The following is a 72,089-nucleotide window of genomic DNA, read 5'->3' as shown; positions in this document are numbered from 1 at the left end:
TGATACACTGTTCATTACGGGCCAGTTTCACCACGGGCCGTTAATGGGTGTAAAGTGATACACTGTTCATTACGGGCCAGTTTCACCACGGGCCATTAATATGCCAAGAGTTACATAGGGCCTCATATGGGCCGAAAGACGTCATGGGCCATACATGCGCCAGAAGTGAAAACGGGCTGGAATCATATTGGATGGCCCAGATGACGCTACTGGGCCTAATTCGGATACGGCGTAACGGGCCTTGGGTTAGCGGGCTGTAAATGGGCTATATGCGAATAGGCCGTTAATAGGCTTTCCATGGGCCGGCCCGCCACCTTTTGACCAAGTCAAACGGGCTGGACTTTTCACAGGAATGGGCCTCTATTGGGCCGTGCCACGTGTCGACGTATCATAGGTGCCTTCCGTCCAATCAGTGGATGACATCTGTCCCAACAATGAGCCGACATGTGTTTCCTCCAGCCAATGATGATTTTACATGTGGAAAATGCACATTGGTCGGGGCTGTTAACGGGTTATCGAATCCAAAACCCCACCCGATAGCTTAATGGTGTTCCGTTACGGTGAATGCCACGTGTCGGTCACCCTTGACGAAAGCACTTCTACGACGCGTGATTTATCGTCATGGAAGTGGACACTTCTGCGATGATAAATTTGGCAATGTCATGGAACACTTCTACGATAGCACAGGTATGACTATATTGATTCTGTCATAAATTTGTCATGGATGTACAAGCATGACAGAAAATGCGACCTATTGTGACAAACACGTATCATCACGGAAGTGTATTTTTTGTAGTGGTGGTGGTGGATTGCCTCTTGGGCTGAGGATGAACAGTACAAGCGAAGAACAGCCTCCTAAGGAGAGGTGTTCTTGTGTTTGGTCAGCTTGTGTGCGGGTGAGGGTTGCTCAAGATAAGTCCTCCTACGGTGATGACTAGTCCTATTTATAGAGGCCCCGGTCCTCTTCCCAAATATTGAGCGGGAAGGGATGCCACAACGGCCAAGTTTGAAGGGGGTACCTAGTACAGCTTATCTTGACAAAAGTAGTCTTCGCCTGCCAAAGGCTCTGGTGGTGACTCCGTCTTGGGCTCCATGGTGACCTCCGTCCTGCCATCCTACTGGTCTTGGCCTTGTTGCACCGATATGGAAACCTTTGCCTGATGCCTCGATACTCTTCGCCTGCGCTTGCCTTCTTAGCACCAAAGGGGAAACGAGGACACTGTGCGCGCTGGCGCCCGCCTGGCCTCGGTCGTCATGGCTTACGTCACGGGATACCTCGCGAAGTACCCCCTTGCCTTGATCTCTCCGCCCCTCATGAGCCAGCCTGGTGAGGCCACTCCCGAGGAGTTCTTGTGTCATCCGCTTCGCGAGGCTTGGCCCCTCCCGAGGGTCCTGAGTGCTTGCTTGGAGCCATGCCGTGGGCTGCAGGCAGGCATGTCTGGGGACCCCCGTTCCTAGAACACCGAAAGTAGCCCCCGGGCCGAAGGCGCGCTCGGACTTGGCATCGAGGCGAAGCCAAAGGGCAAGTGCGAAGCGCCGCGGTCCCCAACAGCCTGCGGCGTTGGTCGACACGTGGCGGTTGATTGGACGTGGGCGTCTCCGCTTCCCCACGCTACCTCGGCAACTGCCCGATTTGACGAGTCCCTGCTGCATGCAAGAAAAACCATCATTGCCCGCAATCGTCGGTCCGCCGGTTGGCCTCCCTTGGACTATAAAATGAGGAGGGGGGGCGGAGCCCCCGTCGCCCATTCTTCTCATTCCGCTCGCTTCTCCTCCCTTGCTTCATTGCTTGTAGCGACACCAATGGCGCCTGCGAAGAGGTTTGCGGCCGCGGAGAAGGGGAAGGCCCGCCAGGAGGGGCCCGACTCTCCGGCGCCCAAGCATGGACGCGGCCGTCCACGTAAGCACACAGTGATCCCCGTCGTGTCACCTCGCGGCCTTGTCGGTGCCTCTTCGCGTGGTGGGGGTCGCCCTGGTCCTGGCAGCCCTGTTGGTGAAGGAAGGCGTGCCGTGGTCGCGCGGCCTCCCCGGCCGCGCTTCCACTCAGCGGAGGTGCTACCGGAATTCATCGTTTGGTCGGAGAATCCGGCCAGCCGCTCGCTTCAGTTCCTGCGCTTCTCCGCCGGCGAGCTGCCGGCCGCAGGTCCCGGCGGGCTCTGGCTGTAGGCAGACGACTGCTGCAGTAAAGCTTCGTGGGCGGCGGTTGAGGTCTCCGTTGCGTGCAACGTGGCCCTGGCCCGCGGCCAGGAGACGTTTGTCCATGCATGCAGCCTGATCAGACGGTGCTCCCTCCAGTTCAAGTACGACGGCAACGCGACCCTCTACGTGAGGGTGTTCGGAGAAGTTGGTCGCCGGGTCGGGTGCTGCCCCGAGGACAACGACGGTCGAGATGAGGGCGAGGATGACCTCGCGCCCAGCTGCGGCGACTCTCCCTCTGGCGACAACTCCAGCAGCGGCGGCTACGACCAGCCGCCATGCCGCCGCGCCCGCTACGAAGGTGGCAGCGGGTCATCTCACAGTCGCGCCTCTGTGAAGCACGAGGAAGGGTCCGACTGAGCTCAGGAGAGCGCCACGGGTCCGACCTCACGAACCGCTGCAGAAGCACGCGCCGCTTTTTCTTTGTTCTTCCTTTTCTTCCTGCATCAAGAGAGACGAGTATGGGGCCCCGCAGGGGCACGCAACAAAACTCTGGTTTCCGAGTTGTTATGCTAGGTTTATCGTTCCTGTGTTGTATCGCAGCATAAATGCCTTATATAGGTGCGTAAGAGTAACTTAGCTTGCCGTGTTTGAAGTAGTCTCCGCCTCACGAGGCACGCATTCCTCAGCACCTGGCCAGGCTTTTTGGGAACTACAAAAAAAATTAGTTAGGGAATTCCAAGCCGTAATCGCCGGCGCCGCCGGCCATGACTCAGCGCGTCGCATCGCAGTACCCGTGGGGCATGGATTAGGGGAGGAGTGCCAGCTTGCGGCTCGAACGAGGGTTCTTTGCGAAAAAACAAGACGCTCACGAGGGCACCTGTCTAGCCCCCTCGCGAGGGACGCGAAAGAGAGTGCAGGCCGAAAGAGAAACGAAGGTAGAAACAGAGGCAGAAAGCGGCAGGACGAGACCAGCAAGAGAACACGAGAAAGCAAATTTCGATTAAAGAGGGGCGAGCCAACTACGGAAAGAAAATGAAAAGCCGCGTCCGACACCTAGTCTAGTCTTCTTGTCCTCTCACCAGCGCGGAGCTAAGTGCGGCCACTAGAACGTGGGAGGGAGCCCCGGAGGCCCGAGGGCGGCACTCCTGAGACTCCGAGGCGTGTACAACCCCACTCATTATTACATGAGAGTGTCACGAGCGGAGACCTTCACAGGCACTGGGCCTTCTTCATAGGCACTGGGCCTTTCTTCATGGGTTGAACTTACGGAGGTGCTGGATGTTCCAGGCATTCTGGATGGTTACCTCGTCCTGCGTCTCTAGGCGCACGGTGCCAGGCCTAGAGACATGGGCAACCCTAAATGGGCCCTCCCACATGGGTGAGAGCTTATGCAGCCCTTCCCTGGAGAGCTCCCGCCTTAGGACGAGGTCACCCACCTCGAGCGTCCTGGAGTGGATCTTGCGGCAGTGGTACCGCCGCAGTGCCTGCTGATATCTTGCCGCTTGTACCGTGGCTTCACGGCGGTTTTCCTCACCTAGCATGAGGTCCATCCCCCGCATGGCGTCCTGCTGCGCCTCATCAAACGCCAGGACCCGTGCGGAGCGACGTTTGACCTCGTGAGGGAGAACTGCTTCTGCTCCGTAGATGAGGAAGAATGGGGTCTCACCCGTTGGCTTGGTGGCGGTGGTGCAGATGGACCACAGCACAGATTGGAGCTTGTCGTGCCAACCCCTGCCGCAGGCCTCGAGCTTCTTCTTGAAGGTCCTGGTCTTGAGGCCTCTCAGGACCTCCGCGTTGGCGCGTTCGGCCTGACCGTTGCTCCTGGGGTGCGCCACCGAAGCGTAGCAGATCTGCGTTTGAAGGTTAGCACAATATGTCTTGAAGAGATTACTAGTGAACCGCGAGCCGTTATCGGTGATGATGCGGTTGGGGACCCCGAAACGGCTCATGAGACCCTTGATGAACTTGACCGCGGAGCCAGCTGGGATGGTGCGGACGGCTTCTACCTCCACCCACTTCGTGGACTTGTCGATGGCGACGTAGAGGTAGCGGTAGCCCCCAGGCACTTGAGGGAACGGGCCCAAGATATCCAGCCCCCAGACAGTGAATGGCCATGAGAGTGGGATGGTCTGGAGGCCCTGAGCCGGCTGATGAATCTGCTTGGCGTGGAACTGGCAAGTCTCGCAGGACCTCACCAACTCAGCCGCGTCATTGAGTGCCGTGGCTAGTAGAATCCACTACGAAACACCTTGCCGACGAGGGTCCGTGACAACGAGTGGTGGCCGCAGTCCCCGCCGTGTATGTCGGCCAACATCTCTTTTCCTTGTTCCCTGGAGATGCAACGCAGAGAAACGTCATTTGGCCGCTTCCTGTACAACTCACCGTCCTAGATGCAGTATGCTGTGGCTTGTCGGGCCACACGCTCCGTGTCCTCCTATTCCGGCAGCGTTCCTTTCGTCAAGTATTCCTTGAATTCCTTCATCCAGCACTCCTCCCGAGGTTCCAGTGCCAAGAGCAAGCGCGCTCCCGATGTCGGGCCGCAGGCCGGGGCTCCCGAGGTAGCGCTGTTCTTGAGAGTGGCGGTGTTGCTGATGGTTTGATGAGACGCTCCTCAAAGACGCCAGGCTCTTGGGGTAGCCGCTTGGGATGCACTTTTGGCGATGTCGTTGGCTTCCTTGTTGGTGCCATAGGGCACATGCTGCAATTCCTGACCCGAGAACTGCTTCTCCATCTTGCGCACCTTGGCGAGGTATGCCTCCATGTCCTCGTCCTTTGGCTCATATACTTTGTTGGAGAAGTTGACGAGGAGCTGCGAGTCACCCTTGATGGTGAGACGCCTCACCCACAGGGCCACCGCAGCCCTGAGGCCAGCTATGAGGCCCTTGTACTCTGCTATGTTATTGGAGACGTTCTCACCCTGCTGGAAGCAGAGCTACATGGCGTAGTAGAGCTTGTCCTGGGTGGGTGAGATGAGCACCGCTCCAGCCCCCGCGCCCTGGCGTGAGAACACGCCGTCGAAGTACATGACCCAGCCGTCCGGCGCTTCGCTCCCTGGAGATAGGGATTGGTTCTCGCCTGCTTCAAGCTCTGGGGCATCGGTCCATTTCGGCACAAACTCTGCGAGCGCAGCCCCCCTTGATGACCCTGGTCGTGCTGAACTCCAAGTCAAACGCCTGCAGCTCGATGTTCCATTCAGCGACTCACCCAGCAGCATTGGGGCTCGTGAGCACTCTTTCTAGTGGGTAAGCCGAGACGACCTTGATGGGGTGACCCTGGAAGTAGTGCCGCAGCTGGCGCGAGGCCACCAGGAGCGCGAGTAGGATCTTCTGAGGCATGGGGTATCATGCCCTCACATCCCGTAGCACTGTGCTGACGAAGTACACCGGGTGCTCGATGAGGGCAGGAGAGCTGATGGAGTCTTCGGCTTCTGGGGGCTGAGGTGTCTCTTCGGGGGCCTTGGCTTCAGGGGCTTGGTGGTCTGCCGAAGCAGCCACAGCTTTAGGAGCTTCGCCTTGGTGCCGCGCCGCTTCGTCCGGCCTGGTGGTTCCACTCGGCGGGCCCTTAATCTGGCGCTCTTCTCTAAGGGCCACTAGCGCTGCGCTGGCGGAGTGGGGTGCGACAGACAGGTAGAGCACCAAGGGCTCGAGGGGTCGAGGCGCCACCATCGCTGGCGGGCTGTCAGGACCCCGATTCCAAGTCACATTGATCTAGCCGGTAACACCTCATATCACTTTGCGGCCTCACGCATGGTATTCCCACGGGTGTCGCCTTACCATGGCCCGGGACCGTTTGCGCCTTTTGGCTCACGTATATGATAGTGTCGCTAGCATCCATATGACACAGAACCCGGGCCGACATGACTAGTCGTGAACCCACAATGGCACTAACTTACGGGGACAGGCATACATGAATCAACATCGAGCATGTCGGTCAGCAACGTGTGAATCCGGGCTGTAGCACTGGGCTAACAGGACTCCGTGAACCCGGGCTGTAACAGGCTAGGCAGGACTCCGGATGTCACCGCGTGACATTTCCCCGAAGGGACAGACACAGGAACGAAGTGAATCACATGCCGGTCAGTCAAGTGTTCCGGAGCAGTAGTGCTGGGCTAGCAGGACTCCGGTGAACCGGGCTGTAGCGGACTACTATGGCTCATGGAAGCACAAGCCTACATTTCCCCATAAGAGAGGCTACCAAGGATAAACAACTAGGTTGTCGGATCCCACACATACCAAGCATTTCAATCATACACACAATATGCTCGATATGTGCAAATACAACATGGCATCACAACAAGACTCTACGACTCAGAGTATTTATTCATTAGGCTCCAAGGAGCCAGATATTACAAACATGGGTCTCATGACCCAACATTCAGAGCATACAATTCAAACACATGCGGAAGCTTAACATGTCTGAGTACAGACAACTATAAATGGAAAAGGCCGAGAAGCCTGACTATCTACTAGATCCTGCCGAGGGTACAAGATCGTAGCTGAGGTAACAAGCTAAACGTCGAAGTCCACACGGAACTACTAGCGAGACTGTCGTCTCTCTACAAAACATAAAATAAGCAAACGTGAGTACAAATGTACCCAACAAGACTTACATCAGAACTATCTACATATGCATCGGTGTCAACAAAGGGGGTGGTGGAGTTTAACTGCAGCAAGCCTGCTTTGACTCAGTGGCTATCCTGAACTATGACTGCAAGTAACTCCTTGAGGTGGCGCACACGAGTCCACAAATTCACCATATCAATACTCCAGTATGGATCCGCTCCCGTCTCCCTACGAGAACGCCATCCATAGCACTCACGCTTCTCTTGCGCATTTTAGAGTATCCACTTTCACTTGTCTATGAACTGTTATAGGCAACCCAGAAGTCCTTTTCCGCGGACACGGCTATTCGAATAGATGATGTTAACCCTGCAGGGGTGTACTTTGTCACACACGCTCTCGCCACTTACCACCATGTACACGTCGTGTACCTCGGCAACCTTCAAGCGGAAGCCTGGCGAGGGAGTCGGCCACAACCTGACTAACCACACAAGTCTCTAGTCCAGGTTTATCGCCTATTCGGGTTCCATCCGCAAGGAGATCCGGCCGGGGTGTCGCTCACGGCCCCAAACGATGTGTGCAGGGTTCCTGAGCCCACCATCCGGGTGCCACTCGGTACACCAGGCCACGTGTGCCTAGTCTGTCGCAAGCCCACCTGTACTGGGTGCCACTTGGTAGACTACTAACACTACCTACAAACACCAGAAACTAGTTGCAACTCCTGGACAGAGATCAGGTTGATTAATAAGTCGAGAGAGCTTGGAGCGCCCGGAGCCCAATGTGTGGTAGTAACTGTTCATGGATCACAAACACAGAACTCAGTTCCTGAGGACGGTTTCAATGAGACAACCCACCATGTACTCCTACATGTCCTCTCACCGCTACCTTTACCAAATCGTGTTCACACACTTAGCTCTCACACCGTAGGACATGTTCACCACTTTCCAATTCATTCCCGATGAATCAGACCTGACACAACTCTAAGCAATAGCAGGCATGACAAACAAGCATGAATGAGTAGGCACATTAGGGCTCAAACAACTCCTACTCATGCTAGTGGGTTTCATCTATTTACTGTGGCAATGACAGGTCGTGCAGAGGAAAGGGGTTCAACTACCGTAGCATGTAACAGTTGAATCGCTGTTGTCCTAATGCAGTAAAAGAGAGCAGGAGTAAGAGAGTGGGATTGTATCGGAATGAACAAGGGGGTTTTGCTTGCCTGGCACTTCTGAAGATAGTATAACTCTTCATCGGTGTCATCGAACTCATCGTCGGAACCACGTCTATCGAGAGGGGACAACCACCGGCAAACAAGGAAGAACACAATCAATGCAATGCAACAATTATGATGCATGCTAAGACATGGCAATATGAATGTGTTTTGGCTAATGCAACTACAAACAGATGGGTTTGGGTCATTTTGAACCAAAGGTTCAATCCCAAACTCAGATTATGAATTTAAAAAGTGCCTTATCATGTTTTGAACTAAACAGCAAGGTTAAGTTGTTTAGACATGCATGAAACCAGTATAGATGGATAGATTGGATTTTTCTGATCATTTTTCATATATAAATCTTTTCATTCTGAGTTACAGATTATTTTCTATGATTTTTAGAAGTTTATAGGATTTTATGGAATTTCCTAAATTATTTTAAATCCAGAAAATTATTAACTGCGTCATCATTGCATCACTGTGACGTCAGCAGGTCAACTGCGGTTGACCAGGTCAAACGACCAGTGGGGTCCACTGGTCAGTCTCACAGGGCTAATCCCGGTCAAACCCATCATTGACTGGGGTTTGACCAGTGGTTGGGCCCACTGTCAGTGCCTATTAGGGGGTGCTTAGCTGGTAGCGGTTAGCACTAATGACGTCCACATCGGCACGCCGGAGTTGGGTCGCCGGCGACCATCTAGTGCGGCGGCGACTCGCTGGGGTGGCGCTAGGGGCAGCGGCTGGTTGCGCTGAGGGCACCAGGAGGGAGCCCGTGCTCGACCGCATCCAACAGGAGGGGTGGTCGGAAACTCGCCGGAGACGAGCTATGGCGGCGGCCGGAGATCGGGTGGGTGCGGGGTTAGCGCCGCGGCATGCAAACGAGCTGGCTGTCGCGCTAGTGTTGTTCCACGGGGCGTTGCGAGTGCAACGGACGCACGCGCGGGGCCATTTGGTCACCGGGGCTTCGCCGGCGACGAGCCCGTGCGGCGATGGCTATGGTAAGCAAGGGGGCGACGGCTACGACGACCGAACGGGGGCAGGGTTAGGGGGGAAATGCCCGGGGGCTCACCGCGGTCACGAAGAGCTTCTCGCCGAGCTCGGGAAGGCACTGACGGCGACGGGTTTGATGGCGGCGATGCACGGCCGTGCGCGGAGACGACGGGTCGATGGCGAGGCGATAGGGCGTCCGGCGATGCTCGCGTTGAGGGGGGTCTTCAAGGCGTCGAGGCGGACGTAGGGGACAGCACGGGGAGGCGATGGAATGGTTGTGGCTGCGCGTACGGCGGTCGGCTTCGACGACGCGCTCGGTGGACGCGCGTGAGAGAGACAGGGAAGGGGAGAGAGGGCGAGGAGTGCTCGAGGGGACTCTGCGGGGATGGCGTGGCGTCTCCAGGCGCATCGGGGCAGCGGTGGGAAGCAGGAGGTGGCGCAGCGCGTGTGCGTGCACGGCGGCCACACGCCCTCGTCCTTCTGGCGCAAGGAGGAGGACGACTGGCATGGCCAGATGGGCCGGCTGGGCTGCACAGGTAAGTGGGCTGCCAGGTTAGGCCAGGTAACTCTCTCTCTCTCTCTTTTTTTCTGTTTTCTAGTTTTTTTTTTGCTATAGTTTGAGCTTAGGAAAAATACCAAGGCATTTCCTAAAATCCTGAAAATATTCATGGACACTTGCTGAATTATTTCAGTGGCCCAAAAATAGTTCCAACATTATTTGAGCATTTAAATTATTTATAGTACTTAAATGCCCAAAGTCAAATACAATAAGATTTAATTCAAAAATCCAGAATGGCCTAGTAATATGTGCATCATTTTTGTCAGAGGTACTGGACCAAATCAGAAATGATGAACATTTCTAAAGGGCATTTTGGGATCATTGAAAAGATTTAAGTTTGAACCTAGTTGAATTTCATTTGCTGCTAGGGTTTATCATCCCCCATTTCAAGTTTCTTCCAAATATTAAACATGATGCACACATGAAGCTAGCCTAGTGCATTGCCAAAACTAGGGATGTGACACGGGCTGCTCAGGTATCTCTTGAAGTCTTAAAACGCTTGGTCGGCCTCCGGAGTCCACTCGAATGGGCCCTTTTTCTTCATCAGCTTGAAGAACGGCAGGGCACGCTCTCCAACATAGTCACACGACCAGCAAGCTTCTGCATCTCCTTGATGGTCTGTGGTGGGCTCATGTCTTTGGTTGCATTGACCTTCTCGGGGTTCGCCTCGATCCCTTTGTGGGATACGAGGAAACCCAGTAGTTTGCCGGAAGGGACACCGAACACGCACTTCTCCGGGTTGAGCCGCAAGTTCACCTGGCGTAGGCTACGAAGGTTTCCTCCAGGTCTTGGATCAAAGTTCTCGCCTCCCGAGACTTCACCACGATGTCGTTGACGTAGGCCTCCGCGTTTCTCCCGAGCTGCCGCCCTAAGGCGATGTGCATCAGCCGCTGGAAGGTTGCTCCCGCGTTGCGCAGTACTAAAGGCATGCAAGTATAGCAGTACACCCCACACGGGGTCAGGAAGGCGGTCTTCTCCACATCTTCTACCGCCATCTTGATCTGGTGATAGCCTGAGAACGCATCCAGGAAGCACAGCAAATCACACTCGGCAGTGGAGTCGGCGATCTGGTCGATGCGTGGAAGAGGGAATGGATCTTGGGGGCAGGCCTTGTTGAGGTTGGTGAAGTCGACACACATGCGCTCCTTCCCGCCTTTCTTCGGCACAACAACAGGGTTCGCCAGCCACTCGGGGTACCGAACCTTGCGAATGGCACCCGCAGCCTCCAGCTTGCGGGTTTCTTGAACGATGAAGGCCTGCTTCTCCATGGACTATCGTCTCGCCCGCTGCTTCACCGGGCGTACATTGGGGCACACCTTTAAGTGATGCTCTATCACCTCTCTCGGGACCCCCACCAGCTGTTTGGGTTCCCACGCGAATATCTCCTTGTTTGCGCGCAAGAACTTCACCAACGCTTCCTCTGGACCAAGGTCGAGGTCGGCACCTTTGGTAAATGTGGCTCCTGAGGACCCGTCTTCATCGATTGGCACCTGCTTGGTTTTAGCCTTGTCTTGGGTGAACAACTGCTTCTTCTTGGTTGGTGCGGCTTCCTTGGCCTTGGAGGCGTCCGCGCTGGCGGGCTGCACCGCCGCGGCGGTCTTGAAAGCAAGCTTGAGCGCTACAAGAGCCTCCTTGGTGTCCCCCTCGACGGTGGGGACGCCCTTCCTCCCAGGCATCTTCATGAGGTTGTAGGCCGGATGGGTTGCTGCCATAAACTAGGCCAGAGCTGGGTACCCGAGGATGGCGTTGTACGGGAGGCTGATGCGGGTGATGTCGAAGTCGACCAGCTCGGTGCGGTAGTTGCCGCGCGTGCCGAAGGTGACAGCAAGGCGGACTGTCCCAAGGAGTGGGCGGTGCTGCCGCCAACTCCTGAGAAAGGCTTCCTGAGGCGGAGCCGCTCGAGTGGTACATGAAGAGGCTGAAGGCCTCCACGGAGAGCACGGTGAGGCCGGCGCCACCGTCGATGAGGGTCTTGGTGACGGCCACGTTGCAGATGGTGGGCGTGCAAAGCATTGGGAGCATAGCCGAGCCGGTGGTGGTGATGGGGTGGTCCCCTGAGTCAAAGGTGAGGTCGGCCTCAGGCGCCGCCCAGCCCGGGGGAGCCCCCTGGCGCGCGCGGAAACGGCACCGATCTGGTGAAGGAACGGCTTGAGGTGACGGTCTGAGGGCCGTGCGTGCGAGCCACCAAGGAGGGCCGCCACAGCGTGGGGTGCCGGCGCCGCGAACCGCGCGGTGAAGAGGTCGCGCAACTCCTTCCATGACACCACGGAAGATCCTGGGAGGGTGAGCAGCCAGGCACGCGGTGTGCCCGCAAGGGCCATGGAAAGCCAGTTGGCCACGACCCTGTCGTCGCCCCCAGCCTTGAGGACGGCCTCCTCGTACGCCAGCAGGAAAACCACCGGATCCGCCGTGCCATCGTAGCGCGGTGGCATCTCCGGCTTGAACTTGGGAGGCTACTGCACCTATCTTAAGGCGAGGGCCAAGGCTCGGAGCCCCCTGGCCCCGCCGCTGGCATCGGTCTTCGGAGCGGAAAGCGTTGCGCTTGCCATGGGGGAGGAGCGCGGTGGCGGTGAAGCGCAGATCGACGGGAGGAAAACTCCGGCGCACCCCTACCTGGCGCGTCAAATGTCGGATTTCGGGTTCTGGCAAAACCCTTGAGGTTCGAACACTGGGGTGTGCACGAAGATATCTCCTCTCCCAAGCTCTCGCACTCCACGATCTGACGGACTTGCCCGCCGAACCCGAAGAACACGAGGACACAAGATTTATACTGGTTCAGGCCACCGTTTTGGTGTAATACCCTACTCCAGTGTGGTGGTGGTGGATTGCCTCTTGGGCTGATGATGAACAGTACAAGGGAAGAATAGCCTCCTGAGGAGAGGTGTTCTTGTGCTTGGTCAGCTTGTGTGCGGGTGAGGGTTGCTCAAGATCAGTCCTCCTACGGTGAACGACTAGTCCTATTTATAGAGGCCCTGGTCCTCGTCCCAAATATTGAGTGGGAAGGGATGCCACAATGGCCATGTTTCAAGGGGGGCAGCTAGTACAGCTTATCCTGACAAAAGTAGTCTTCGCCTGCCAAAGGCTCTGGTGGTGACGCCGTCTTGGGCTCTAGAGTGACCTCCGTCATGTCGTCCTGCTGGTCTTGGTCTTGTTGCACCGATATGGAAATCTTTGCCTGATGCCTCGGTACTCTTCGCCTGCGCTTGCATCCTTAACACCAAAGGGGAAACGAGGACACTGTGCGCGCTGGCGCCCGCCCGGCGCCCGCCTGGCCTCGGTCGTCATGGCTTACGTCACGGGAAACCTCGCGAGGTACCCCCTTGCCTTGATCTCTCGGCCCCTCATGGCCAGCCTGGTGAGGCCGCTCCCGAGGAGGTCTTGTGTCATCTGCCTCACGAGGCTTGGCCCCTCGCGAGGGTCTTGAGTGCTTGCTGGTGAAGACGGGCCGTACGGGCCCGCTTGTGGAGCCACGCCGTGGGCCGCAGGCAGGCAAATCTGGGGACCCCCATTCCCAGAACACTGCTAATGGACACCAAGGACCAGAGGGAGAACCCTTCTCCCACCTAGGGAGAAGGCCAAGGAAGAAGGAGAAGGAGGGGGGCTCTCTCCCCCTCGCTTCCGATGGCGCCGGAACGCCGTCGGGGCCATCATCGTCACCGCAATCTATGCCAACACCTCCATCATCTTCACCAACATCTTCATCACCTTCCCCCATCTATCTACAGCAGTCCACTCTCCCGCAACCTGCTATACCCTCTACTTGAATATGTTGATTTTTGCTTCATATTATTATCCAATGATGTGTTGCCATCCCATGATGTCTGAGTAGATTTTTGTTGTCCTATCAGTAATTGGTGAATTGCTATGATTGGTTTAATTTGCTTGTGGTTATGCTGCTGTCCTTTGGTGCCCATCATATGAGCGCGCGCGTGGATCACACCATAGGGTTAGTTGTATGTTGATAGAACTATGTATTGGAGGGCAAGAGTGACAGAAGCTTCAACCTAGCATAGAAATTGATGCATACGGGATTGAAGGGGGGCCAATATATCTTAATGCTATGGTTGGGTTTTACCTTAATGAACGTTAGTAGTTGCGGATGCTTGCTAATAGTTCCAATCATAAGTGCATAGTATTCCAAGTCAGGGTTGACATGCTAGCAGTGGCCTCTCCCACATAAAACTTGCTATCGGTCTAGCAAAGTAGTCAATTGCTTAGGGACAATTTCACAACTCCTACCACCACTTTTCCACACTCGCTATATTAACTTTATTGTGTCTTTATCTAAACAGCCCCTAGTTTTTATTTACGCACTCTTTATTATCTTGCAAACCTATCCAACAACACCTACAAAGTACTTCTAGTTTTATACTTGTTCTAGGTAAAGCGAATGTCAAGCGTGCGTAGAGTTGTATCGGCGGTTGATAAAACTTGAGGGAATATTTGGTCTACCTTTAGCTCCTCGTTGGGTTTGACACTCTTACTTATCGAAAGAGGCTACAATTGATCCCCTATACTTGTGGGTTATCACTGACAAACAAATCGTCGCCGATCTTTAGGTATCTGTTCGAGGTGGGGGCTTCGGAGGTGGACGGTTGGTCGTCGACCACCGTCTCCCCAGCAGCTGAGGACTCTGGGACTGGTGTAGCGGCAGGCGATCCTGTGGCAGGGATGCCGTCAGTGCGGTCACCGGTCTCCTTGCTTGCCTCCCAGGCAGACCCCTTGGCGGCCTCTTCATGTGTGTCCTTGGCGGCCTCGTCGGCAGCAACCTTGTCGGCCTCAGCGGCAGCATCCTTGGTGGTCTCCTCGATTGTGGCGTCAACGTCCATCTGACCCACCGAGGAGAGATCTGAAAACTAGGGAGGAGAAAAAGATGAGACCAAGATCGGAGCTCAAAGCAAAAAAGAAAAAGATCGCACTGAAAAACTGACAAGGGCCAGGAGGCAGGCGGTTTACCTACGACAAGTTGGGGAGGAGTGGTTTCCTCCTCGACAACACTTCTTGCCGGGATGGAGCCGCCAGCTCCTGTGTTTGCCGATTCTTCCTCCATATGCGTGGGGTCGTCGGTAGGAGCCTTCCGGGGGATCTCTCCGTTGGCAGCGTGGGCTCGCCGGTGGAAGCCCTTGCCGGGGACCCCTCCTTGGGTAGCGTGGTGGTCGATGGAGGAGGCATGTTGGGGGAGGCCCTTGGCAGCTCCTCCTGTTGCCGCCCTTCCCCTGCAAACCCGGCGAGGTTAACGCTGAAAATACACACCCCAACACTTGCCAGCGGAAAATGAGTAATGGGCTCACGTTGGGGCTAAGTCGGGGGCTGCGTCGTGGGCTGGTGTCCGGGCTGATAGTGATCATCTCCGGCGCGCTTGAGGTGCTTGTCGGGGGCTCGTCGCCCATCAAGTTCTTGGCCTTCTTCGCCATCCTCTGTGCCAATGTTTTCGTGTCCCCAAAGAGGCAAGCCAAGACAAGATCAAATCAGGCGAGGTAACGAAAACAGAGATTCAGGACATGGAGAAAGTGGTGAGGCACTTACTCGTCCTCTTCCTCTGGCCTCCTCCTGTTCGGTTTCATAGAAGAGAGGTTGTAGTCGGCCTCTGGTATGGTATCCATGCTGCCATGGCCGTGCGCCTCGTATGGCGCACGGGTTGTGCCTATGCCTCTTGCCGCTGTGCGGCCTTGCCGGCCGCCCCCTTGACAGGGACCTCTTCGGGCGAGGAGGCTCGCCGCACTGGCTCGCTGGAGCCAACCCACCGGAGGATGCACTTGTTCCTCCCCTAGATTGGGGGCTCCTCCTGCAGCTCCTCTTCGTCCACATCATCGGCCGCCTCCTCGGCAGAAGGGCCCCGGTGGTGGCACCACTGTGCTCGCCGGCGGGCTCCTCCCGCTCGGCGAGATCATCTTCTGCGCCGCCCTCGTCTTCCTGGAAGCCGACGCTGCCGGCCTCCTCGGCAAGGGCTACCTCTTCCGCCCTGCTGGTGATGTACGCCACCTCTTCGTCGGTGGTGTCACGGATGAGCTGCGGTTCTTCGCGGATGGGCCTCTCCAACAAGTTGTTGAAGAACTCCTGCACTCGCACCGCGTCCGGCCCGGCCCAGGTCTGGTCAAGGCCATGGGCGTTGAACCCCGGCACCATGGTGATGATGGAGGTCCGGGCGGAATTGTTGCACAGGGGGACCACGGCCGCCGGCAACTTGAACGGCTTGTTGGCCTTCTCGGCCTTGCCGTCCTTGCCGGCCTTGCTGCTCTTGTCAGCCTTAAATTGGGGTAGCCTTTGGCAAAGAGTTGCGTGCTGCATTATCGTAAAGTTGCGGTTCAGGCCGGGGCACAGCCTGATGATGTATGCCACATTCCAGAAATCCCAAGCTGCCCTCCCCTTGTTATGCAAGGGGGTGATGCTGCGGCAGAGGAAATCGGCCCCGATCATCTCCAGGGTGAGCCCGGCGACCTTGAGACGATGGATTCTGGTGGTTGCGATGGTGAGCTTCCCGTCTTGAGGGTCGAGATCGCCCCAGTTGCCGCGGCGAACCACTTGCACTTGCCGGGGCATACAGAACGGCTGCGGCTCCTTCTCCATGATCCAGCACCACCTGCCCCGCCATTCGTCCCACTTCTCCTTGTGGGTCCCATTTGGGTACGTCTCCTTGCACAAGGCCCTCGGGATCCAGGTAACGCAGCCAGACAGAGCCCCTCCTGATTAGATGCGGGGGACGAAGTAGTGGCGGAAGAGCACCGTGTTGGGGACCACCCCCGCGAAGTTCTCGCAGAGGTGGGCGAAGATAGCCATGCAAGCCACGACGTTCGGCGTGAAATCCAAAAGATGGAAGCCGAAGGTATACATGATGTCGATGAAGAAATCTGAGAATGGCGGGCAGATCCCGCAGTAGAGATAATCGACGAAGAAGGGGAATTTATCTGGACCTGGCGCAGCGCTAGGAGCGGGATGACACGAGTGGCGGGATGCCCCTCGTCTCTCTTCCCCACATGCACTCGTACCGGTCCCTGAGCGCGCGCGTGTCGAGCGTTCGAGCGAAGACGACTTGCTCCCTCCGCATCTTCACCAGCTCGCTCTCCGGCACCTCTTCCCCCTCGCTCGCCTTGGGCGCTCCCTTGCCCTTGTTTTTGGGTGCCATAGAAGCCGAAGGAGGGCGGGGGACCGAAGGTGGCGAGGGCGTAGCGGCAGCGGGCGAGGGAGAAAGCGTTGGATTGGGATCGAGGAAGAAGAAGGAGATGGTGGTTTCCTAGATTGGAATGGGCGAAAGGGGTAAATGAGCAGCGCCCCTACGGATTCCTCTTTTTATGGGGACGGCGTGGGGCTACCTCTTTACTGTTTGATGTGAAGGCATTTGCGCAGGCGCAGGCGTGCTGCGACCATTCCACGCACGACCCCCACGTCGCGCACTCAATGCGGATCGTGGGGAAGCACAGCAGACGAGAAGATTACAACAGTTATCCCCTGCAACGCGTTCTCGCGCATTGTTTGGGCCTGGCCTAATGACGCTTCACACTCGTGTGTGGCCCAGGCACGGGGGCTCCTGTCGGTGTACTAAAGTTTGGGCCCTTTGGTACCCCTTACTTGTGCACGGGCGGTTGCAGCCGCACCCATGGCACGGCTTGACGGGGGAAGCTAGGGACAAGATACAAGACGACGAATATGGCATCCAAGCTAGTAACTAGAGAACAGAAGACGAGCTGGACCCCCGGCAAGATCCTTGCCGGGACGGCTTGCGAGACCCCGACAAGATCCTTGCCGGGACGACTTGCGGAGCGTTGACAAAACCACCACCCTTGGGATTGGGAGCTCTGACACCATCAACAATGTCAAGACCAAGACCCAGGGGCACGTGCGTAGTAGCATGCAGATCTTTGTGAAGGCTGGTGGCATGTAGATCTTCGTAAGAACTAGAAGACAAAGTTCCCAACAAGGTCCTTGCCGGGGACGACTGCGAGGCCCCGACAAGACTCTTGCCGGGGACGGTTGCAAGGCCACGACAAGGCTCGGTTGCCTAGTCACCACTCTAGCGTGGTGGCTAACCTGCCAGCCTGGCAAGCACCAGCGTGGTGGCATGCAAATCTTCACGAAGACCCTGCCACCTCTCCAGTGCAGCAGCTGGCCAGCAAACTTGGCATTGCATGCCTTGTCGGCCTGGACGCGTGTCAAGACAGGGCGGGGCAGCGACGGACAGGATGGGCTCTATTCCCGTCCCTGATAAAGTTTGGGGGGGTACGTAAGCAGCGCATTTAATGCGTTTGTCCTAAGACGTCAGTGATAAACATAGACACTGTAGCTACTTTGCACCTCTTGTGTGCCACTGTGGCAACCCCTTGGACATATAAAAGGAGGCCCACGGCGTACTGGAGAAGGATTCAGAATTTTTGGACTTTCCAGCCCAGCTTGCCGAAGCTCAAGAGACATAATACACACTCAAGCAGGACTAGGGTTTTACGTGCTCAGCGGCCCGAACCTGGGTAAAGATCCATCGTGTCTATCATTACATCTGCTCTTTGCAGACACCTCTTCCCTGCCAAACCGTAGAAGGGACCCACGTGATCCCGTAGGCGTCGTTTCCCCAACACAATGTAGAGATAAGTATTTCCCCGAGTTTGAGAACCAAGGTATCAATCCAGTAGGAGACAACGCACAAATCACCGAATGCATGCACTTTATATGAAAAAAATTATTATATCCCTCTTGGATGCCTATCATGTTAGGACTAAATTTATAACCATAGCAAATTAACATGCTGTTTAAAGACTCTCAAAATAATATAAGTGAAGCATGAGAGTTCATCAATTTCTATAAAATAAAACCACCGCCATGCTCTAAAAAGATATAAGTGAAGCACTAGAGCAAAATTGCCTAGCTCAAAAGATATAAGTGAAGCACATAGGGTATTCTAATAAATAACGATTCATGCGTGTCCCTCTCAAAAGGTGTGTACAGCAAGGATGATTTTGGCAAACTAAAAAGCAAATACTCAAATCATACAAGATGCTCCAAGCAAAACACATATCATGTGGTGAAGAAAAATATAGCCTCAAGTAAAGTTACGGATAGACGAAGACGAAAGAGGGGATGCCTTCCATGATATCCCCAAGCTTAGGCTCTTGGTTGTCCTTGAATATTACGTTGGGGTGCCTTGGGAATCCCCAAGCTTAGTCTCTTGCCACTCCTTATTCCATAGTCCATCAAATCCTTACCTAGAACTTGAAAACTTCACAACACAAAACTCAATAAAAAATCTCACAAGCTCCGTTACTATGAGAAAATAAATCACCACTTTTGTTACTGTTGTGAACTCATTCTTCATTTATATTGGTGTAATATATACTGTATTGCAACTTTCCATGGTTCATACCCCCCGATACTACCCATAGATTCATCAAAATAAGCAAACAACACATAGAAAACAGAATCTGTCAAAAACAGAACAGTCTGTACTAATCTATAACTCCCGAATACTTCTGTAACTCCGAAAATTATGAAAAATTAGGAAAACCTAAGGAATTTTTTATTAATCTTATGCAAGAAGAATCAAATCAAAATCACGCTTCTGCTAAAAATGAGAATAGTTTTCCTGAGCGCAAAAGTTTATGTTTTTCAGCAAGATCAAATCAACTATCATTGTAAGCCATCCCAAAGGTCTTCCTTGGCACAAACACTAACTAAGACACAAAACCACATCTAACCAGATGCTAGATGAATTATTTATTATAAAACAGAACCTAAAAAGCAAAAAACAAAAATAAAATTGGGTTGCCTTACAACAAGCGCTATTGTCTAACGCCCTTAGCTAGGCATAAAACACGAATAGATCTAGGTATTGTCATCTTTGTTATGCAATCCATAAGTGGCTCTCATAATAGATTCATATGGAAATTCAAATTTCTTTCTAGGAAAGTGTTCCATGCCCTTCCTTAACGGAAATTGAAATCTAATGTTTCCTTCTTTCATATCAATAATTGCACCAATCGTTCTAAGGAAAGGTCTACCAAGAATAATAGGACATGTATGACTGCAATCTATATCAAGAACAATGAACTCTACATGCACATAATTCCTATTTGCAACAATAAGACATCATTAATCCTTCCCATAGGTTTCTTAATAGTGGAATCGGCAAGATGCAAATTTAAAGAACAATCATCAAATTCACGGAAACCTAACACATCAAATAAAGTTTTTGGAATCGTGGAAACGCTAGCACCCAAATCACACAAAGCATGGCACTCATAATCTTAATCTTAATAGTAGGTTCTCACTCATCATAAATTTTCCTAGGGATAGAAACTTCCAATTCAAGCTTTTGTTCAAAAGATTGCATCATAGCATCAACGATATATTTAGTAAAAGCTTTATTTTGATTATAAGCATGAGGAGAATTCAACATGGATTGCAACAAGGAAATACAATCTATTAAAGAACAATTATCATAATTAAATTCCTTTAAATCCAAAAGAGTGGGTTCATTGCTACTTAAATTTTTGACCTCTCCAATCCCACTTTTATCAACTTTTGCATCAAAATCTACAAACTCTGAATCATTTGGACGCCTTTTAACTAAAGTTGACTCATCTCCAGTCCAATCTTTATCAAGATTTATATTGGAAAACAAAGATTCAATAGGAGTCACATCAATCACTTTAAGATCTTCATCATTATTTTCACGGAAACTAGAAGAACACGTTTTTACCAACCAATCTCATTTAGCACGCATCTTAGTGGTTCTTTCTTTGCACTCATCAGTGGAAATTCTCATAGCTTTGAGAGACTCATTAATATCATTCTTGGGTGGAATAGATCTAAGTTTCAAAGCATCAATATCAAGAGAAATTATATCCACGTTCCTAGCCAAATCATCAGTCTTAAGCAATTTTTCTTCAATCAAAGCATTGAAATTCTTTAACACTAATTTCAAAACCAGAGGTCATCTTATTATAATTCCACAAGAATTGTTTTAGGAATTAGACTAATTATTGGAGTAATTCCTAGGAAACGGCCAAGGATTAAAATTAACTCTATACGCTTTATTACCAAAATTGGTCCTACCAACAAAATTCACATCCATAGATTCATTATTATTCTCAATCAAAGTAGACAAAGGCATATCACTAGGATCAATATAAGAATTCTTGCTAGCAAATAATTTCATAAGTTCATCCATCTTTCCACTCAAAACATTAATCTCTTCAATCGCATGCACTTTTTTACTAGTGGAAGATCTTTCGGTGTGCCATTGAGAATAATTAACCATAATATTATCTAGGAGTTCAGTAGCTTCTCCTAAAGTAATTTCCATAAGCGTACCTCCCGCGGCCGAATCTAAAAGATTTCTAGACGAAAAATTCAATCCGTCATAAAATTTTTGTATAATCATCCACAAATTCAAACCATGAGTAGGGAAATTTCGTATCATCAATTTCATCCTCTCCCAAGATTGTGCAACATGTTCATGATCAAGTTGCTTAAAATTCATAATATTGTTCCTAAGGGAGATGATCTTAGCGGGAGGAAAATACTTGGAAATAAAAGCATCTTTACACTTATTCCATGAATCAATACTATTTTTAGGCAAAGATGAAAACCAAGTTTTAGCGTGATCTCGTACTGAGAACGGAAATACCTTTAATTTAACAATATCATCATCCACATCTCTTTTCTTTTGCATATCACATAACTCAACAAAACTATTAGGATGGGATGCGGCATCTTCACTAGGAAGGCCGGAAAGTTGATCTTTCATAACAAGATTCAGCAAAGCGACATTAATTTCATAAGATTCCGCACTAGTGGCGGGAGCAGTCGGAGTACTAATAAAATCATTATTATTGGTGTTGGAAAAGTCACACAATTTTGTATTCTCTTGAGACATCGTGACAAAACAAGCAATCCAACACATGAGCACACAAAAAGCAAGCGAAGAAGACAAACAAAAGAGGGGCGAAGAAAAGGCACATCTTTTTGAAAATCATTTTAGAAGTGGGGGAGAGGAAAACGAGAGGAGAATGGCGAATAATGTAATGCAAGAGATGAGAGTTTATGATGGGTACTTGGTATGTCTTGACTTGGCATAGATCTCCCCGGCAACAGCGCCAGAAATTCTTCCTCCTACTTCTTGAGCTTGTGTTGGTTTTTCCCTTGAAGAGGAAAGGGTGATGCAGCAAAGTAGAGATAAGTATTTCCCTCTGTTTGAGAACCAAGGTATCAATCCAGTAGGAGACAATGCGCAAATCACCGAATACCTGCACAAACAATCAAACAACTTGCACCCAACGTGATAAAGGGGTTGTCAATCCCTTCACAATTACTTGCAGAAGTGATATATGATAGAGATAGATAAACGATAAAGTAAATATTTTTGGCATTTTTGGTTTATAGATCGGAAAGTAAAAGGTTGCAAAATAGTAGATCAGAAACTTATATGATGGAAAATAGAAACTTATATAATGGAAAATAGACCCGGGGGCCATAGGTTTCACTAGAGGCTTCTCTCAAGATAGCAAATAATACGGTGGGTGAACAAATTACTACCGAGCAACTGATAGAAAAGCACAAAGTTGTGACAATATCTAAGGCAATGATCATGAATATAGGCATCACGTCCGTGTCAAGTAGACCGAAACGATTCTGCATCTACCACTATTACTCCACACATCGACCGCTATCCAGCATGCATCTAGAGTATTCGGTTCATAAAGAACCGAGTAACGCATTAAGTAAGATCACATGATGTAGAGGAATTAACTCAAGAAATATGATGAAAACCCAATCTTTTTATCCTCGATGGCAACAATACAATACATGCCTTGCTGGCCCTACTGTCACTGGGAAAGGACACCGCAAGATTGAACCCAAAGCTAAGCACTTCTCCCATTGCAAGAAAAACCAATCTAGTTGGCCAAACCAAACCAATAGTTTGAAGATAATTACAAAGATATAAAATCATGCATAAAAGAATTCAGAGAAGATTCAAATAATATTCATAGATAAGCTAATCATAAATCCACAATTCATCGGATCTCGGCAAAAACACCGCAAAAAGTACTACATCGAATAGTTGTCCAAGAACATCGAGGAGAACATGGTATTGAGAATCAAAGAGAGAGAAGAAGCCATCTAGCTACTAGCTATGGACCCGTAGGTCTGTGGTAAACTACTCACGCTTCATCGGAAGGGCAATACAGTTGATGTAGAAGCCCCCCGTGATCGAATCCCCCTCCGGCAGGGTGCCGGAAAAGGACCATAGATGGGATCTCACGGATACAGAAGATTGTGACGGTGCAAAAGTGTTTTCATGGATGCCCCCGGTGGTTTGGGGATATTTGGGAATATATAGGCGAGTCACGGGGGCCCACAAGGGTCGGGGCGCGCCCTACCCCCCTGGGCGCGCCCTCCGTCCTTGTGGCTGCCTCGTGGCTCCTCCGACTTCATCTCCAAGTCTCCTGGTTGTCTTCTAGTCGAAGAAAAATCATCGCGAATGTTTCATTCCGTTTGGACTCCGTTTGGTATTCCTTTTCCGCGAAACTCAAAAACAAGGAAAAAACAGGAACTGGCACTAGGCTATAGGTTAATAGGTTAGTCCCAAAAATAATATAAAAATAGCATATTAATGCATATAAAACATCCAAAATAGATAATATAATAACATGGAACAATCAAAAATTATAGATACGTTGGAGACGTATCAAGCATCCCCAAGCTTAATTCCGGCTCGTCCTCTAGCGGGTAAATGATAAAAACAGAATTTTTGATGTGGAATGCTACCCAACATATTTATTCGTGTAATTTTATTTATTGTGGCATGAATGTTCAGATCCATAAGATTCAAAACAAAAGTTTAATATTGACATAAAAACAGTACTACTTCAAGCATACTAACAAGGCAATTATGTCTTCTCAAAATAACATGGCCAAAGAAAGCTTATCCCTACAAAATCATATAGTCTCCCTATGCTCCATCTTCATCACACAAAATATTCAAATCATGGACAACCCCGATGACAAGCCAAGCAATTGTTTCATAATTTTGCTGTTCTCAAATCGTTTCAACTTCCACGCAATAGATGAGCGTGAGCCATGGACATAGCACTATAGGTGGAATAGAATATGGTGGTTGTGGAGAAAACAGAAAGAGGGAGATAGTATCACATCAACTAGGCGTATCAACGGGCTATGGAGATGCCCATCAATAGATATCAATGTGAGTGAGTAGGGATTGCCATGCAACGGATGCACTAGAGCTATAAGTTTATCAAAGCTCAAAAAGAAAACTAAGTGGGTGCGCATGCAACTTGCTTCCTCTTGAAGACCTAGGGCAATTTGAGGAAGCCCATCGTTGGATAGTAACATTGCCCCTTCTTTCTTTTTCTCTCATTTTTTTCTATTCTCTTTTTTTTGGGCCTTCTTTTTTTCGCCTTTTCTCTCCTTTTTTTATTTCCTCACATGGGACAATTCTCTAATAATGAAGATCATCACACTTTTGTTTACTTACAACTCAAAAATTACAACTCGATACTAGAACAAAATATGACTCTATATGAATGCCTCCGGCGGTGTACCGGGATGTGCACTGAATCAAGAGTGACATGTATGAAAGAATTATGAATGGTGGCTTTGCCACAAATACGATGCCAACTACATGATCATGCAAAGCAATATGACAATCATGGAATGTGTCATAATAAACGGAACGGTGGAAAGTTGCATAGCAATATATCTTGGAATGGCTATGGAAATGCCATAATAGGTAGGTATGGTGGCTATTTTGAGGAAGGTATATGCACTACACCACGACACTCAAAGCAGCGTCAAGCAATATGATGTAGAGGAAGTATTAAGTTCATAAAGAACGGAGTAACGCATTAAGGAAGATGACATGCTGTAGAGGAGTTAACTCAAGCAATATGATGAAAACCCCATCTTTTTATCCTCGATGGAAACAATACAATACGTGCCCTGCTGCCCCTACTGTCACTGGGAAAGGACACCGCAAGATTGAACCCAAAGCTAAGCACTTCTCCCATTGCAAGAAAAACCAATCTAGTTGTCCAAACCAAATCGATAGTTCGAAGAGAATTAAAAAGATATCAAATCATGCATACAAGAATAAAGAGAAGATTCAAATAATATTCATAGATAAGATGATCATAAATCCACAATTCACCGGATCTCGGCAAACACACCGCAAAAAAGTATTACATCGAATAGATCTCCAAGAACATCGAGGAGAACATGGTATTGAGAATCAAACAGTTTACCCAGGTTAGGGCCCGTGGTGCTCCGCACTTGCCCTTTGCCTTCGCCTCGAAGCCAAGTCCGAGCGCGCCTTGGGCTCAGGGGCTACTGTCGGTGTTCTGGGAATGGGGGTACCCAGACTTGCCAGCCTGCGGCCCACAGCGTGGCTCCATCGACGGCCTTGTACGGCCTAGGTTCAACATCAACAGCTCAAGACCCTCGCGAGGGGCCAAGCCTCACGAGGCGGACGACATCAAGACCTCCACGAGGAGCGACCTCCTCAGACTGGCTCCTGAGGAGTGGAGATCTTTATGCAAGGCTCACCTCGTGTTGTCCAGATGACATGAGCCATGACGACCAAGGCCAGGCGGGCGCCAGCGGGCATAGTGTACCAGTTTCCTCTTTCGTGCTAAGGAGGCAAGCTCACGCACGGAGTCTCGAGGAATTAGCCAAAGGTTTCCATTCGGATGGAACAAGATCAAGACCGCCAGGACGGCAGGACGGAGGTCATTGCCGAGCCCACCACGGCGTCATGGCCAGAGGCATTTGCAGGCGAAGACTACTTTTGTCAGGATAGCATGTACTAGTTGTCCCCCTTCGAATTTGGCCGTTGTAGGATCCCTTCCCACCTACATTTGGAAAGAGGACCAAGGCCACTATAAATAGGAACTAGACACCACCATGGAGGGGGAGGGATCATTCAGATCATCCTCACACCCACCAGCTCATCGAGCACAAGAACACCTCTCCTCCTGAGGTTGTTCTCCCACTTTACTAGTTCATCCTCAGCCCCTCGAGGCCAATCCACCACAAATCAGGAGTAGGGTTTTACACCGCAAGGTGGCCCGAACCTGGGTAAACTGTTGTGTCCCTTTTCCATTCGGTTCGTCGAGCTAGGCTGTGAGATTAGCGAGCAGGCAGACTAGGGAGGACGAGTTCTTCGCACACACCCCAGAGTTCGAACCTCTCAAGGGTCTGCGGAACCCGAAATCCGACAAAAACCTCTAAGAAAATTTTGTGCATTGAAGATTGAAATCTTCTATATATTTCCCTCTCATATGTGTTCCATACACACAAGCTAGATAGTAGGTTAGCCATGAAAAGAAGTGGAATACAGCTAGCATTGATGTGTATGGTTTTTGCTCTATATTTACTGTTAAAAATCTATAGAAGCCATATAAATTTCCGTTGTGGATACAAAATATCTTATTTGAGGAAATCTAGTAGAATCCTCGATTCGACGACTTGATACTCCAAATCAATTCTGTCTAAGGAAAATTGATCCGACTCTGACTACCTTGCCATCAGCGCCACCCTTTGATACGTCTCCAACATATCTTTAATTTTTTATTGTTCCATGCTGTTATATTATCATTCTTGGATAGTTTATAATCATTTTATATCATTTTTTGGTACTAACCTATTGACATAGTGCCAAGTGCCAGTTGCTGTTTTTTGCATGTTTTTTACATCGCAGGAAATCAATTCCAAACGGAGTCCAAACAAAGCGAAACTTTTTGTCGATTTTTTTGGACCAGAAGACATCCAGTGGGCCGGAGAAGCGCCTGGGGGTGCTCCGAGTGGAGCACAACCCACCAGGGCGCGCCTGGAGGCCCAGGCGCGCCCTGGTGGGTTGTGCCCACCTCAGGTGCCCCCTGAACCGACTCTTTGCTCTATAAATACCCCAATATTCCAGAAACCCTAGGGGAGTCGATGAAAATCAATTCCAGCCGCCGCAAGTTCCAGAACCACCAGATCCAATCTAGACACCATCACCGAGGGATGCATCATGTCCATTGGTGCCTCTCCGATGATGCGTGAGTAGTTCTTTGTAGACCTACGGTCCGTCGTTAGTAGCTAGATGGCTTCCTCTCTCTCGTTTGATTCTCAATACAGTGGTCTCTTGGAGATCCATATGATGTAACTCTTTTTGTGGTGTGTTTGTTGGGATCCGATGAACTTTGAGTTTATGATCAGATATATCTTTTTATCCATGAAAGTTATTTGATTCTTCTTTAATCTCTTATATGCATGATTGCTTATAGCCTCGTATTTCTTCTCTGATATTTGTGTTTTGTTTAGCCAACTTGATCTATTTATCTTTGCAATGGGAAGAGGTGCTTTGTAATGGGTTCGATCTTACGGTGCTTTGTAATGGGTTCGATCTTTGTAATGGGCAGGAGTCGGTCTACTAATCTTGGACGTGATGCCTATATAATGATCATTGCCTGGATATGTTCATGATTATTCGAAGTTCTATCAATTGCCCAATAGTAATTTGTTCACCCACCGTTTGCTATTTTTCTCGAGAGAAGCCACTAGTGAAATCTATGGCCCCCAGGTCTCTTCTTTATTATATTTGCCTTTGCGATCGATTTTCCTTTTCTTTTATTTTTAGATCTATTAAACCTTGGTCTTGAGTTTATTTTATTTTATTTGGCGTTCGATCTATCAATCTATTAGAACTCTCATGTTTGCGTGCCAATTTCTGGTGCCGTTACCCGAAAGGGATTGACAACCCCTTTAACACGTCGGGTTGCGAGTATTTGTTATTTGTGTGCAGGTGCTGTTTACGTAGTGTTGCTTGGTTCTCCTACTAGTTCGATAACCTTGGTCTCATCACTGAGGGAAATACCTACTGTTGTTGTGCTGCATCATCCCTTCCTCTTTGGGGAAATACCGACGTAGTTCAAGCCAACATCAAAAGGAATTGTTGGCGCCGTTGCCGGGGAGGATCACGTCAAGATAGTCTCCCATCAACTCGCCAATTTCTGGTGCCGTTGCCGGGAGACATCATCAATATCTACTAGGTTCCTAATCACAAATCTCATCTCCTTGCAATTTACATCATTTGCCATTTGCCTCTCGTTTCCCTCTACCCCACTTCACAAAAATTTTCTGTTTTATTCGCCCTCTTTTTCATTCACCGTTTTCTTGTCAGATCTATCCTTTGCTTGCAATCATGAGTTATTTCGGTATGGTAGCGACAGATGATGGCCATAATCCTAAGATTGGACGTACGGGTAATCTGGATGCTAAAACTTTTATCTTGGGGCAAGGGAATGTTATGGGAAAAGAACGTATCCAAGAATTTTTCAATTGCATTGGAAATCTAAGTCTTGATGATACTCCTATACTTAGAACTACCAGATCTTATGCGGATGCTATTTCAGCGCTAGTTCTGAAACTTGATAGTAAATTTATCCGTACTCATCCTACTTTGCAAAGATTGTTTTTTGAGCTCCCCGTTATAAAGAATCCTAAAGCTAAATAGTTGGCCACTCTCGTTCTTATGAGTGAATTTGACTACATAATACGGGAGACTAGGGAAATCTTTGATTTTCATGGTATGAATCGTGAAAAACTCGTGATAGACGAAATTCTTTACAATAGTGATTATGCGCTAAGGCATTTGCTTGGGGATAATAAAATCTTTGATCATAATCTTAAAAAGGAAGTCCCCATTTTAGATATAATCCAACAAGTTTTCAATAATGTTAATCAACATTACTATTGGATTGTTGCCCGAAATCAAAGGGGTTATGATGATAATCAACTCAATAATGCTAACGTTTCTATGGATAATATGTTTTATGGTGTTTTTACAAAACCTGATGACAAGAACACCCCTAAGGAAATTAAGAACAAAGATGACAAAACTTAGATCCTTGCTTTATGCCTAGCTAGGGGCGTGAAATAATAGCGCTTGTTGGGAGGCAAGCCGATGAATAAATTTTATTTTTGCTTTTTTCTTTCTGTTCTTGAGTGTTTGCACAATTATGATACTATTATGATTGTGTTTTTTGTGTTTTAGTTAGTGTTTGTGCCAAGTAAAGCCTTTAGGATCTTCTTGGGTGATAGTTGTTTGATCTTGCTGAAACAACAGGAACTTTTGCATCTAGAGTTAAACTTTTAAAAAATCACAGAAGCGACGAAAAATTCTGAATTTTTTCTGTAGATTGATATACAAATTGCTCAGGTCGTCCTAATTTTTCAGGAATTTTGGAGGTACATAAGTATTCGCAATATTCAGATTGCTACAGACTATTCTGTTTTTGACAGAATCTGTTTTCTTTGCGTTGTGTGCTTGTTTTGATGATTCTATGGTTTTCTTTGAAGAGTTCTTGCCATAGAAAAGTTGGAACACAGTAGATATAATGCAAGAATAAAATATGAATTGGTTTGCTACAGTACTTATAGTAGTGATTTGCTTTCTTATACTAACGGATCTCGTGAAGGTTTTGTTGAGTTTTGTGTGATTGAAGTTTTCAAGTTTTGGGTGATGTTACAATGGATGAAGGAATAAGGAGTAAGAAGAGCCTAAGCTTGGGGATGCCCATGGCATCCCAAGCTATTATCCAAAGAGAAGCAAGCAACGAAGATTTGGGATGCCCCGAGTGGCATCCCCTCTTTCTTCTAACAACCATCGGTATTTTACTCGAAGCTATATTTTTATTCGTCACATAGTATGAGTTTTGCTTGGAGCGTCTTGTATGATATGAGTCTTTGCTTGTTTTGCTTTGTGTTCTAAGTCTTCAATCCTTGCTGGACACACCTATTTGAGAGAGCGAAAATTATGCCATGACTTGTTAGAATTCCTCTCTATGCTTCGCTTAAATTTTTATGAGCTATGGAATTGCTCCAGTGCTTCCCTTATATCTTTTTGAGCTCGTTGTGCTTTAGTATTTTGGAAGAAATGCTCTCTTGCTTCACCTAGATTTGTTTGAGAGTTAGTATTTTTTTAAGAAATTCTCTCTTGCTTCACTTAAATTAATTTGAGAGAAAGAAATATTATGCTCATGATCTTCACTTATATTTGTTTGAGCTTATCAAAAGCAACACATGAAAATTAGTTCCAAAGTGATAGATATCCAAGAAGGATATAATAAAAACTTTCATGAAGATCATTGGACAAAATAAACTTGATTCCTTGTAATAGTTTTGAGATATGATGATGTGATATGTGAGTCATGTTGATGAGTAATTGTGAGTTAGTAAGAATATTGGTGTTAAGGTTTGTGATTCCCTATGCAAGCACGAAAGTCAATAGTCATGCAATGAAATTATATCCTACTTGTGGTGCATTATTCGGTGTTAATTATGCTTAATTCTCGCTTATAAGATTATTCGTTTCTTGGTTGGTCGCTTCTCAATCTTTTGCTTGCCTTCATTTTGCACTAAGTATGATCACTACTTGTGCATCCAAAAATCTTTAAACCAGTTTTGCCACATGAGTCCACTATATCTACCTATATGCGATATTATTTTGCCGCTCTATGCAAATTTGTATGTGCCATCTCTAATTTTCAAAATAAATTTCTCTTTTGTGTGCTCGTATCGCTTGCGAGGCGGTGAGGGGTGGCCGATATTTTCCATGCTAGATGTGTTATTCTCACGATGAGTGTTTATTCACTTGTCATTGCATGAGAGTAAGGCAAAGGTATTAGGGTTGCCCAGTCCGAAAAATGAATTTACTTTATGTTGTCAAATAATAAATTCCTTGGAAAGTGTTGGTACGATGGGCACCCGTGGATACGGTTAGCCATGGAAAGTGAAAGTATGATGGAAAAAGGAATAAACATTATTTTCTGTTTGGGAACCGCCTATGATATATCGAGCATGGAAAGTGTGGGGAGCTCTAAGTCGTTTTCGTTGGTGGGAAAAGTATGCCTCCCAAAATGTTTTTATCTCTAAGTTTTTTGCTTTGAGCTCTGGCACCTCTACAAATCCCTACTTCCCTCTGCAAAGGGCCTTTCTTTTACTTTATGCAATTTTTATTTTTAATTTGAGTCTCCATCTTCTCTTATAAAGCACCAACTAGGAGGCACTATGACCGTACTTGAGCATTGGGTGTAGCTAATATGCGAGTGTGTTTGATGAATGGATCAATGATTGAGCATGATGGGCTTGGGATAACTTATTTTAGCGTTCATATTTGGAAGACATGGTTGCTTGTTGATATGCTTGAGTATTTAAGTTATCCTGTCAAAACTAGACTATTGCTTTGAACCATATAAAAGTCCAATTGTCCATGCTATAAAGAAAATAATATGAAATGACATGTTAGGCAGCATTCCACATCAAAAATTCTGTTTTTATCATTTACCTACTCGAGGACGAGCAGGAATTAAGCTTGGAGATGCTGATACATCTCCAACGTATCTATAATTTTTGATTGTTGCATGCTGTTATATTATCATTCTTGGATATTTTATAATCATTTTATAGTCATTTTATATCATTTTTTGGTACTAACCTATTGACATAGTGCCAAGTGCCAGTTGCTGTTTTTTGCATGTTTTTTACATCGCAGGAAATCAATACCAAACGGAGTCCAAACGCAGCGAAACTTTTTGTGGATTTTTTTGGAGTAGAAGAAATCCAGTGGGTCGGAGAAGCGCCTGGGGGTGTTCCGAGGGGAGCACAACCCACCAGGGCGTTCCTGGAGGCCCAGGCGCGCCCTGGTGGGTTGTGCCCACCTCGGGTGCCCCCTGAACCACTCTTTGCTCTATGAATACCCCAATATTCCCGAAACCCTAGGGGAGTCGACGAAAATCAATTCCAGCTGCCGCAAGTTCCAGAACCGCCACATCCAATCTGGCCACCATCATGGAAAGGTGCATCATGTCCATTGGTGCCTCTCCAATGATGCGTGAGTAGTTCTTTGTAGACCTACGGGTCCGTAATTAGTAGCTAGATGGCTTCCTCTCTCTCTCGTTTGATTCCTAATACAATGGTCTCTTGGTAATCCATATGATGTAACTCTTTTTGCGGTGTGCTTGTTGGGATCCGATGAACTTTGAGTTTATGATCAGACCTATCTTTTTATCCATGAAAGTTATTTGATTCTTCTTTGATATCTAATATGCATGATTGCTTATAGCCTCGTATTTCTTCTCCGATATTTGGGTTTTGTTTGGCCAACTTGATCTATTTATCTTGCAATGGGAAGAGGTGCTTTGTAATGGGTTCGATCTTACGGTGCTTGATCCCAATGACTGAAGGGGGACCGACATGTACGTATCGTTGTTATTAAGGATAACAAGATGGGGTCTATTTCTACATAAATATATCTTGTCTACATCATGTCATCGTTCTTATTGCATTACTCCGTTTCTCCATGAACTTAATACACTAGATGCATGCTAGATAGCGGTCAATGTGTGGAGTAATAGTAGTAGATGCGGGCAGGAGTCGGTCTACTAATCTTGGACGTAATGCCTATATAATGATCATTTCCTGGATATCGTCATAATTATTTGAAGTTCTATCAATTGCCCAACAGTAATTTGTTCACCCAGTGTTTGCTATTTTTCTCGAGAGAAGCCACTAGTGAAATCTACGCCCCCCGGGTCTCTTCTTTATTATATTTGCCTTTGCAATCTATTTTCCTTTGCTTCTATTTTCAGATCTATTAAACCAAAAATACAAAAATACCTTGCTGCAATTTATTTTATTTGGCTTCGATCTATCAATCTATTACAACTCTCTCACGTCCGCGTCCCGATTTCTGGCGCCGTTACCCTAAAGGGATTGACAACCCCTTTATCACGTCGCGTTGCGAGTATTTGTTATTTGTGTGCAGGTGTTGTTTACATAGTGTTGCTCGGTTCTCCTACTGGTTCAATAACCTTGGTTTCATCACTGAAGGAAATACCTACGTTGATGTGCTGCATCATCCCTTCCTCTTTGGGGAAATACCAAGGTAGTTCTAGCCAACATCACCCTTGATTACAAATAGGAAAGTGCGCTCATTGCCTTCCTGCGGGCGAATATCGATGTGTTTGCCTGGCAACCATCTGATATCCCCGGTGTTCCTAGGGAGGTAATCGAGCACCACCTTGTTGTCTGTCCACATGCCGGCCTGTCAAGCAGAAAGTTCGAAAGCAGGCCTTGGAGAGGCAGCAGTTCATTGCCGAAGAGATCAAGAAGCTTGAGGAGGCTGGTCTAGTCAGAGGAGTGCTGCATCCGACATGGTTGGAAAACCCAGTGGTCGTGCGCAAGGCTAACGGGAAATGGAGGTTTTGCATTGATTTCATAGATCTCAACAAGGCTTGCCCAAAGGACCCATTTCCCTTGCCGCACATTGATCAGATTATGGACTCCACTTCAGGTTATGATTTGCTCTCCTTTTTGGACGCATACTCTGGGTATCATCAGATCTTCATGTCCAAGGAAGACGAAGAGAAGACCTCGTTCATCACCCCATGTGGTACATACTGCTTTGTGCGCATGCCTTTCGGGTTAAAGAGTGTTGCGTCCACTTTTGCAAGAGCAGTCCAGATTGGTTTTGAGCCACAGTTGCACAGAAACATTGAGGCTTTTATGAATGTATTGTGGTCAAGACCAAGGACAGATCAACCCTCATCCAGGATTTGGAGGAGACATTTGCTAATCTGCGCAAGATCAACCTGAAGCTAAATCCGGAGAATTGTGTGTTTGGCGTTCCCTCCGGCAAGCTACTTGGGTTCTTCGTATCCCATCGGGGGATCGAAGCCAACCCCGACAAGATCAAAGCTATTGAGCAGATACATACACCTCAGACAGTTAAGAATGTGAGGCGTCTGACTGGATGCGTTGCCGCGCTTAGCAGATTGATCTCCAAGTCTGCCGAGCGTGCCCAGCCGTTCTTCAAATTTTGAAGAAGGCAGGTCCCATGAAGTGGACCCCAGAATCAGACACAACTTTACTAGAGTTGAAGGCCTACTTGTCCTCTGTGCCCACTTTGGTTGCCCCTAAACCTGAAGAGTCATTGCTGCTGTACTTGGCCGCAACTAACCAAGTGGTCAGTGCAGCCCTAGTGGCACAACGGGAAGTAGAGGAAATAGAGAGTGACCAGAGCCCGGCAAGACCAGATGAGGATCAGGACAGAGAAGAGCACGACAACAAGGGAAACCCCAAGGACGTGGCAAGGAAGAAAGTAGTGCAGCGCCTAGTGTACTTCGTCAGTTCCTGTTACAGGGGGCTAGATCGAGGTACTCTGGTGTGCAAAATTTGATTTTTGGCCTTATCATGGCCTCAAGAAAACTGCGCCACTACTTCCAAGTTCATGAGATAATGGTTGTCACCCGCTTCCCGTTGCAAAGGATACTTCGAAACCCTGAGGCTACCGGCAGAATAGTGGAGTGGGCTTTGGAGTTATCCAGCTTTGGCTTGAAACTTGACAGCACATAAATTTTTTAAAAGGGCATTGGTAGAGTTTATTGCAGAATGGACGCCAACCCCTGATGAAGAAGTGCTGGAAACAGTTATCCCCGGCAAGGAAGCACCCCAAGAATGGATCATGTATTTCGATGGTGCCTTCTCCCTGCAAGGTGCAGGGGCTGGCTTGCTTCCCGTTGCTCCCGCAGGGGAGCACTTGACGTACGTCGTCCAGATGCACTTTCCCCGGGAGGAGGTAACCAACAATACAATAGAGTACGAAGGGCTCCTTGTCGGGCTTAGGATTGCAACAGAATTAGGAATCTAGAAGCTGATCATTCGAGGAGAGTCACAACTTGTGGTGAGACAAGTCAACAAGGATTACCAAAGTCCGTTGATGGAGGCATACGTTGAGGAAGTGAGAAGATTGGAGGAGCACTTTGACGGATTGCAAATTGAGTACGTGCCCCGTGTGGAAAACAACATAGCTCATCATCTATCAAAGTGTCCTATGCAAAAACTTCCTGTGGAACCAGGAACTTTCTTCTCCATCTTACTCAGCCCTCCGTATCCCCAACAACAATGGCCAGAAAGAGGAGGAAGTTGGACTCCATTAAGCCTCTCCCGGTAGAGCCTCACAGGGCTCCTTGTAGGGACCCTGCCGAAAACAACTCCCCATCTCTTACCGGGCTGCGCTCTCCTACCGGGCCACTGGCCCCCGCGGACGAGAAATGTGCCCCTGCAGATGAGGAGGTGCCGCTAGTCCTCGTTGCCGAGCTGCAGGCTCCAACTTGGGCAAGGCACATGGTCCATTTCCTCCAAACTGGAGAACTTCCCGATGAGCAAGATGAAGCTGAAAGAGTAGCCTGGAGGGCCAGTATTTATCATTTTGTCGATGACATCTATAAAGAAGGAGGCCCAACAGTGTGAAATTGAAGTGCATCTGTCGGGAACAAGGAAAGGAACTGCTGGCTGAAATACACAAAGGCATGTGCGGCTCCCACATTGGATCAAGGGCATTAGTTGGGATAGTATTCCGGCAAGGATTCTATTAGACCACGACCCTCCAAGATGCGGTCGAGTTAGTCACCAAGTGTGAAACCTTGCAGTTCCATTCCAAGAACATCCATCTGCGTGCACAAGCACTTCAGACAATCTCTTTGTCATGGTCATTTCCAGTCTGGGGGCCCAATATCCTCAGCCCTTTCCCCTGAGCTGTCAGGGGATTTAAATTCTTGTTCGCTGCCATCGACAAGTTTACAAAGTGGCTGGAAGTAGCTGCCATGAGAAAGGTGACTGCTCAGTCATCTATCAAGTTCTTGAAAGATTTGGTGTGCCGCTTCGGGGTCCCTTCCCAGATCATCACCAACAATGGCACCCAATTCACGAGCCGCGCCTTCATGCAATATGTTCATGCCTTCGGAAGCAAGATCTCATTCGCCTCTGTTGCACATCCCAGAAGCAATGGACAAGCTAAGAGGGCGAACGCTGAAGTCCAGGGAGGACTCATGACAAGAACCTTTGATATGCTGCAGAAGTGCGGCAGGCGATGGATCGATGAGTTGACGGTAGTTCTCTGGTCCCTCAGAACGACACCAAATAGAGCTACCGGGCAGACTCCCTTCTGCTTCATTTATGGGGCAGAAGCAGTTATCCCAACGGAACTCATTTACGGGTCGCCTCGAGTACTTGCCTACGATGAAGTAGCAGAGGATCAGCACCGGCATGACGACACTGTGATTCTCGAGGAGAACCGTCTCCGGGCTGCTACGCATGATGAACGCTATCAGTAAGCCCTGTGTCGCTATCACAGCCGCAGGGTTCATGCCCGGTGTTTTGAGGAAGGCGAACTTGTCCTTAGGCGCGTTCAGTCCGCCAAGGATACAAACAAGTTCACGCCAAAGTGGGAAGGCCCTTACCGGGTAGTTCGAGTCACCAGACCTTGCGTAGTCCGTCTAGAGACCGGAGATGGCATTAAATTGCAAAACTCATGGAATATTGAGCATCTCCGCAAGTTCTACCCGTAAGGCGCGGCTGTCGGGCCGTGCCCGGCAGCCACTCTTTTGTACAGGCCTTGCCTCAGCTACATGTAAACCCTTGTACAAAGCCAGGCGCAGACCCTTAGCAACAACAAATAAATGAAACATTGGGGGCCCTCGACAAGTTGCATGCATGCATAAGCATATCATCAGCATTGCATAATCATACCATGTGCATTACATAAGCATTTCATGAGCATTGCATATGCATGTAGATAAGATCGCATCTTGCAACTTTTCCATCAGCACAAAACTGCAGGTTTCTGCCGTGAGCTTGGCCTCTACAGGAAGCTAGAAGGATGAGCCAATACTGCGATCTCCGGCAAGCCAAACAGATAAGTTTTATCTCTTGTCCATAAGTGTTCTGTAAGAAAATACTTGTGCATAAGAAAACCTCGCAACTTTTTGAAACTTAAGTGCTCCCATCCCATGACACGAACATTGCTTCGGTCAAGATGGTCGCAGCGGCCTTTTGTGAAAAAAGATTGGCGGGGGGCTGGTCCCTCATCACAATTTTCGCCCGGTAGGCTTAGTCCCCGGCAGGAAAATGGACGGTACCGGCAGGATAGCCTGCCGGGGGAAACTTGTTTATTTAAAATATAGAGGCATTCCACCTCTGCATGGACATATACATGCACGGGTCCCCAGCAAGGTTCATCTTTTTCATTAATATGTGGATCAACAAGTACAGACTTTACATGACACAAACATGGACTCGAGAGATTACATTATTTGAACTAAATTTTGGCAAGTGCCTACAGATTTATGGTTGAAAAAGGATAAGTGCCCCGTAATGCCCTTTCTTGTCCCTCTCCTTCTAGGAACAACAGTAGAATGTGAGGAGGGCAAAAGGAGTGCCTGGGAAGAAGCCTAGCCTCTTCCTGTGCGGCTCCAGGAGAGGTAGCCTGATGGGGGTGTGGAAGCACCAGGGAACGCGTCCATCGTGAGCATGGCGGAGGCGACTCGCCAACCGCCACCACCAGGGCCAGCAGGACGCGACAGGGCTAACGGAGCAGCAGCCCGAGAGGAAGCATGCCAGGGTCCAGCTGGAAGGCTGCTAGAGGAAGCTGGGCGGCACCATCCCCACCTCTGCATCCAACTCCCTGGCAAATCACCTTGCCGGGAAGGAGATGCAGGTGCAGATGATGGTGATGTCGCATAATGAAGATAGTGCGGGCGGCGCTCAACCGGAGTCAGAGTCGTCGCCCTCCCGGTCGCCACAGTCGTCATCGCCGTCACTGTCCTCCTCGTCGCTTTCGCTCGAGGAGGAGCTTTCGTCCTTGGTCAAGCTCTCCGGCAGCACCCTAAGCGACCTCCCGAGCGACCAAAAATCTTGACGGAAAGCAGGCCGCTCTCCACTAATTTAAACTAGAGAACTGGAGGAAATATGCCCTAGAGGCAATAATAAAGTTGTTATTTATATTTCCTTATATCATGATAAATGTTTATTATTAATGCTAGAATTGTATTAACCGGAAACTTAGTACATGTGTGAATACATAGACAGACAGAGTGTCACTAGTATGCTTCTACTTGACTAGCTCGTTGAATCAAAGATGGTTAAGTTTCCTAGCCATAGACATGAGTTTTCATTTGATTAACGGGATCAAATCATTAGAGAATGATGTGATTGACTTGACCCATTCCGTTAGCTTAGCACTTGATCGTTTAGCTTGTTTCTATTGCTTTCTTCATGACTTATACTTGCTCCTATGACTATGAGATTATGCAACTCCCGAATACCGGAGAAACACTTAGTGTGCTATAAAATGTCACAACGTAACTGGGTGATTATAAAGATGCTCTACAGGTGTCTCCAATGGTGTTTGTTGAGTTGGCATAGATCGAGATTAGTATTTGTCACTTCGATTGTCGGAGAGGTATCTCTGGGCCCTCTCGGTAATGCACATCACTATAAGCCTTGCAAGTAATGTGACTAATGAGTTAGTTGAGGGATGATGCATTATGGAAATAGTAAAGAGACTTTTCGGTAATGAGATTGAACTAGGTATTGAGATACCGACGATCGAATCTCGGGCATGTAACATACCGATGACAAAGGGAACAACGTATGTTGTTATGCAGTTTCACCGATAATGATCTTCGTAGAATATGTAGGAACCAATATGAGCATCCAGGTTCCGCTAATGGTTATTGACCGGAGATGAGTCTCGGTCATGTCTACATAGTTCTCGAACCCGTAGGGTCCGCATGCTTAACGTTCGGTGACGATCGGTATGATGAGTTTATGTGTTTTGACGTACCGAAGGTAGTTCGGACTCCCGGACATGATCACGGACATGACGAGGAGTCTTGAAATAGTTGAGACATAAAGATCGATATATTGGATGACTATGTTTGGACATCGGAATGGTTCTGGGTGAGTTCGGGCATTTACCGGAGTACTTGGAGGTTGCCGGAACCCCCCGGGAAGTATATGGGCCTTATTGGGCCATAGTGGGAGAGAGGAGAAGGGAGCCTAGGAGGGGGCGCCCCCCCATGCCCAATCCGAATTGGGTGGGGGGCCGGCCCCCATTTCCTTCCCCCTCTCTCCCCTTCCTTCCTCTCCTAATCCAATTAGGGAAGGGGGGAATCCTACTCCTGGTGGGAGTAGGACTCCCCTTGGGAGCGCCATAGAGGGCCGGCCCTCCCCCTCCTCCACTCCTTTATATACGGGGAGGGGGGCATCCCATAGACACACAAGTTGACAGTTGTCTTAGCCGTGTGCGGTGCCCCCCTCCACAGATTCCACCTCGGTCATATCGTTGTAGTGCTTAGGCGAAGCCCTGCGTCAGTAACTTCATCATCGCTGTCATCATGTCGTCGTGCTGACAAAGCTCTCCCTCGACACTCAGCTGGATCGAGAGTTCGTGGGACGTCACCGAGCCGAACGTGTGCATATCGCGGAGGTGCCGTACTTTCGGTACTAGGATCGGTCGGATCGTGAAGACGTACGACTACATCAACCGCGTTGTCATAACTCTTCCGCTTTCAGTTTACGAGGGTACGTGGACAACACTCTCCCCTCTCGTTGCTATGCATCACCTAGATGGATCTTGCGTGTGCGTAGGATTTTTTTTTGAAATTACTGCATTCCCCAACAAGAACGTGCCCCTCCGACAAGCTATGGGCTCAAGCAAAGGTCTTCCAACCGCTACGGAGGTACATAACATGAGGACCAGGGAAGTCGACATCCACCTACATGCCGCCATGCCCACAGCCCCTCATATGCAACCTGAGTGTGTGCAGCTCTTCGAGCTCCATCGCCCTTGCAAATGGAGAAGGGAGGCGGAGATGGCTGCACGGAGGTTTGTACAACCTGATGACGAACTCCCGAGGCTGATCTCCGACGTGGCCTTCCATTGGTGAAGGAGCCTCCGGTGGGGGCGCGGCCAGAGCATCACCCCGTCTTCCTCCTCCTCGAGCGCCATGGCATCCACGACCTCGCCCCCTCCCTCCTCCTCTCACAGTAGGTTCCACCACTGCGTGGTCCAGAGGAGGAGGGATGCGCTGTCGAGAAGAAGCCCTCGTCGCCACCGCTGGAGTACCGCCACGCCCTCGTCCCCACCGCTGGAGTACTATCATGCCCTCGTGCCCACACCATCGCGAGCGAAGAAAGATTGCGCCCAAGGAGGGGCTCGCGTCTGATTAGCTAGTTGGTGAGGTAATAGCTTACCAAGGCGATGATCAGTAGCTGGTCCGAGAGGATGATCAGCCACACTGGGACTGAGACACGGCCCAGACTCCTACGGGAGGCAGCGGAGAGGAAGGAAGAAGTGTGTGTAAGCAAAGGCACCACTCCTGCCCCCTTTTATAGAAGGACGGGGCAGGGGGCTGGCCTTGCACTCAGGGAGTGGCCGCCTCGCTCCTCCAATACGGCCTCCCTGCGCCTTCAGTAGCTCGGGGAATCAGGACCGACCCTCTGCTCCAACCAACGATGCCTGATTTTCTGCCATGGCACTTACCCCCGTGCTCTCCGCATCCACCACCTACCCTACCTAATTCATGAGGTACACGTGGCGGGTGTGCATGCAGCACGGAGCAAGTGGGATGGCAGTTTCTGCCCATGATCGTGGGGCGTGGGAAATCTGCATGCCACGATCTGAGTTTTTCCGTTACGTTGCACACGACGTGCGGGAAAAACGGAAACTAGCCCGGGCTCAAGATTAATGAAGAAGCAAAGACGCTCTTAAGGGGCCAGCCGCTTCTATGCCCCTGCCAGTTCACTTATTAGGGCCTACACTGACGATGCCCGGCAGCCCGCTCAGGCAGGCCCGGGGGCTTCTGTCGGTGCAACAAACCTTGGGTCCGTTGCCCAGACTGTGCACATGCACGAGAACAAGATTACAGCACCCAGATCAGAGTGGAGCACAAGGAATCAACTCTTCGAAGGACCAACCTGCAACACAAGAAGGCCAAGACCGGCCAGAAGAGCGAGATACCGCTAAGGAAGAAACCTCCCTTGCTGGACAGGCGAGCATAGCAAGGACGGGGTCACCCTCGGAAGCAAGCCTCCAGGACATCCCGGCAGGGCCTGCCGGGACTCGCGAGGGCAGAGCCACCTGACCACACCACCTCATCATGACGCACGTCGTCGATCGGTGCGGTGTCAAGCTCCAAAGTGACTAAGTGGCTGCTATTTGCCACATGACAGCCACTTTCTACAGGAAATGCCTCCAAATGACACCCGTCTTGCACGTGTCGAGCGAGCAGGCGCGAAGCTGTTGAAACAGCCCGGCAAGGCTTGCCAGGCAAGCTACAATGTGACGTTGAGCGGCGCATTTAATGCGCTCTATCAAGCCTGCAAAGTTAGGTATGATAGCACTGTTTGCTATCTAATTAGTGCATAATGATTGATTTGCCACTCTGGTGACCCCTTTGTCTATAAACGGAGGCCCAAGGCAACCGTAGAAAGGGTTGGTTGGCTAATCCACCCCCACACACACTCATACGCGCGTAACCGTTCCGCCTCGAGGCAACCCTGCCGGGCAAAGCGTGTTGCGCTCACCACCATTTTCCCACCATCAATCCACCAAAGCAAGAGTAGGGTTTACGCCTCACGAGAGCATGAACCTGGGTAAAGACTACCCGCATGATCTCTGCCGTGCTGCTCGACGCCCCTCTGCTCTTTGTGCAACGTGCCGTCCCCCCGCCAAACCAGCAAGGGACTGTTGGTCCCATAGGTGGCCGTGGTTTCCCACGACACCCCCCAACATTGCTCATCGGGCCCCTATGAAGGGCCAGGTCGTGCCGACGCCCGGCGCCGGCAAACGGGTGTTGTTCGTCCCCCACTTCATCCGGCGACTGGGTTTCCTCCTCCACCCGTTCGTTCGAGGGATCATATTCTACTACGGGCTCGACTTCCACAACCTGGCTCCCAACTCCTTCCTTCACATCTTGGCCTTCATCAGCATTTGTGAGGCCTTTTTTTTGGTCCAGCCACACTCCAGCCTAATAAGGTTGAAGGTTTTTAATGTCAAGCCGAAGATCGTCGACGACTAGCATGCCAATTACAGGGGCACCATGATGAGCAGGCTTACCCGACTCGGCTGGCCGGAGGGCATGTTTGTAGACACGGTCAAGATCTGGCAGAAAGAGTGGTTCTATATCACAGAGCCCCATGAGGCGACCTAGGCAGCTACTCCGAAATTCAGATCCGGACCGCCCGCGAGGTTAACCTCGTGGACAAGAATGGGCCTTGACTAGGAGCCTGCTATCGAGGTGAAAGTGCTGCAAAAAATGTGTTTTCAACATCATAGAGGCGGGGGCCACACAGACCAACGTGGTCTAGATCATGCTCTACCATAGCCTGCTGCCTTGCCAACTTCGGACAACCCCAATGTGGTCCTGGAAGCCTGAAGACCCCGCACCATGCAGTACATCCACGACACCACCCACAAGAAGCTATGGAGGGCGCTATTCAAACCGTAGAAGACTTGGACGACCGAGATGGAGGACATCGGCCTTGACGCCAAGAACCCCCCTAAGGAGGTAATGTAATACTATTCTCTTTATGTTCGAATACCTGCATTTTCACAATGGTTTTTAACTCCTTCTCATTCCTAGGGATGGCCCAAGAAGGCCGTGCGGATGGGCAGTCCGGCCCTGCTTCCCGAAGACCCCGTGTTAGCTCTGCTAGCAGAGATGCTGCCAGTGGTGCCTTACAGTGCGCCAAAGAAAGAGGAGGAGAAGAAGAAGAACCTCGTAAGGGAGGCCAGGGAGGGCCTCCGCCAAAGAGTCCCTCCAGACACTAAGTCTGGGGACACACATGCCCCCTCCGCACAAGAGGGGGAGTAGGAGGAAGAAGAGGAGGAGAGCGAATCCTCTGCACCAGGATGAGAGCGGCATCAGCCGAAGCTCAAGGCGAGCACCCCTCCCCAACTCCGAAGAAGAGGATTCATGGGAATCTAGTCACGCTCGATGACAGTCCGGACTCCGATGAGGAGTCTGCAGCTTCCGAAAAGGTACTAGAGAGGGTTCCCAAGGTCAAACCCCGCGCTGGAAGGTGAGAGTCCGAAGACTGTCCGGATGTTGGTTTTAGTTGACCCATTACTAAAATCATGTGCGTTCTTGTGCTCCAGCCTGATAACCCACAAGTATAGGGGCTCGCAACAGTTTTCGAGGGTAGATTATTCAACCCAAATTTATAGATTGGACACAAGGGGAGCCAAAGAATATTTGTAGGTATTAGCAGCTGAGTTGTCAATTCAACCACACCTGGAGATTAATTATCTGCAGCAAGTAATCAGTAGCAAAGTAATATGATAGTTTGGATAGTAGTGACAGCAGCAATGGTAACGGTAACAGTGATAGCAATGATATTGTAGCAAGTGGAATAGTAACAATAGTAGTAGTAACTTAGCAAGAACAATATAGGATAAATTCGTAGGCATTGGATCGGTGACTTGTTGGATGATATTCATCATGAGACAGTTATAACCTAGGGCGATACGGCACTAGCTCTAGTTCGTCAATATAGTGTAGGCATGTATTCCGTAAATAGTCATATGTGCTTATGGAAAAAACTTGCATGACATCTTTTGTCCTACCCTCCCATGGAAGCGGGGTCCATATTGGAAGCTAAGGGATATTAAGGCCTCCTTTTAATAGAGAACCGGAACAAAGCATTAACACATAGTGAATACATGAACTCCTCAAACTATGGTCATCATCGGGAGTGGTCCCGACTATTGTCACTCCGGGGTTGCCGGATCATAACACATAGTAGGTGACTATAACTTGCAAGATCGGATCTAAAACATGGATATAATGATGATAACATAAACGGTTCAGATCTGAGTTCATGGCACCCGGGCCCAAAGTGACAAGCATTAAGCATGGGAAATTCATAGCAACATCAATCTTAGAACATAGTGGATACTAGGGATCAAGCCCTAACAAAACTAACTCGATTACATGATGAATCTTATCCAACTCCTCACTGACCAGCGAGCCTATGAAGGAATTACTCACTCCTGGTGGGGAGCATCATGGAATTGGCGATGGAGAAGGGTTGGTGATGACGAAGAACGAAGATCCCCCTCCCCGGAGCCCGAAACGGACTCCGGATCTGGCCTCCCGATGAAGAACAAGAGGTGACGGCGGCTCCGTCTCGTGGATCACGATAATTCTTTCTCCTTGATTTTTTCTAGAAAAATAGGATTTTACAGTGTCGGTTTCAGGGTCTATGGGGCCACCAGGTGGGGACAACCCACCTGGGTGCGCCAAGAGGGGGGCGTGCCCTAGTGGGTTGTGCCCACCCAAGTGCCCCCCTCTAGTGGGTCTTGGGTCCAGAAATTCTTGTTTATTGTATAAAAATTCCTCGCAAAGTTTCGTTCCATTCCAAGAACTTTTATTTCTGCACAAAAACAACACCATGGCAGTTCTGCAGAAAACAGCGTCAGTCTGGGGTTAGTTTCATTCAAATCATGAAAATTAGAGTCCAAAACAAGAGGAAAAGCATTAGGAAAAGTAGATACGTTGCAGACGTATCAACTCCCCCATGCTTAAACCTTTGCTTGTCCTCAAGCAATTCAGTTGACAAACTGAAAGTGAAAAAGAAAAACTTTTACGAACTCTTTTGCTCTTGTTTGCGTAAATAAGCTTAAACAACACCCAGGTTTTCGGCCAATCATTATAACTAACCATGCCAACAATACGTCTTAAAGATTATATTAGCTCATATCAATGACATAATCAGCTAGCGAGCAATAATAAGATATCTCAAACGGCAACACGTTGTTAAAACAACCATGATATAATATGAAAATAGTGGTATCTCGCTAGCTTCTGAAACCACAAAACATAAATGCAGAGCACCTCCAAAGTTCAAGCAGCGACTAAACAATGCATAAGTGATGACAGCTGTGCTCTCACTTTCTGGCGCTTATTTTAGAAGGTGATGAGACAACATAAAAGTAAATAGATAGTCCCTTCGCAGAGGGAAGTAGTGATTTGCAGACGTGCCAGAGCTAAAGTTTTTAAACAGAGGTAAATCATATTTTGAGACATGGACCCTTCTCATTTACTTCACGACCGTCAGTTATCAATATCTTCCATGCTAAGCACGCTAGTGGTGGTTCCCAAGCGGTAAAAGTAAAAGTTTTGACTCCATTGGGAGTTTTTGTTTGATTATTTGAGAGATTAACTCTTTTTGCAATTTAGGACTGGGAATCCCTATTACCGCCCTTTTCTTATGCGATGCCGAGTGACTAAACACTCGACCTGAGAATAACCCGCTTAGCATGGAAGATACCGACCACCTCCTATCGTTCCATGAACGATCCAGGCACACAAAAAGGATATTTATTAGAAGTTTTTAGAGGTGGCACATGCAAATTTACTTAGGACGGCAGGGTAATACCGTATATAGGTAGGTATGGTGGACTGATCTGGAATAACTTTGGGTTCAGGGTTTTTGATGTACAAGCAGAATTCCCACTTAGTAAAGGCGAAGGCTAGGAATTATGTTGAGAAGCGGCCAGCTAGAGAGAAACAACGGTCATGAACATGCATTATGCATAAGTAACATTGGACACTAGCATGAGTAGGATATGAACACCATGAACATAAATATCATACATGCTATGTTGGTTTTGATTCAACTACATGCATGAACACGTGCCAAGTCAAGCCACTCGAACATTCAGAGGAGGATACCATATCATCATACTACATCACAATCATTTTAACACAATGTTGATATCCAAGATAAATCATTATCCACTCCCAGCTACTTATGCATGGCATGAGAAACTATAATCTCTAATTGTCATGGCAAACATGTTTAATCATAATGGGCTGAATCATGGATACTAGGTTAAGCATATTTACACAAACAGAACAAGTCGAGTTCATACCAGTTTCTCTCTACCATGGCCAGTTCATCGGATATCGTCATTATTTCCTTTCACTTGCACGACCAAACGATATGAAAATAATAATAGTGCAAGAGTGCCATGGACTAAGCTGGAATCTGCAAAAAAATTATTCAACAGGAGAAGACAAGGTAAAATGGGCTCTTTATTAGATCAACAGTTATTCATATGAGAGCTACTCAACATTTTCATCATGGTCTTCTCCTTGATACGACTTGAATAAAAAGAAAAAGAAATTCAGAAAAACACACTGAAATATTTTTGGAGTTTTTGGTTTTCTTGAACAAGCAAATAAAAAGGGGAAAGCAAAATCGAGAAAAACTATTTACACGGGAAAGCTCCCAACAAGCAAAAGAAGAACAAGGATATCTTTTCGGGTTTTCTTTTTAGTGCTATAGCTAAGCATGGATAGGAAGTAAAGTAACTACAACTAATTTTTTTTGGTTTTCTAAAGTTTTTCAAACACACAAGAAGAAAGCGAGAAAATAAGTCTAAGCATAGATAATACAATGAAAAAAAGTGTCGACACCAACAACTACAATGAAATATGTGAACATGAATGTCATGTTGGTGGGAAACACGTACTCCCCCAAGCTTAGGCTTTAGGCCTAACTTGGTAAGCAGTGAGTAGTCTGGATAGTAGTTAGCGTGGTAGCTCACGGAGGCTCTCGGTGCGGATGCCTCAGCCTGCCGTGCTGCCTCCACTACCGCGTTGTGAGCTTGGGCCTCGCTCTCAAGAACAAAATATCTTCCCTTACTATGATAGTAAAAAAGAGCAGGCGCAGGCAAATATGTGTGCACAAAAGACTTTTGGTTAAACAACAGATTGTAAGTGAAATTATGAATTTTTCCTGTGAGGATCTTATGACTTTTCAAAACATCAAGTCTAAATACTACGTGGGTAGGATAGGGTCAAAGGGCAGAGGTGAAACACCCAGCCCTCGTGCTAAACACGTGGCATATATCCCACCATAGAAATAGCAACTATTAGCGTTATGCTGAAGTCTGCGTGCAACAATCGCCCGAATGTTATAACTCCTTTCACCGGTGAGAGCGGTGCGTATGAGGCTCAAGTCTGGAGCACAAAGTGTGCTACAGTGTTGCTTGCCTACTATACATTTCCCGTTAAATAATGCAAAGTACTGAATTGTGGGAAAATGAATGCTCTTTATTCTACCTTGTGTCACTCCCCTCGTCTCACCTTAGCAAAGACTAGTCAAGAATGATTGGTACTCAGCCCTTGGCGGTTCATCAAGCGAACCCCAGAACAGGAGTTTGCAGTGGTGAGCAAAACTTTCTAGTGAAATGGTGAATGGATTTTCATAAATCTTAAATGACACCCTAGACTCACGGGGATGGAATTTAAATGCTTTGACAAATGATTCGGTAAGAGTGTGGCGTTGCTCACACTTATCTGAAATGTAGGGACCGAGACAGGCATTGTGAACATATTGCTCGAATTCCTCAATGCCCACACGCATCATATAATCATTGCAAGGCCATAAGCATGTTTTGGTGGCTGCATCTCGAATGGAACTTTCACTTGGTTCGACATAAGATAGTCGAGCGCAATTGTCACTAGAAGATGCCCCCGAGGATCTCCTCCTCGAAGAACTCCTTCCAAATAAGTTCTTCATGTTCGCGTACAATTTTCTGGAAAAAAATTAGTCACAAAAATTTATCAAGAAAACTTTATTAAAATGATAGCAACTACTCATAGGGATACATAGAGGCCATAGCAAGCATTCAAACTACTTAGAACTCTAAGACTTAAGCATGCAAGCTCATCTACAGTAGCACCAAGAGTAGCTAATTATTGAAAATATGAACCACTAAAACAAAAACTAATTGGACAAAAGGTGGACTCACATACCAAGCAACAATCCCCCAAAACAGTTTCGGAAACGGAGCTACGAGCAAAGAGATCAAAATCCGCGGGTTTGAGAGCAAGAACATGAGAGAGAGAAATGAAGAATTTTTTCTGGAGGTAAGTGATGATGTGGTGTGAAGGGATAAGTGAGGGGGCCCACGTGGAGACCACAACCCACTAGGGCGTGCCTGGGGGTCCTGGCGCGCCCAAGTGGGTTGTGCCCACCTGGTGCACCTCCTCTGATATTATTTGCACCAGAAATTCTTAAATATTCAGAAAACAATCGTATTAAATTTCCAGAGCATTCTGAGAACTTATTTTGGGTCATTATTATTGCACGGGAAATTCAGAGAACAGAAAAAACATGGCATTTTATTTTATTTAACTAATAAAAACAGAAAACCAAAGATAGGAACAGAAGGTAGTGCTTACTAAATTTATCAACTTCATACCTCTCAAAAATGATTCATTAATAAGGTAGAACAAGTCTTATTAACAACCACTTTTGATTAGCATGAAACCAAAGAACTTCCGTAAATCACTAAGTTAACTCAACGGGGATGTGAATATCCCCAATAATAAGCATTTCATATTTCTTTTTGACAGTAGGTAGAGGTATTTGAAAACTTCCAACAGTGATTGTCGGAGATTTTTCAGTAACATTAGTACCATTCACTTGGAATTGTTTCTTCGGAAAGTGCACCGTATGCTCATTACCATTGATATGAAAAGTGACCTTGCTTTTATTGTAATCAATAAAAGCCCCTGCAGTATTCAAGAAGGGTCTACCCAGGATAATCGACATGTTGTCATCCTCGGGCATCTCAAGTATAACAAAGTCAGTCAAAATAGTAACATTAGCAACAACAACGGGCACATCCTCACACATACCGATAGGTATGGCAGTTGATTTGTCAGCCATTTGCAAAGATATTTCAGTAGGTGTGAGTTTATTCAAGTCAAGTCTTTTATATAAAGAGAAAGGCATAACACTAACACCACCTCCTAGATCACACAAAGCAGTTTTCACATAATTCTTTTTGATGGAGCAAGGTATAGTTGGTACTCCCGGATCTCCAAGTTTTTTAGGTACTCCATCCTTAAAAGTATAATTAGCAAGCATGGTGGAGATTTCAGCTTCTGGTATTTTTCTCTTATTGGTGATGATGTCTTTCATGTACTTTGCATAAGGAGGCATTTTCAAGATATCAGTCAAGCGAGTACGCAAAAGACTGGCCTCAACATTTCAGCAAAGCATTCAAATTCTTCATCATCTCTCTTTTTAGTTTACTTAGGTGGAAAAGGCATAGGTTTTTGAACCCATGGTTCTCTTTCTTTACCGTGTTTTCTAACAATGAAGTCTCTTTTGGCATACCTTTTATTCTTAGGTTGTGGGTTATCAAGATCAACAGGTGGTTCTAGCTCAACATCATTGTCTGGTTCTTTATTATTTGTTTGAGTGTCTTCATGAACCTCATCATTATCTTTTTCATTGTCACTAGGTGAGTGTTCATTACCAGACTGAGTTTCAGCATCAGAGATAGAAGTTTAATTATCATTATCAGGAGGTTTCTCTATTTCAGGTTCACTAGAAGCATGCAAAGTCCTACCATTTTTCTTCTTCTTTTTCTTTCTAGAAGGACTAGGTGCATCAGTGTTAACTCTTTGTGAATCTTGTCCAATTCCTTTTGGGTGTCCCTCAGGATAAAGTTGTTCTTGAGTCATTTTACCTCCTCTAGTTGCAACTCTAACAGCAAAGTCATGTATATTATTATTCATTTCATCAAGCAATTCTCTTTGAGATTTAGCAACTTTTTCTAACTGAGTTTGCACCATAGAAGCATGTTTTCCAACACTTCTGACATCATTTGAGATTCTAAATAACAAGCCACTCAAGCGAGCAATCATATCAGAATTATATTTTAATTGTTTGATAACATTTGCGTTGAAGTGATCTTGTTTTCTAATGTAGTTTTCAAACTCATAAAGGCATTGACTAGGATGCATATTGTGAGGGTTGTTATTATCAATGAACTTCATTAAATAATTTACCTCTACCACCTTAGGCAGTGGTGGTGTATTAAGCCCATGTATTTCTTCAATAGTAGGCAAATTTTTAACATCCTCAGCTTTAATACATTTTTCCTTCGTAGATTTTGCCTCTTGCATATCTTCAGGACTGAGATATAATATACCCCTCTTCTTCGGAGTGGGTTTAGGCGGTGGTTCAGGAAGAGTCCAATCATCAAAAAAATTCAATATGATATTCAATAATTCTTCAGCTTGCCCAACAGTTTGTTACCTGAAAACACAACCAGCACAACTATCTAGGAAGTCCCTAGAACCATCGGTTAGTCCATTATAGAAGATATCAAGTATTTCATTTTTCTTAAGAGGATGATCGGGCAAAGCATTAAGTAACTGGCAAAGCCTCCCCCAAGCTTGTGGGAGACTCTCTTCTTTGTTTTGCACAAAGTTAAATATTTCCTGTAAAGCAGCTTGTTTCTTATGAGCAAGGAAATAATTTTCAGAGAAGTAATAAATCATATACTGGGGACTACGCACACAACCAGGAGCAAGAGTATTGTACCAAGCTTTAGCATCACCCTTTAATGAGAATGGAAATAATTTGAGAATAAAGTAATAATGAGTCTTCTCATCATGAGTAAAAAGGGTGGCTTTGTCATTCAACTTAGTAAGATGTGCCACAACAGTTTCAATTTCATAACCATGGAAAGGATCAGATTCAACCAAAGTAATTAACTCCAGGTCAACAGAGATTTCATAAACCTTATAATCAATAAAGATCGGTGACGTAGCAAACTTAGGATCATATTTCATTCTAGCATTCAGTGATTTTTCTTTATACCTGCATAATAATTTCTCTAGATCATCTATATCCTTACAAGCAAGAATATCTCTAGTAGTCTCCTCATTCATAACATAACCTTCCGGTACTTTAGGCAATTCATATCTAGGAAGGCTAGTTCTAGCAGGTGTTTCAGGAGTTTCAGTTTCAAGCTCATCATCAGATTCAACAACGTCATGTTGTATTACCCTCGCAATTTCTTAATCAAGAAAGTCACCATGTGGCACATCATCCTTAGCAAGGAAGGTACTAGCATCATCATAAGAATCATTCATAGTAGAAGTAGCATCATCAATAACTTGCGACATATTAGAATTAATAGCATGTGTTCGTGTTGCAAGTTTACTTATAATAGAAGGTGAATCTAAAGCAGAACTGGATGGCAGCTCCTTACCTCCCCTCATCTCTGAGGGAAAAATCTTAGTCTTAGCAACTTTTAGATTCTTCAAAGTGATAAATTGATAATAATCCCAAGTGACTCAACAAATATAGCTATGCTCCCCGGCAACGGCGCCAGAAAAAGGTCTTGATAACCCACAAGTATAGGGGATCGCAACAGTTTTCGAGGGTAGAGTATTCAACCCAAATTTATAGATTCGACACAAGGGGAGCCAAAGAATATTTGAAGGTATTAGCACCTGAGTTGTCAATTCAACAACACCTAGAGATTAATTATCTACAACAAGTGATTAGTAGCAAAGTAATATGATAGTTTTGATAGTAGTGACAGCAGCAATGGTAACGGTAACAGTAATATTGTAGCAAGTGCAATAGTAACAATAACAGTAGTAACTTAGCAAGAACAATGTAGGATAAATCCGTAGGCATTAGATCGGTGTCCCGTTGGATGATATTCATCATGAGACAGTTATAACCTAAGGCGATACAGCACTAGCTCCAGTTCGCCAATATAATGTAGGCGTGTATTCCGTAAATAGTCATACGTGCTTATGGAAAGAACTTGCATGACATCTTTTGTCTTACCCTCCCGTGGCAGCGGGGTCCATATTGGAAACTCAGGGATATTAAGGCCTCTTTTTAATAGAGAACCGGAACAAAGCATTAACACATAGTGAATACTTGAACTCCTCAAACTACGGTCATCACCGGGAGTGGTCCCGACTATTGTCACTCCGGGGTTGCCACATCATAACACGTAGTAGGTGACTATAACTTGCAAGATCGGATCTAAAACATGGATATAATGATGATAACATAAATGGTTCAGATCTGAGTTCATGGCACCTCGGCCCAAAGTGAAAAGCATTAAGCATGGGAAAGTCATAGCAACATCAATCTTAGAACATAGTGGATACTAGGGATCAGGCCCTAACAAAACTAACTCGATTACATGATGAATCTGATTCAACTCCTCACCGACCAGCGAGCCTACGAAGGAATTACTAACTCCCGGCGGGGAGCATCATGGAATTGGCGATGGAGAAGGGGTGGTGATGATGAAGAACGAAGACCCCCCCCCCTCTCCGGAGCCCCAAACGGACTCCAGATTTGGCCTCCTGATGAAGAACAGGAGGTGACGGCGGCTCCGTCTCGTGGATCATGATAATTCTTTCTCCCTTATTTTTTATGGAAAAATAGGATTTTATAGCATCGGTTTCAGGGTTTGTGGGGCCACTAGGTGGGGACAACCCACCTGGGCGTGCTAGGAGGGGGTGCGCGCCCTCGTGGGTTGTGCCCACCAGGTGCCCCCCCTCTGGTGGGTCTTGGCTCCAGAAATTCTTCTTTATTGTATAAAAATTCCTCGCAAAAATCCGTTCCATTCCGAGAACTTTTATTTCTGCAGAAAAACAACACCATGGTAGTTTTGCTGAAAACAGCGTCAGTCCGGGGTTAGTTTCATTCAAATCATGCAAATTAGAGTCCAAAACAAGAGGAAAAGCGTTAGGAAAAGTAGATACATTGGAGACGTATCACAACCCACCCCACGACCTCTCCACTAACAAAATTAAGGAGGGTACAGATGACCCACAAGTATCGGGGATCTATCGTAGTCCTTTCGATAAGTAAGAAGGAAATGACAAGCGGTTTTCAGTAAGGTATTCTCTGCAAGCACTAAAATTATCGGTAACAGATAGTTTTGTGATAAGGAAATTTGTAACGGGTAACAAATAATAAAAGTAAATAAGGTGCAGCAAGGTGGCCCAATACTTTTTTTAGCAAAGGACAAGCCTGGACAAACTCTTATATAAAGGAAAACGCTCCCGAGGACACATGGGACTTATCGTCAAGCTAGTTTTCATCACGCTCATATGATTCGCGTTTGTTACTTTGATAGTTTGATATGTGGGTGGACCGGTGCTTGGGTACAGCCCTTCCTTGGACAAGAATCCCACTTATGATTAACCCCTATTGCAAGCATCTGCAACTACAAAATAAGTATTAAGGTAAACCGAACCATAGCATGAGACATATGGATCCAAATCAGCCCCTTACGAAGCAACGCATAAACTAGGGTTTAAGCTTCTGTCACTCTAGCAACCCATGATCTACTTATTACTTCCCAATGCCTTCCCCTAGGCCCAAACAATGGTGAAGTGTCATGTAGTCGACGTTCACATGACACCACTAGAAGAAAGACAACATACATCTCATCAAAATATTGAACGAATACCAAATTCACATGACTACTTATAGCAAGACTTCTCCCATGTCCTCAGGAACAAACATAACTATTCACAAATCATATTCATGTTCATAATCAGAGGGGTATTAATATGCATAAAGGATCCGAACAGATGATCTTCCACCAAATAAACCAACTAGCATCAACTACAAGGAGTAATCAACACTACTAGCAACCCACAGGTACCAATCTGAGGTTTTGAGACAAAGATTGGATACAAGAGATGAACTAGGGTTTGAGATGAGATGGTGCTGGTGAAGATGTTGGTGGAGATTGACCCCCTCCCGCTGAGAGGATCGATGGTGATGACGATGGTGATGATTTCCCGCTCTTGGAGGGATGTTTCTCCGGCAGAAGAACTTCACCGGAGCACTAGATTGGTTCCGCCAAGGTTCCGCCTCGAGACGGCGGCGCTTCGTCCCAAAAGCTTCCTTCTGAGTTTTTCAAGGGAAAAACACTTCATATAGCAGAAGATGGGAACCGGAGGCCTGCCAAGGGGCCCACGAGGCAGGGGGAGCGCACAGGGGGGTAGGGCACGCCCCCACCCTCGTGGATGGTGGGTGCCCCCCCTCTGGTTGATTCTTTCGCCAATATTTTTTATTAGTTCCAAAAACTACCTCAATGAAGTTTCAAGACTTTTGGAGCTGTGCAGAATAGGTCTCTAATATTTGCTCCTTTTCCAGCCCAGAATTCCAGCTGCCGACATTCTCCCTCTTCATGTAAACCCTGTAAAATAAGAGAGAATAGGCATAAGTATTGTGACATAACGTGCAATAACAGCCCATAATGCAATAAATATCGATATAAAAGCATGATGCAAAATGGACGTATCAACTCCCCCAAGCTTAGACCTCGCTTGTCCTCAAGCAGAAGCCGATAACGAAAAATATGTCCAAGGGAACTTTTTTGAGAAGTCTTTAATGAACCTCCTATAAAAACCGGCATGACCAAGGAAACTTCTTATACCTTTGATGTCCTTAGGACACGACATCTTTTCAATAACATCAACTTTAGCTTTATCATCTTCAATAGCTCTTTCAGAAATTTTATGCCCCCGACAATACCTTCATTAACCATAAAGTGGCACTTCTCCCAATTCAAGACAAGATTAGTTTCTTCACATCTCTGCAAAACTCGATCAAGGTTTCTTAACCAATCATCAAAAGACGTTCCATATACGGAGAAATCATCCATGAAAACCTCAACAATCTTTTCACAAAAATCAGAGAATATAGCCATCATGCATCTTTGAAAGGTAGCAGGTGCATTGCATAAACCAAAAGTCATACGTCTATAAGCAAAGGTACCAAAAGGATAAGGAAAAGTGGTATTTTCATGATCCTCTTTTGACACAGGTATTTGAGGGAAACCAGAATAGCCATCTAGAAAGCAAAAATGTGTATGTTTGGATAATCTTTCTAGCATTTGATCAATAAAAGGTAAAGGGTAATGATCCTTTTTAGTAGCTTTATTTAGTTTACGGACATGAATTACCATTCTACAACCTATAACAATTCTTTGTGGAATCAATTCATCTTTATCATTAGGAACAACAGTAATACCTCCCTTCTTAGGGACACAATGGACAGGACTTACCCACTGACTATCAGCAACAGGATAAATTATACCTGCCTCCAGAAGCTTTAGTATTTCTTTTCTTACCACTTGTTTCATCTAAGGATTTAACCGTCGTTGGTGATCAACAACCGGTTTAGCTTCCTTCTCCAAATTAATTTGTGCTGACATAAAGTGGGACTAGTGCCCTTAAGATCATCAAGAGTATATCCAATAGAAGCATGGTGCTTCTTCAGCATTTTCAATAATTTCTCTTCTTCTTGCTTTGAAAGGTTAGCACTAATAATAACAGGATATATCTTCTTTTCCTCCAGATAAGCATATTTAAGAGTATCAGGTAATGGTTTAAGCTCAAACACGGGATCACCCTTGGGTGGAGGAGGATCCCCTTGAATTTCAACAGGCAAGTTGTGTTTCAAAATAGGTCCCTGTTTAAAGAATACTTCATCTATTTCCCTTCTTTCATTCATAAACATATCATTTTCATGGTCTAGCAAATATTGTTCTCAAGGATCATTAGGAGGCACGACAATAGAAGCAAGACCAATAATTTCATCCTTACTAGGCAATTCTTTATCGTGGGGTTATCTACGAAATTTAGCAAAATTACAATCATGAGGCATATCCCCTAAACCAATAGCAACAACATCGTTTTAGCAATCTATCTTAGCATTAACAGTATTCAAGAAGGGTCTACCAAATATAATGGGACAAAAGTCATCTTGTGGGGAACCAAGAACAAGAAAATTAGTAGGATATTTAACTTTCCCACACAAGACTTCAACATCTCTAACAATCCCAACTGGTGAAATAGTATCTCTATTGGCAAGCTTAATTGTAACATCAATTTCTTCTATTTCAGCAGGTGCAATATCATGCATAATTTCTTTGTATAAGGAATGAGGTATTGCACTTGCACTATCACCCATATCACACAAGCCATCATAACAATGATCTCCTATTTTAACAGCAACAACAGGCATGCCAACAACAGGTCTATGTTTAGTATCAGGTCTAGCAATTCTAGCAGCTTCATCACAGAAGTAAATAACATGCCCGTCAATATTATCGACCAAGAGATCTTTAACCATAGCAATACTAGGTTCAACTTTAATTTGCTCAGGGGGTGTAGGTGTTCTAGTATTACTACTACCAACCACAGTTGAAGCTTTAGCATGATCCTTTATTCTACAGGGACAGGTGGTTTCTCAATATAAGTGGTCGGAACAACAGGATCAACATTATAAGTGATAGTCTTTTCTTCAACTTTAATAGGTTCAACTACTTTTACTTAAAGGGGAGGATGATATTTAAACCACTTATCCTTAGGAAGATCAACATGAGTAGCAAATGATTCACAGAGAGAAGCTACTATCTCAGAGTCAAGTCCATATTTAGTGCTAAATTCACGGAAAACATCGGTATCCATAAAAGATTTAACTCAATCAAACTTAGGTGTTATACCTGACTCCTTACCTTGGTCGAGATCCCAATCTTCAGAGTTGCATTTAATTCTTTCCAATAGATCCCACTTGAATTCAATAGTCTTCATATAAAAGAACTAGTACAAGAAGTATCGAGCATGGAGAGATTATTGAGAGAAAGTCGAGCATAAATTTGTTGAATAATAATTTCTCTTGAGAGCTCATGATTGGGGCATGAATATAACATTTACTTAAGCCTCCCCCAAGCTTGAGCGATGATTTCTCCTTCGCGAGGCCAAAAATTATATATATAATTACGATCACGATGAATAAGATGCATAGGATAAAACTTCTGATGAAATTCCAATTTCAATCGGTTGTAGTTCCATGATCCAATATCATCACATAGCCTAAACCATGTCAATGCCTTTCCCTTCAAAGATAAAGGGAAGACCTTCTTCTTGATAACATCCTCGGGCATACCTGTAAGCTTAAATAATCCACAAACTTCATCCACATAGATTAGGTGCAAATCGGGATGCAATGTTCCATCTCCTGTAAAGGGATTAGCTAGCAGTTTCTCTATCATACCCGAAGGAATTTCGAAGTAAACATTATATGTAGGTTCAGTAGGTTGAGGATCAACTCTTTTCTCTACTGGTCGGGGTGAAGATACACCGAACAAGCCCCTCAAAGGATTACTTTCCATAGTAACAAGTGACAGTAAATTTCAGCACACTATATAAATTTTTCCTTACCAAATTCCACTTACCAAAGGCGCTTCACTCCCCGGCAACGGTGCCAGAAAAGAGTCTTGATGACCCACAAGTATATGGGATCTATCGTATTCCTTTTGATAAGTAAGAGTGTCGAACCAAACGAGGAGCAAAAGGAAATGACAAGCGGTTTTCAGTAAGGTATTCTCTGCAAGCACTGAAATTATCGGTAACAGATAGTTTTGTGATAAGGTAATTTGTAACGGGTAACAAATACTAAAAGTAAATAAGGTAGAGCAAGGTGGCCCAATCCTTTTTGTAGAAAAGGATAAACCTGGACAAACTCTTATATAAAGGAAAACGCTCCCGAGGACACATGGGAATTATCGTCAAGCTAGTTTTCATCACGCTCATATGATTCGCGTTCGTTACTTTGATAGTTTGATATGTGGGTGGACCGGTGCTTGGGTACTTCCCTTCCTTGGACAAGCATACCACTTATGATTAACCCCTATTTCAAGCATCCGCAACTACAAAAGAAGTATTAAGGTAAACCTAACCATACCATGAAACATATGGATCCAAATCAGCCCCTTACGAAGCAACGCATAAACTAGGGTTTAAGCTTCTGTCACTCTAGCAACCCATCATCTACTTATTACTTCCCAATGCCTTCCCCTAGGCCCAAAAAATGGTGAAGTGTCATGTAGTCGACGTTCACATGACACCACTAGAGGAAAGACAACATACATCTCATCAAAATATCGAACGAATACCAAATTCACATGACTACTTATAGCAAGACTTCTCCCATGTCCTCAGGAACAAACGTAACTACTCACAAATCATATTCATGTTCATAATCAGAGGGGTATTAATATGCATAAAGGATCTGAACATATGATCTTCCACCAAATAAACCAACTAGCATCGACTACAAGGAGTAATCAACACTACTAGCAACCCACAGGTACCAATCTGAGGTTTTGAGACAAAGATTGGATACAAGAGATGAACTAGGGTTTGAGATGAGATGGTGCTGGTGAAGATGTTTATGGAGATTGACCCCCTCCCGCGAGGATCGATGGTGATGACGATGGTGATGATTTCCCCCTCCCGGAGGGATGTTTCCCCGGCAGAACAGCTCCGCCGGAGCCCTAGATTGGTTCCGCCAAGGTTTCGCCTCGAGACGGCGATGCTTCGTCCCGAAAGCTTCCTTCTGATTTTTTCCAGGGCGAAAGACTTTATATAGCAAAAGATGGGCACTGGTGGCCTGCCAGGGGGGCCATGAGGGAGGGGGCGCGCCCAGGTGGTAGGGCTCCCCCCCACCCTCATGGATGGTGGGTGGCCCCCCTCTGGTTGATTCTTTCGCCAGTATTTTTTATTAATTCCAAAAATTGCCTCCGTGAAGTTTCAGGACTTTTGGAGCTGTGCAGAATAGGTCTAATATTTGCTCCTTTTCCAGCCCAGAATTCCAGCTGCCAGTATTCTCCCTCTTCATGTAAACCTTATAAAATAAGAGAGAATAGGCAGAAGTATTGTGACATAACGTGTAATAACAGCCCATAATGCAATAAATATCGATATAAAAGCATGAAGCAAAATGGACGTATCAGGTACTTCTCCACCAGCCGATCTGGCGGAAAGTGGGGGCGCATCGCACTCCGCGCCTCATTCGATCATCGGAGAGACTGGGAAAGTGCTATCCCAAAGGACCCCACCCGTGCAGAACACGGGGGAGGTGGGGGGTGGGGGAGCGATGGTGACATCCACATGGCCGCGGCTAACGCTTCGGCCGCCAAAGACCTGGCGAAGGAGCGCAGGCAAGCCTTGCCTTCTCGAAAGACGGTTCTGGGGCCTTCATAGCCCTCTGAAGTGTCACCGCCGCCTCCCACTAAGGGAGAGCCGGGGCCTTGTCGCTAGTACCGAACACCGGGGGCCGAGTCAAAGTGGAATGGTCGGACATGATGGAGGAGGTGATGGACAGATCCTCTAGAGTCACGGAACACCGCACCCTGATGGGTACGGTTTTGCGAAGACTTCGGTCCGTCAACAATGCACTGAAAGATGCTTTTCGTGGTGTGACGCCCCTGAATCAATCATACACTAATCATGCACGCAAACGTGTACGATCAAGATCAGGGACTCACGGGAGATATCACAACACAACTCAAAAATCGTAAATAAGTCATACAAGCATCATAGTACAAGCCAGGGGCCTCGAGGGCTCGAATACAAGTGCTCGATCAAAGACGAGTCAGTGGAAGCAACAATATCTGAGTACAGACATAAGTTAAACAAGTTACCATAATATGGCTAACACAAACTGGGATACACATCGAAAGAGGCGCAAGCCTCCTGCCTAGGATCCTCCTAAACTACTCCTGGTCATCGGCGGCGGCCTGCACGTAGTAGTAGGCACCCGCGGTGTAGTAGGAGTCGTCGTCGACGGTGGCGTCTGGCTCCTGGGCTCCAACATCTAGTTGCAACGAACGAGAAGAAGAGGAAAAGGGGGGAAAGAGGGAGCAAAGCAACCGTAAGTACTCATCCAAAGTACTCGCAAGCAAGGATCTACACTACATATGCATGGGTATCTGTGTAAAGGGGTAATATCGATGGACTGAACTGCAGAATGCCAGAATAAGAGCGGAATAGCTAGTCCTGTCGAAGACTACGCTTCTGGCAGCCTCCATCTTGCAGCATGTAGAAAAGAGTAGATGGTAAGTTCACCAAGTATCATCGCATAGCATAATCCTACCCGGCAATCCTCCCCTCGTCGCCCTGTGTGAGAGCGATCACCGAGTTATATCTGGCACTTGGAAGGGTGTGTTTTATTAAGTGTCGGGTTCTAGTTGTCATAAGGTCAAGGTACAACTCCGGGTCGTCCTTTTATCGTGGATCACGGCTATTCGAATAGATAAATTTCCCTGTAGGGGTGCACCACATTACCCAACACGCTTGATCCCTCTGGCCGGACACACTTTCCTGGGTCATTCCCGGCCTCGGAAGATCAACACGTCGCAGCCCTACCTATGCACAACAGAGAGGTCAGCACACCAGTCTAAATCCTATGCGTGCAGGGGTCTGGGCCCATAGCCCATTGCACACCTGCATGTTATGAACGTGGACGGTGAGCAGACCTAGAAACCTCCATTACAAAGGAAGTTGCGCTACGCGGTCCAACCCGGCGCGTGCCGCTCAGTCGCTGACGTCAAGAAGGCTTCGGCTGATACCACGACGTCGAGTGCCCATAGTTGTTCCCGCGTAGTTGGTTAGTGCGTATAGGCCAGTGGCCAGACTCGGATCAAATACCAAGATCTCGTTAAGCGTGTTAATTGAAGTATCCGCGGACGTCGACCAGGGCCAGGCCCACCTCTCACCTAGGTGGTCTCAACCTGCCCTGTCGCTCCGCCACAAAGTAACAGTCGGGGCCGTCGGGAACCCAGGCCAACCTCTATCGGGATGGAGCCACCTATCCTTTCAGCCCCCACATCGGAATCACTTGCAGGTACTCTACAAGCCGACCCAACTTTAGTCACCACATGTATCATATAATGTATACAAGTATAAACCCGTGATCACCTCCCGAGTGGTCACGGCCCGGTAGTATAGCATGGCAGACGGACAAGAATGTAGGGACACTGATGGAATACTAGCATCCTATACTAAGCATTTAGGATTGCAGGTAAGGGTAACAACTGTAGCAGCAATAACAGGCTATGCAACAGAATATGTCGGTGTTTTGGCAACAGGGGTCCCCAGACTTGCCTGCCTGCGGCCCACGGCGTGGCTGTGCTAGCAGGCCTGTACGGCCCATCTTCATCAACAAGGCATTCAAGACCCTCGCGAGGGGCCAAGCCTCACGAGGCGGACGACACAAGACCTCCTCAGGAGCGGCCTCACCAGGTTGGCTCGCGAGGAGCAGGGAGATCAAGGTAGGGCAAACCTCGCGAGGTTCTCGTGACGTGAGCCATGACGAACGAGATCAGGCGGGCGCCAGCACACGCAGTGTCCTTGTTTCCCCTTTGGTGCTAAGGAGGCAAGCGCAGGCGCAGAGTACCGAGGGGTCAAGCAAAGGTTTCCATATCGGTGCAATGAGACCAAGACCAGTACGACGGCAAGACGGAGGTCACCATGGAGCCCAAGGCGGCGTCACCACCAGAGCGTTTTGCAAGCGAAGACCGCTTTTGTCAGGATGAGCTGTACTAGTTGTCCCCTTTCAAATTGGCCGTTGTTGGCTGCCTTCCCGCTCAATATTTGGGGAGAGGACCAGGGCCTATATAAGTATTACTAGCCACCACCGTAGAGGGCACCGAGTCCAGAGCTCACAAGCTCGCCCGAGCTGAGTAAATCCACACCCACAAGTTCGCCAAGCACAAGAACACCTCAACCTCAGGAGGCTGTTCTTCCCCTTGTACTGTTCGTCATCAGCCCGAGAGGCAATCCACCACACCACACTGGAGTAGGGTATTACACCGTAACGGTGGCCCGAACCAGTATAAATCTCGTGTCTTTCGTGTTGTGAGTTCGTCAAGTTCGTCCGGAAGATCTTAGCAGCTAGGGCGTGGATCAGTAGGGGGGAAAGAACTTCGCGCGCACCCCAGAGTTCGAACCTTATGGGTTTTGCCGGAACCCGTGATCCGACATTTGGCGCGCCAGGTTGATGGCCACCTTCAGCTTGCGCCACTCCTCTACCAACCGAAGGCTCTCGGCCTCAAGGCGCGTGTCGACACCCGTGAGTTCTTCACCAAGTCGGTTCATCGCACCCATCGCCTCCCGGAAGAGCTCATGACGAACGACGCTCCGCCCGTGCTTGAACTCCAGCGCACGACCCACCTCGTCCTCCGTCATGGGGGCTGCAGGCGAGACGTGAAGTGGCGCACCCCCTCTCGGCAGGGGGCTGGGGGCTAGTGCTGCCCCAGGCGTCAGCCAGGCCTCGCGAGGGGCCCTAGCCGGTCGGGGCCCGCCGCTTGAAGAGGAACCGAAGACCGAAGCCAACCAGCTGCTGTCCATGACCAGAGGAGGGGTCCTGGGCACGCCCGCCAAGCTCCAGACCAGGCCGTGGGGGTAGGACCACGAGGCCGCAGGTTCAATGCGCCATGGAGGAAAGCGCGCCCCTCCAATCAACCTGCTCCAGGGACGGCATGCAGACTCGGGGCGCTCAAGACCAGCGGAGGAGTCGAGGAAAGAGGGGACTGCTTCTTGGGGGACATGGCGGCCTTGACGGAAGGGGCCCTAAAGAACTAGCGTGAGGAAGGGAAGCAACACTCAAGAAGTCACAAGGTGCAGTACTTACTCGTCGACGGCGATGTACTTTCGTCGCTTCAACGACCCAAAGATGCCGCTGCTGCTCAGGGATCCCTTCCTCTTGCGGAGCTCCTCGAAGTCCACGCACAGCCGACCGAAGCGCTGGACGTGGCGGCCGGCACGGGGTGCAGCCGGAGAAGTGCTCAAGGGGACAACTTCAGGGGTGACGGGCTGCGGAGAGCAGTCAGGCGCCGTCTCACCACGACCTCCCGAGGCCTCCGGAGCTTTGGCCTCGGGAGCCGCGTGCTGCATCGTATCAGTGACCGACGTCCTAGAGGGAGAATCATGAGCTCCTAAGGTCGACGCCCCAGGAGCCCCAGGCACCATCCGCGCCTCGGCGCTCGAGCCACCAGCCTCCGGCGGTGCTCGCCCCCCTGCGTCCACATTCGGGACGAGCTCAGCACTAGTGACGAAGAAGGGAACCACGTTGACGGGGTTCTCGCGAGGCCCCACTAGGCCTACCGGGCGCAGCCCCCACTCGTCAAAGGAAGGCATGTGCTCCACAAATTCTGCCTTGTTCCTGCAGCGGTATAGCAGACAGCTCCTCCCGGGCATGTCGTCCGGCGATGCGACACCCGTCAGGACCCCAAGCACAGTTTTGTTGGGGAACGTAGTAATTTCAAAATTTTCCTACGCACACGCAAGATCATGGTGATGCATAGCAACGAGAGGGGAGAGTGTTGTCCACGTACCCTCGTAGACCGATAGCGGAATCGTTTAACACAACGCGAATGATGTAGTCGTACGTCTTCACGATCCGACCGATCAAGTACCGAACGCACGGCACCTCCGAGTTCAGCACACGTTCAGCTTGATGACGTCCCTCGAACTCCGATCCAGCCGAGTGTTGAGGGAGAGTTTCGTCAGCACGACGGCGTGGTGACGATGATGATGTTCTACCGACGCAGGGCTTCGCCTAAGCACTGCTACGATATTATCGAGGTGTAATATGGTGGAGGGGGGCACCGCACATGGCTAAAAGATCGTTGATCAATTGTGTGTCAAGAGGTGCCCCCTGCCCCCGTATATAAAGGAGCTAGGGGGAGGCCGCCGGCCAAGGTAGGAGAGGCGCGCCAGGAGGAGTCCTAATCCTACCGGGAGTAGGACTCCCCCCTTTCCATGTTGGAGAAGGAGAGGAACGGGGAAAAGGTGGAGGGGATGAAGGAAGGGGGGGCGCCTCCCCCTTCTCCTTGTCCTATTTGGACTGGGGGGGGAAGGGGCGCGCGGCCCTTCCCTGGCCTCCTCTCCTCTCTTCCACCTAGGACCAATAAGGCCCACAAAGTTACCGGGGGGTTCCGGTAACCTCCCGGTACTCCGGAAAAATCCCGATTTCACCCGGAACACTTCCGATGTCCAAACATAGGCTTCCAATATATCAATCTTTATGTCTCGACCATTTCGAGACTCCTCGTCATGTCCGTGATCACATCTGGGACTCTGAAAAACCTTCGGTACATCAAAACATATAAACTCATAATATAACTGTCATCGTAACGTTAAGCGTGCGGACCCTACGGGTTCGAGAACTATGTAGACATGACCGAGACACCTCTCTGGTCAATAACCAATAGCGGAACCTGGATGCTCATATTGGTTCCCACATATTCTATGAAGATCTTTATCGGTCAGACCGCATAACAACATACGTTGTTCCCTTTGTCATCGGTATGTTACTTGCCCGAGATTCGATCGTCGGTATCTCGATACCTAGTTCAATCTCGTTACCGGCAAGTCTCTTTACTCGTTCCGTAATACATCATCCCGCAACTAACTCATTAGTCACAATGCTTGCAAGGCTTATAGTGATGTGTATTACTGAGTGGGCCTAGAGATACCTCTCTGACAATCGGAGTGACAAATCCTAATCTCGAAATACGCCAACCCAACAAGTACCTTTGGAGACACCTGTAGAGCACCTTTATAATCACCCAGTGACGTTGTGACGTTTGGTAGCACACAAAGTGTTCCTCCGGTAAACGGGAGTTGCATAATCTCATAGTCATAGGAACATGTATATGTCATGAAGAAAGCAATAGCAACATACTAAATGATCGAGTGCTAAGCTAATGGAATGGGTCAAGTCAATCACATCATTCTCCTAATGATGTGATCCCGTTAATCAAATGACAACTGATGTCTATGGCTAGGAAACATAACCATCTTTGATCAACGAGCTAGTCAAGTAGAGGCATACTAGTGACACTCTTTTGTTTATGTATTCACACATGTATTATGTTTCCGGTTAATAAAATTCTAGCATGAACAATAAACATTTATCATGATATAAGGAAATAAATAATAACTTTATTATTGCCTCCAGGGCATATTTCCTTCAGTCTCCCACTTGCACTATAGTCAATAATCTAGTATTACACAGTAATGATTCTTACACCCATGGAGTCTTGGTGCTGATCATGTTTTGCTCGTGGAAGAGGCTTAGTCAACGGGTCTGCAACATTCAGATTCGTATGTATCTTGCAAATTTCTATGTCTCCCACCTCGACTAAATCCCGGATGGAATTGAAGCGTCTTTTGATGTGCTTAGTTCTCTTGTGAAATCTAGATTCCTTTGCTAAGGCAATTGCACCAGTATTGTCACAAAAGATTTTCATTGGTCCCGATGCACTAGGTATGACACCTAGATCGGATATGAACTCCTTCATCCAGACTCCTTCATTTGCTGCTTCCGAAGCAGCTATGTACTCCGCTTCACACATAGATCCTGCCACGACACTTTGCTTAGAACTGCACCAACTGACAGCTCCACCGTTCAACGTAAATACGTATCCGGTTTGCGATTTAGAACCGTCCGGATCAGTGTCAAAGCTTGCATCAACGTAACCATTTACGATGAGCTCTTTGTCACCTCCATAAACGAGAAACATATCCTTAGTTCTTTTCAGGTATTTCAGGATGTTCTTGACCGCTGTCCAGTGATCCACTCCTGGATTACTTTGGTACCTCCCTGCTAAACTTATGGCAAGGCACACATCAGGTCTGGTACACAGCATTGCATACATGATAGAGCCTATGGCTGAAGCATAGGGAACATCTTTCATCTTCTCTCTATCTTCTGCAGTGGTCGGGCATTGAGTCTTACTCAATCTCACACCTTGTAGTACAGGCAAGAACCCTTTCTTTGCTTGATCCATTTTGAACTTCTTCAAAACTTTGTCAAGGTATGTGCTTTGTGAAAGTCCAATTAAGCGTCTTGATCTATCTCTATAGATCTTGATGCCCAATATATATGCAGCTTCACCGAGGTCTTTCATTGAAAAAGTCTTATTCAAGTATCCCTTTATGCTATCCAGAAATTCTATATCATTTCCAATTAGCAATATGTCATCCACATATAATATCAGAAATACTACTGAGCTCCCACTCACTTTCTTATAAATACAGGCTTCTCCAAAAGTCTGTATTAAACCAAATGCTTTGATCACACTATGAAAGCGTTTATTCCAACTCCGAGAGGCTTGCACCAGCCCATAAATGGATCGCTGGAGCTTGCACACTTTGTTAGCTCCCTTTGGATCGACAAAACCTTCCGGTTGCATCATATACAACTCTTCTTACAGAAATCCATTCAGGAATGCAGTTTTGACATCCATTTGCCAAATTTCATAATCATAAAATGCGGCAATTGCTAACATGATTCGGACAGACTTAAGCATCGCTACGGGTGAGAAGGTCTCATCGTAGTCAATCCCTTGAACTTGTCGAAAACCTTTCGCAACAAGTCGAGCTTTATAGACAGTAACATTACCGTCAGCGTCAGTCTTCTTCTTGAAGATCCATTTATTTTCAATGGCTTGCCGATCATCGGGCAAGTCAACCAAAGTCCATACTTTGTTCTCATACATGGATCCCATCTCGGATTTCATGGCCTCAAGCCATTTTGCGGAATCTGGGCTCACCATCGCTTCTTCATAGTTCATAGGTTCGTCATGGTCTAGTAACATAACCTCCAGAACAGGATTACCGTACCACTCTGGTGCGGATCTTGATCTGGTTGACCTACGAGGTTCAGTAATAACTTGATCTGAAGTTTCATGATCATTATCATTAACTTCCCCACTAATTGGCGTAGGTGTCGCAGAAACTGGTTTCTGTGATGATCTACTTTCCAATAAGGGAGCAGGTACAGTTACCTCATCAAGTTCTACTTTCCTCCCACTCACTTCTTTCGAGAGAAACTCCTTCTCTAGAAAGGATCCATTCTTAGCAACGAATGTCTTGCCTTCGGATCTGTGATAGAAGGTGTACCCAACAGTCTCCTTTGGGTATCCTATGAAGACACATTTCTTCGATTTAGGTTCGAGCTTATCAGGTTGAAGTTTCTTCACATAAGCATCGCAACCCCAAACTTTAAGATACAACAACTTTGGTTTCTTGCCAAACCATAGTTCATAAGGCGTCGTCTCAACGGATTTCGATGGTGTCCTATTTAGAGTGAATGCAGCCATCTCTAAAGCATAACCCCAAAACGATAGCGGTAAATCAGTAAGAGACATCATAGATCGCACCATATCTAGTAAAGTACGATTACGATGTTCGGACACACCATTACACTGTGGTGTTCCGGGTGGCGTGAGTTGCGAAACTATTCCGCATTGTTTCAAATGAAGACCAAACTCATAACTTAAATATTCTCCTCCACGATCAGATCGTAGAAATTTTATTTTCTTGTTACGATGATTTTCAACTTCACTCTGAAATTCTTTGAACTTTTCAAATGTTTCAGACTTATGTTTTATTAAGTAGATATACCCATATCTGCTCAAATCATCTGTGAAGGTGAGAAAATAACGATATCCGCCACGAGGCTCAATATTCATCGGACCACATATATCTGTATGTATGATTTCCAGTAAATCTGTTGCTCTCTCCATAGTTCCGGAGAACGGTGTTTTAGTCATCTTCATGCGTTTACACCGCTATGACCTAAACGGCAGTCCCACAAATGAGTTGCACTATCATTATCAACTCTGCATCTTTTGGCTTCAATATTATGAATATGTGTATCACTACTATCGAGATTCAACAAGAATAGACCACTCTTCAAGGGTGCATGACCATAAAAGATATTATTCATATAAATAGAACAACCATTATTCTCTGATTTAAATGAATAACCATCTCGCATCAAACAAGATCCAGATATAATGTTCATGCTTAACGCTGGCACCAAATAACAATTATTTAGGTCTAAAACTAATCCCGAAGGTAGATGTAGAGGTAGTGTGCCGACCGCGATCACATCGACTTTGGAACCATTTCCCACGCGCATCGTCACCTCGTCCTTAGCCAATCTTCGCTTAATCTGTAGCCCCTGTTTCGAGTTGCAAATATTAGCAACAGAACTAGTATCAAATACCCAGGTGCTACTGCGAGCATTAGTAAGGTACACATCAATAACATGTATATCACATATACCTTTGTTAACCTTGCCATCCTTCTTATCCGCCAAATACTTGGCGCAGTTCCGCTTCCAGTGACCAGTCTGCTTGCAGTAGAAGCACTCAGTTTCAGGTTTAGGTCCAGACTTGGGTTTCTTCTCCTGAACATCAACTTGCTTGTTGTTCTTCTTGAAGTTCCCCTTCTTCTTTCCTTTGCCCTTTTTCTTGAAACTAGTGGTCTTATTGACCATCAACACTTGATGCTCCTTTTTGATTTCTACCTCCGCTGCCTTTAGCATTGCGAAGAGCTCGGGAATTGTCTTATTCATCCCTTGCATGTTATAGTTCATCACGAAGCTCTTGTAGCTTGGTGGCAGTGATTGAAGAATTCTGTCAATGACGCTATCATCCGGAAGATTAACTCCCAGTTGAATCAAGTGATTATTATACCCAGACATTTTGAGTATATGCTCACTGACAGAACTATTCTCTTCCATCTTGCAGCTGTAGAACTTATTGGAGACTTCATATCTCTCAATCCGGGCATTTGCTTGAAATATTAACTTCAACTCCTGGAACATCTCATATGCTCCATGACGTTCAAAACGTCGTTGAAGACCCGGTTCTAAGCCGTAAAGCATGGCACACTGAACTATCGAGTAGTCATTAGCTTTGCTCTGCCAGACGTTCATAACTTCTGGTGTTGCTCTTGCAGGAGGCCTGGCACCCAGCGGTGCTTCCAGGACGTAATTCTTCTGTGCAGCAATGAGGATAATCCTCAAGTTACGGACCCAGTCCGTGTAATTGCTACCATCATCTTTCAACTTTGCTTTCTCAAGGAACGCATTAAAATTCAACGGAACAACAGCACGGGCCATCTATCTACAATTAACATAGACAAGCAAGATACTATCAGGTACTAAGTTCATGATAAATTTAAGTTCTATTAATCATATTACTTAAGAACTCCCACTTAGATAGACATCTCTCTAATCATCTAAGTGATTACGTGATCCAAATCAACTAAACCATGTCCGGTCATCACGTGAGATGGAGTAGTTTCAATGGTGAACATCACTATGTTGATCATATCTACTATATGATTCACGCTCTACCTTTCGGTCTCCGTGTTCCGAGGCCATATCTGCATATGCTAGGCTCGTCAAGTTTAACCTGAGTATTCCGCATGTGCAACTGTTTTGCACCCGTTGTATTTGAACGTAGAGCCTATCACACCCGATCATCACGTGGTGTCTCAGCACGAAGAACTTTCGCAACGGTGCATACTCAGGGAGAACACTTTTATCTCGAAATTTTAGTGACAGATCATCTTATAATGCTACCGTCAATCAAAGCAAGATAAGATGCATAAAAGATAAACATCACATGCAATCAATATAAGTGATATGATATGGCCATCATCATCTTGTGCTTGTGATCTCCATCTCCGAAGCACCGTCATGATCACCATCGTCACCGGCGCGACACCTTGATCTCCATCGTAGCATCGTTGTCGTCTCGCCAACTATTTGCTTTTACAACTATCGCTACTGCTTAGTGATAAAGTAAAACAATTACATGGCGATTGCATTTCATACAATAAAGCGACAACCATATGGCTCCTGCCAGTTGCCGATAACTCGGTTACAAAACATGATCATCTCATACAATAAAATATAGCGTCATGTCTTGACCATATCACATCACAACATGCCCTGCAAAAACAAGTTAGACGTCCTCTACTTTGTTGTTGCAAGTTTTACGTGGCTGCTACGGGCTTAGCAAGAACCGCTCTTACCTACGCATCAAAACCACAACGATAGTTTGTCATGTTGGTGCTGTTTTAACCTTCGCAAGGACCGGGCGTAGCCACACTCGGTTCAACTAAAGTGAGAGAGACAGACACCCCCAGTCACGTTTAAGCATTGAGTGCTCGCAACAGTGAAACCAGTCTCGCGTAAGCGTACGCGTAATGTCGGTCCGGGCCGCTTCATCTCACAATACCGCCGAACCAAAGTATGACATGCTGGTATGGAGTATGACTTATATCGCCCACAACTCACTTGTCTTCTACTCGTGCATAACATCAACGGATAAAACCAGGCTCGGATGCCACTGTTGGGGAACGTAGTAATTTCAAAATTTTCCTACGCACACGCAAGATCATGTTGATGCATAGCAACGAGAGGGGAGAGTGTTGTCCAAGTACCCTCGTAGACCGATAGCGGAAGCGTTTAACACAACGCGGTTGATGTAGTCGTACGTCTTCACGATCCGACCGATCAAGTACCGAACGCACGGCACCTCCGAGTTCAGCACACGTTCAGCTCGATGACGTCCCTCGAATTCCGATCCAGCCGAGTGTTGAGGGAGAGTTTCGTCAGCACGATGGCGTGGTGACGATGATGATGTTCTACCGATGCAGGGCTTCGCCTAAGCACGGCTATGATATTATCGAGGTGTAATATGGTGGAGGGGGCACCGCACACGGCTAAAAGATCGTTGATCAATTGTGTGTCAAGAGGTGCCCCCTGCCCCCGTATATAAAGGAGCAAGGGGGAGGCCGCCGGCCAAGGGAGGAGAGGCGCGCCAGGAGGAGTCCTACTCCTACCGGGAGTAGGACTCCCCCCTTTCCATGTTGGTCTAGGAGAGGAAGGGGGAAAAGGTGGAGGGGAGGAAGGAAGGGGGGGGGCGCCGCCCCCTTCTCCTTGTCCTATTCGGACTGGGGGGAAGGGGCGCGGCCCTGCCCTGGCCTCCTCTCCTCTCTTCCACCTGGGCCCACTAAGGCCCATTAAGTTACCGAGGGATCCTGGTAACCTCCCGGTACTCCGGAAAAATCAAGATTTCACCCGGAACACTTCCGATGTCCAAACATAGGCTTCCAATATATCAATCTTTATGTCTCGACTATTTCGAGACTCCTCGTCATGTCCGTGATCACATCCGGGACTCCGAACAACCTTCGGTGCATCAAAACATATAAACTCATAATATAACTGTCATCGTAACGTTAAGCGTGCGGACCCTACGGGTTCGAGAACTATGTAGACATGACCGAGACACCTCTCCGGTCAATAACCAATAGCGGAACCTAGATGCTCATATTGGTTCCCAAATATTCTATGAAGATCTTTATCGGTCAGACCGCATAACAACATACGTTGTTCCCTTTGTCATCGGTATGTTACTTGCCCGAGATTCGATCGTCGGTATCTCGATACCTAGTTCAATCTCGTTACCAGCAAGTCTCTTTACTCGTTCCGTAATACATCATCCCGCAACTAACTCATTAGTCACAATGCTTGCAAGGCTTATAGTGATGTGTATTACTGAGTGGGCCCAGAGATACCTCTCCGACAATCGGAGTGACAAATCCTAATCTCGAAATACGCCAACCCAACAAGTACCTTTGGAGACACCTGTAGAGCACCTTTATAATCACCCAGTTACGTTGTGACGTTTGGTAGCACACAAAGTGTTCCTCCGGTAAACGGGAGTTGCATAATCTCATAGTCATAGCAACATGTATATGTCATGAAGAAAGCAATAGCAACATAGTAAACGATCAAGTGCTAAGCTAACGGAATGGGTCAAGTCAATCACATCATTCTCCTAATGATGTGATCCCGTTAATCAAATGACAACTCATGTCTATGGCTAGGAAACATAACCATCTTTGATCAACGAGCTAGTCAAGTAGAGGCATACTAGTGACACTCTGTTTGTTTATGTATTCACACATGTATTATGTTTCCGGTTAATACAATTCTAGCATGAACAATAAACATTTATCATGATATAAGGAAATAAATAATAACTTTATTATTGCCTCTAGGGCATATTTCCTTCAAGTTTGCCGCATCTCAAGAGGAAGCCCGGACTCCTGAAGTCTCATATGGTCCTGACTGTTGAGCAAGGCCCACATCGGGCGAGAATGGCGCTGAAGTGGAGCGACTCGGCGCCTGACGAACTCCTTCACCACCATGGGCGCGGTTACGCCGCTGTCTTTCAGCCTCTTCAGCCTGAGCCAGACGGGGACAAGACAGGAGCTCGCGAGCCTCTCGTGGCCCCAACCGGGGTTGGGAATGGCAGGTGTTGACGGAGAATGGAGCATAGGGCTGAGCGCCCCGGCATCGACAAATACCCACCGTGTCCGAAACTCGCTCGTGGATGGGGGGAAGCTCGAAGTTGATCCCTACGCCTGCCGTCACAGCCACAACCTGGAAGCTCGCCCACCCCAAACTTTGCCGAGGATCAATCAGGTGCAGCGAGAAGAAGTGGCGAAAAAGAGCCACGGAAGGGGCAATGCCCACCATGGCCACACACACAAGGGAGAAGACGGCAAGGAGGGTCATGGATTGGGGGTCAAGATGCAGCAATGGGATCTGATAGTGTTCCAACACCGCGTTGAAGAAGGTGGAGAAAGGGGGAATCAGGCCGGCCCAAAGGGCATCGATGAAGATTGGGACTTCGGTGGCTGCCGAGTCAATGCAAGCGCGAGACGCAGGCCAAGCCACCGTCTTTCCCCACTCATTGAAGCTGGTGGTGAGCATGGGACGCACCTTGCCCATGGCCTCGTTGTTGAGCACCTGCGATCGGCCAACTGCGGGCTCGACGGCTGGAGGCGCGCTTGGCAAAGACGAAGGTTTCTTCCCCTTGTCTGCTTGTTTCGGCGCCATGGCGATGAAGCTGGCAGAGCACATGTCAGATTGGAGAGGAGGAGCAGAGGAATTGGGGAAGTAAGGTGTGGGCGATAGAAGAATAACTATGTAGGAAGCATGGGCCGCATAGCCAGGCGGACTCCAAGGCAGCGTGGGGAAGCGGAGACACCCACGACCAATCAATCGCCACGCGTCGACCGAGGCCGCAGGCTTTTGGGGCCCGCGGCGCTCCGCACTTCACCTTTGGCTTCGCCTTGAAGCCAAGCCCGAGCCCGCCTTGGGCCCGGGGGCTACAGTCGGCGTTCTGGGAACGGGGGTCCCCAGACTTGCCTGCCAGCGGCCCGCGGCGTGGCTGTGCTAGCAGGCCTGTACGACCCATCTT

This window comes from Aegilops tauschii, chromosome 7 (assembly GCF_002575655.3).
Source record: "Aegilops tauschii subsp. strangulata cultivar AL8/78 chromosome 7, Aet v6.0, whole genome shotgun sequence".
NCBI lineage: Eukaryota > Viridiplantae > Streptophyta > Magnoliopsida > Poales > Poaceae > Aegilops > Aegilops tauschii.
The sequence above is the reverse complement of the archived record's forward strand: the minus strand, read 5'-3'. Positions refer to the sequence as shown.